This window comes from Heteronotia binoei, chromosome 2 (genome assembly GCF_032191835.1).
Source record: "Heteronotia binoei isolate CCM8104 ecotype False Entrance Well chromosome 2, APGP_CSIRO_Hbin_v1, whole genome shotgun sequence".
NCBI lineage: Eukaryota > Metazoa > Chordata > Lepidosauria > Squamata > Gekkonidae > Heteronotia > Heteronotia binoei.
In genome coordinates this window covers 165,229,829-165,301,917 of record NC_083224.1, presented here as the reverse complement: position 1 = coordinate 165,301,917, position 72,089 = coordinate 165,229,829, and the positions used below count along the sequence as shown (strand labels likewise).

General features: G+C 44.3%; 1 protein-coding gene and 1 non-coding gene across 2 annotated transcripts; one reads left to right on the top strand and one right to left on the bottom strand.

Annotated features, from left to right (window-relative positions):
- Positions 1-13,274: 13,274 nt before the first annotated feature.
- On the bottom strand, positions 13,275-13,817 carry LOC132567778 (uncharacterized protein K02A2.6-like; the record flags this gene model as incomplete). Its single annotated transcript, XM_060233467.1, has 1 exon — positions 13,275-13,817. A coding segment is annotated over exon 1 (543 nt), but the record flags the coding sequence as incomplete, so codon positions are not given.
- Positions 13,818-24,128: 10,311 nt separating this feature from the next.
- On the top strand, positions 24,129-24,195 carry TRNAI-GAU (transfer RNA isoleucine (anticodon GAU)). Its single transcript has one exon. It is a non-coding gene; the product is annotated as a tRNA-Ile (tRNA).
- The last annotated feature ends 47,894 nt before the right edge of the window (positions 24,196-72,089 follow it).

Genomic DNA, 72,089 nt, shown 5'->3' with positions numbered 1-72,089 from the left:
TTAATGAATTATACACAGATCTTTTTCTCTAGGAAGATTACCCTTGTGGGAGAAAAGAAGGTCACATGAACAAAGGAAGCTGCTTTGTGCTGTATGTGACCATCAGTCTGTTAAAGTCACTATTGTCAGCTCTGACATGCAAGGACTGATGTAAGCTACTTTGGGTCCCCAGAAAGATGGGGTATTAATGAAGTAAATAAATAAGTGGAAATACCAGAGACCTGGGGCCTTTGGCATGCCAAACAGATGATGTACACGGAGCCACAGTCCCATCCCAGAGGTAAGGGGAATTGTAGACTGAGAGCTGAAAGCTGATTCAGACAATCTCAAACTGCAGGTGGGGAATGTCATGCAATAAAAAAGCCCATAATAGCCTATAACAGAAAAAAAGCAAAGTAGTCCTTCTCCATGAAGTTAATTTTGGGAGTTCTTTTGGGAGGCAAGCAAATTAGTGCTCCTCCATTTATCGTCTTGTAGTTCTTAGGACTGCAAAGACATGGTTGTGTTGGTCTGTGGTCCTGGGTGCAATGTTCATTATTGTTTAGAAACTGGATTGGGTAGTTAGTTACAAACCTTGCAAGCAATGGCCACCTTTTTGAGGTGTTGGGTGTGTTTGTCATGAGTGCGGTGTGTAACTAGCCATTGAGTGCAAACATACATTGCTTAGCATAGGAGCATGTGCAGGTCAATGGCAATCACTGACAGAAACTTTTTAGAAGCTACAATGCACAAGAGAATCAGATGCTCATATTCTCCCTACCCCACCCTGAATTACCGTATGTGTTTGAATCCATGTCTAGACCTGTAGTGACTTTGTAATGTGGTCTCTGGTAACTAATTTGTAGCAATCTTTACCAGGGTTGAAGAGAGGAGGAACAAAGGGAGCAAATTGCCCCAGCACTGCTGAGGCTTCCCAGTGTATTGGTTCATAATGCCTAAGGTTAGTAAATAAAGCTTGCACCTACCCAACCTTTGACTCTTAACCTTTAGCCTTGACCATGGGGAATGCTCAATGAGGGTCAAGCATGACATTTCTCTCTGAGCCCTGTGTTGCCTCTCTAAAGCTCTGATCTACCTCGCCTGGAAACTTCCAGTGCTGTGAGACTCTCTTTCACCCTTAGAACTGCAAAGAGTAGATGCAGCACGGAAAGGGCCAGCCCTAGACTCTCTGGCACCATAGGCAAAACTAACTTCTGGTGCCCCCCACCTCACTGATAATGTCACCAAGTCACATGGCGGCATCCAATTCAGTGCCCCCAGATGGCTGGCACCCTAGGGAATGGCCTAATTTGCCTAGTGGCTGGGCCGGCCCTGAGCATGATACTGCCCCTTCCCCCGCAAGTGTGCATATTTATTTTGTGACTCCTTGTGTTCCCAAGCTTCAAAAACTCTGTAACAGCTATGAGCACTATCACTTAGTAATGCCTAATTTTTTGGGGGGTACGAGGGTTGTCCATTGTCTTGAAAGAGTTGAATTACAACCAGGATATTGCAAAGGAACATTCTGTAATACATTCTGAACATGCATGAGAATGATAGCAACCTTCCAGCAAATAACATGTGCTCTATCTGTCTCTCTCTCTCTCTCTGCCCCAAACTGATCATGCACCATCAGATTAGCTGTTTGATGAGGTGTGGCACTATTTGATAAATGAATCTGCTCACTAACATTGTGCTCTAATCAGGCCATTGAGAAGGCAAAATATCCCTGCTACTTAATGTCAGAATGTTGCCTCTTATCAACAATAGCACACCTTTGAGTTGAGCCCTACGGACTTCCTAATAGAGGGATTTAATTTAATGTTATTTGGTTAAGGGAGAGGCTTATCCTTACGCTTCAAGGTGTTCTATTTTCCTTCTTGTCTTATTCCAGTTTTATGGTCTGAATGGTTCACGCTGGACTAGCAGACGGAGGCCATTTTAATTAGACGGCACCTTAAGGGGAAATATGCATTAAATGTTAATATGAAATTCCGCGGTCCCTGTACTGTGTTTTCATAAGAAAAATGAGACAATTAACCTTCCGTTCATGACCAAACAGGGAAAGTTGTATAGCATCAATGGTACAATAAAGAGCAACAGGTCTTTTTTATTTTATTTTCAGGAGGCAGAATATAAATACCTTGATATGTCTATGTATTACAGCATGACGATGTAGTAGTTGGTATAGAGTAGAACTTGCACTACGATGCAATTTGCCCTAGTTGATCAACTCTGACTAGGAAGGAACACAGAGAGACTCATTAATTGGTCAAAATAAATTGCAATTTTTTAAAAAAATTGAGCGCAATGTGCAATCCTCAGATCAAGTAGTACCAAAATGATAGTCCCTTCAAGAAAAGTTACAAAATTGCCTAAAACATCGGGGGGGGGGGGAATTAGATGCATTTCAGACAAAGCAATTTAAAAAAAACATAGAAAAGGACAATAAAAGAAATTATATAAATATTATTCAGTATACCTTATTTCAAAGCAGTTTACGTAGCTACATTTTTCTTTCTCCAGAGTTCCCAGATGAAATCCTTACGAAGATAACAAAATAAAAACGAAGCAAATCAATAGAGCAATAATAAAATCAAAAGAAGCAAAGCTCTAGAGCAACACGAGAGGCTAAATATTAAAGATAAAAATAAGCACAGCATGAAGGCCCTATAAGCAGCATAGGAAAGGGGAGGGGGAATATGAAGAGATGTATAGGTTTATAGTGACGTTTTAGAACTCCAGAGAGAAAAACCTGGTTCTAGTGTGTTCTCATCTAGTATTTTACATACTTTTTCATTAGTCAGAGGCAGCTCCTCCAATTCTTAGAAGTGACACTTTACCTCCTAGTTATCCAATTACCTATATGTATTTGAGGGGTTCAGCTCGACCTATATTTTCCTAGAAAATTCCCTGTCCAGGAATAGAGTCCTTCCCACCCCCATGCTTACCTCCTTCTGAGGAGCCCATCAAATATGCCAGCCTCCACTGTTGGCTGGCCCTCAGGTGACCATCCTTGGCTACCAGACAAATGAGAAAGAGAAGGAAGATGAACTGATACCAGCAGAGGGCAGTTGGGTGTCAATGGGAAACTGGAGAAAGGAAAGGCAACCTCTGGTGACTCCTTGGAGCAGGAGAAAAGCCCAGCAGGCCAGAAGGAGACTGGAGAAATATGAGAAGGGCCCTAGCCCTGAGAAGGAGGGGCTAGGAGAGGCCTTTTTGACTTGGAGAGTGGAGGGGAGAGAGCCCATTGGCCAGGAGGCTAGTATCTCAGTGTTTAGGAGTGCATTCCTTGGAAGTTCCAGTCCAGATATCCCTTTATAAAGCCTGCCTGGAGACAGCCAAGGAGGGTAGGTCTTGTTCCCAGAGAGCAGAGAGAGGGGGAACCAGGGTGAAGGTATACCCTCCTCCTCCTCCACATTGCTGAGGCATTGCTCATGGAAGGGATGGAAAAGGAGAAGTTGGAAGGTGAGCCCCCTTCTCATCCAACTCTGGTCCCTCACTGGCTCCTTTTTAAATTTCTGTTCCATCTTTGTCATCGCAAAAAAGGTGTATGCCAGATTGTTGGCTCATCATGCAAGCATCCCCTCCAGTTGCCTCACATTGTGAAAGAATACTTACCACACCAGGAAAAATGATTACATAATGGTGGAGAAGACCATAGATATAATCCCACATTCACTTCTGCCTGTATCCATCACCCTTGTCCATCTTTATAGGCCATGTATACTGGAAAGCAATGTATTTTTAACTTTAGTAAATGCATACCAGAATCCTGAAAGACTAGGGTTTCACATAGGGTGGGATCACACTGGGAATTTGATGCGTCAGTATCCTGGCTTTGAAAAAGCTGGTACTCTTTGATACATAATGCAACAATCAAACAGCCCCCAACCTGCTTCTGGGAGAGGCATGAGCTGCACACATGCAAGAAGAGCATTTAGACTGCTCCTGAGCTTGCAGGGCACATGCATTGTGCGTCTAGGCCAATTAGACAGCCAGGAAATGTGCCCTGCATGCACTTTAGAGATTTGCTACCAGGACGTTCCCATAGCTATTTAGCCCAGTCCCGGCCCATCCTAAGACAAAGTAAGTATGAGCGGGACTTGGGAGGGAACAGATGTGCATGTGTGATCATGCACATTAAATTTGGAGAGGAAGCATGGCTAGGTCAGGCCAAAACTCTTGTGTGATTGTGCCCATAGTGTGTACAGAGATTGGATAGTTGTGGAAAATCTACACATTGCCCCTTTCAGACAAAGTGGCAACTACATGATTATGTTGAGAGGCTTGAGAGTAGCACATGCTCCTAATATGCATAGTTGACAAGCTCCCCATAAACACGATTGTAACAGCCGAAAAGGGGTGATGGATAGAAATGAGAATGCCTGCTTCTGCATCATATGAAGATCTGTGCCAATGTGTAAACGATCCTTTAATGAGAAGTACAAGGCAACTTTGGAACAACTCTGCTTCTCTGCAGTTTCCTGTTTCTCTAATTTGATCTGTACTGAAAAAGCGGATTCCTATATACTTTGATTTATCTTTTGATATAAAAAATTAGGATTAGAGCAAAATGGGTAGCAATACATTTTTATTATATTTGCAAATGCATGGACACAGTGTGTGATGCACATGGTACATGTATATATCTTATTTGAGATTTTTTTTTCTCCAAATAAAACAAACCCTGTGTTGTATGAGGTGGGAAGCTGGGGTGTGTGACTGCATAATTTTGCTATCTTACTGCAGTGAAGCAAGTCTGGCTCAGTGATTCATTTGTTGTGTGAAATACCTCCTCATAGTCCCATGCATGCCACTCCATATAAATGTAATAATTTGGCCCCTACCCGGCTGCACCACTTCCACGGCTAAGGCTGGCAGCCGTCTTTGCCTCCCTGGAAGGAAGGGAGGCTAACGGCTGTCCCAACCATCTGGGGAACAAAATGGGGCGGAGCACTGGGGCTTTATAAGGCCCCAGCCCCACCCAGCAACCTCGTAGTCGCAAGCAGCTCTCAGACGAGGAGGACGCTCTGTGCGATCCTCCTGTAGAGGCCAAGAGCTGCATCATCAGGCCTTGCGGCCCTGGCATAAGCGGGGAGCCTTCGGAGTCAGTAGCTTTCAGCGATGGATGGTGGCGGCCACAGCGGAGCATCATCAGGTGGCTGAGGCAGGACCGCGTCCTCGACAGTGAGCCGAGGCGCGCCTCTGTGACTCACCCCTCCTGCCCCCCTTTCTCTTCAGCTGTTTGAGCACCAACTGACCTCAGTGGGTTGGGTGGGCACAGTGTGGGCATGGGTGGCCGAGGCTGGGTGGGGCCTTCCCGCAGAATGTTGAGGCGCGGCATTTGTGGCTCGTGCCTTCAGCCCCCCCTCCTCCTCAATACTTCTAAAGGAGAGGGAGTTAGTGGGGCAGTTCGTTCACCTGCCACCCCCCGCCCCCGTTTCTAAGTTAGGCCTACTGAGGGAGGACATGGCCTCTAGGAAGGGACAGGTCACCCCTAAGGGGAAGCAACCCTTGTGCCGGTCTCCAAAGAGGTCTTCCGAGGGCAACGTTCCAGGGGAGGAGGAGGAGGCCCACACCAGGAGGGCCATTATAGAAAAGCTGGCCGCCCTGGAGAGTGCTCGATGTTTGGGTGCTGGGCCTTCCAGTGTAGTGAGGGGAAGGAAGGCTGCCAGAACCTCCACCAGGGCATTCGAAAAGGAGGTGCTGGCTCAGCTGTCTGTATTACAGGGGCAGTTGGTGCCCTCTGAGACGGATGAGGAGGCAGCGCTGGAGCTGGTGGATGAAAAGGCACCCGCCATGGATGAGGACAGCACTCAAGCAGTGGTGCTGGGACCTAGCAGAGGCAGCAGAGGTGCCCTGGTAGCAGTGGCAGCAGCAGAGCCAGTGGGTAAGAGTGACACATCACAGCATGGTGGGAGCTGGCCCTGGGGCCCCTGGGTCCCTCCCCCACTGAGTTCACCGGCACCTTCTGAGTTGCTTTTAGCACCGCAGGGGCCAAGCGGGACGGGGACATTGCCGGTTAAGCCCGAGGGGCCCTGTTATGACATCCAATCTGCGTTCCGTGCTTGGCATGGAACACGTAGTTCAGGACAAGATAGCTAAGGAGTGTGCAGAGGGCCGGGTTCTTGGCCCCTTCGCAACTCCCCCAGTTGTAAACCTACGGGTATCCCCATTGGGCGTGGTGCCAAAGAAGGTGGCGGGCAAATTTTGCCTGATCCACCACCTTTCCTACCCTCAGGGGGGCTCTGTGAACGACACTATACCAGACTACCCATGTACTGTACAGTACACCTTGTTTCACCAGGCAGTCAAGGTGGTGCGGCGTTGTGGAGTTGGTGCAGAAATGGTGAAATGCAACATCAAGTCAGCATTTTGTCTTCTGCCAGGTCATCCTGAGGATTTTGAACTGCTGGGATTTGAGTTTGAAGGCAAGTTCTATATGGACAGGGCCCTCCCAATGGGATGCTCTGTATCCTGTTCTGCCTTCGAGTGTCTTAGCACATTTTTGGAGTGGGCCCTTCGGATGAGAGTGGGGTTGGCAGACACTGTTCATTACTTAGATGACTCCTTGTTCACTGGCCCCTCAGGGACGGGACAGTTCGCCAACATACTGGAGGTGTTTGTCCATTTGGCTGGGGTACTGTGAGTCCCGTTTGCCCATGAGAAGACAGAGGGTCCCTCCACCGTCCTGACCTTCCTAGGTATCGGGTTGGACACCACTCAGCAGGCTTCATGGCTGCCGATACAGAAGGTACAGGACTTTAGGGCAAGGTTATCTATGTTGATGGCGAAATGGAAGGTTTCCCTGCTAGAACTGCAACAGATTGTGGGTTACCTTAACTTTGCAAGCAAGGTGGTGGCACCGGGCAGGGCATTCCTTCAGCGTTTATGTGACGCCATGGGCACACTGAGGCTTCCCCACCACAGAATTTGGATGTCTAAGGGCATGTGTAATGACTTGGAGGTATGAGGGCCGTTTCTAGCTTCATTCAACAGCATTTCTTTTTGGAGGGAGGCGGACCTGCAGGTCACATCTGATGCGGCCGGCTCAATTGGTTTCAGGGTCTACTTCCACGGCCACTGGTGCACAGAACAATGGTCTCAGGACTGGTTGAGCAGTGGTATTTGCCGGAACTTGGCATTTTTAGAGTTCTTTCCCATAGTGGTGGCACTGCAACTGTGGGGTAAGGAGCTGGCCAACCATGTGGTGCACTTCTGGTGCAACAACATGGCGGTGGTGCACGTGATCAGTACCCTCTTTTCCAAATCTGAACCGGTGATGGGCCATGTCAGGGCATTTACGCTGCAATGTTTGCATCTAAATATGCTATTCCTGGCTAAACACATTCCTAGGGTAAGTAATGGGGTGGCAGATGCTCCATCTCTTTGACAGAAGGAGAGGTTCTGGCAGTTTGCCCCAGAGGCCGACACCCTGCCAGTAAGGATGCCCCCAGAATTATGGAAGCTTGGCGCACCAAGGTGGACAAGGCAATCAAGTTAGCTCTGGCCCCGAGCACGCAGTGGGCTTATGACCGGGCCACTGCGCAGTTCCGGGGGGAATGACCTGGGCCTTATGAAGGGCAAGGCCCTTTCACTGCAGGCTGTTCATGACCTCAGGGTGGTTCACGACAGGTGGCCAGGAGTGTAGAATATCTGGTCTGCCATTCTGTCTCGCCAAGTCTGGCAGGTCGCCTGAGACCTGGCGGTAATTGAGAGGGCCAGACGCAAGGCCAACAGGGCCATGTAAAAGGCCATGGAGGAGGTGTTGGGCACCTACCTGCTGCACCCTGATATACGGGTTGGGCAGGCAGAGCTGTACAGAGCCGATTGTGTCCACCTGCCTGGGCCTTTCTAGAAGATTTCTGGCTGGGGCTTTGGGCAGCTCTAGGCCAGTGGGCGCTAGTGCCTAAGCGGAGGCTTGGCACTGGCGTTGGCAGGAGTTAATGCAGATATTCTGAATACTGCTGACCACCCAGGGTCCACCCCTGTTTTGGGGATTGGGGACGGGCTTGGCTTTATGGTGGTCTGCCAGGGGGTCCTGCCCTCTGGCAGCCCTCCCGTGAAATGGCTCCCTCTGGGTAAGTGAGGCCTAGTGGGGAGGGCATTTTTGACCCAGCTGGCCAGGCGTGAGCCGTATTTGATGGCTCACATCTGGGTAGGGTGGCTCGCCCACATACCAGGCAAGGTAGGGTATCTTAGTCCCTAGGCTTGTCTGGGATAGTTTAGGCCCCATGCCAGTTAATTATGTTCAATAAAGTGGCCCTGTTTATTACCCCAAACAATGCGTTTGCCTCTTTATTCCGACTGGGGGGCAAATTGTAGCTCATCAGCCATGACTCAGTTGGAAGGTGCAGAACAATGTACATAAATGTCATTGTGGTAGCCTTGATTTTGGACTACAATTGAACATTGGGGGGCTGCATTTACTCATAAGTAACTGCAAGTTTACCACTGAACAGAGGTAAATTGACAGACATATTCAATTACTAACTTTTAAAAAGAAAGTTTATTTAATACATTCTACATATATATCATCCCACAATAAACAACAATTGGGAATTTACTGGGATGTGGAGTAAACTTTAAAAGTAAAGTTTGTAAGAACATGGAATTATACAGTTAAGAAAAACAACAACTGATTTTCTGTTGTTTCTGTTATTTCAATGACTAATTTTATTGCTAGTAAAACCTGTAGTTGAAAACTACAAGAAGGAAATGCCATAAGAGTTGAATGTGAGCATGCCCTTAGTATTGTTTTACATATACAATCACACTTTAAGAACTGACAACAGTACAATTCATTTGGAGTACTGCATACAGTTCTGTCACCACACCTCCAAAAAGATATTATAGCATTAGAAAAATTCCAGAAAAGGGCAACTAGAATGATTAAAGGGTTGGAACACTTTCCCTATGAAGAAAGTTTAAAATGGTTGGGGCTCTTTAGGTTGGAGAAACATCGACTGAGGGGTAAGATGACAGAGGTTTATAAGATTATGCATGGGATAGAGAAGGTAGAGAAAGAAATACTTTTCTCTCTTTCTCACAATATAAGAACTCATGGACACTCAATGAAATTGCTGAGCAGTTAGGTTAGAACAGATAAAAGGAAGTACTTCTTCACCCAAAGGGTGATTAATACATGGAAATCACTACCACAGGAGGTGGTGGTGGCCACAAGCATAGACAGCTTCAAGAGAGGGTAGGGCAAACATATGGAGCAGAGGCCATCAGTGGCTATTAGCCACAGCATATTGTTGGAACTCTCTCTCTGGGGCAGTGATGCTCTGTATTCTTGGTGCTTGTTGGGGGGCACAGTGTGAGGGCTTCTAATGTCCTCGTCCCACTGATGGACCTCCTGATGGCACCTGGTTCTTTGGGGCACTGTGTGACACAGAGTGTTGGGCTGGATGGGCCATTGGCCTGATCCAACATGGCTTCTCTTGTGTTCTTAACTTCAGAATTTCCTTCAATAATAGTTTAGATACATTTTCACAATATTGGATCATTTATCATTGTTGCACCACAATATTCTTGTAAACTGGATTTTCCTTTGTGGACCAGACAATCCAGGATTTGAATGATTGCTATACCATAATGATAGCACAACAGCCAATGCTTTGTGGTGGCAACCCAGATACCTCGGATTTTCACTTTGCTAAATCTCAGAATTGCATTGGTTAAAAGTGATGAAGAGGATTGTTTCTAGGTATTCTAAATATTTCATGTCCCTGCCCCCCAAAAAGAAAGAAATATTGCCGCAACCTTCTCTATTACAGTCGTTCAGCACTAAGGCCATATATTGAAAAGAACATTTTAAAATAAAGATGGGTTGGAAAACATTAGCGCAAATACCACAACAATTAAATTCAACATGACTAGTGAATCTGAATACTAGGCACTGAGCAGGAGTCACTGGGGGAGTAGGGGGGAGGTATTGGTGAATTTCCTATATTGTGCAGAGAGTTGGACTAGATAACCTTTGAGATCCCTTCCAACTCTATTTCTTTTTCATGTATAATCTATAAATGGTTTTTAAAAGTCAATGCAGAACATTTCTCCAAGTTGCAATGTACTTGTTCTTTATTTAACGGCTGGCCTTTAACAGTGTGTGTGCACGTGTGTGCATGTCAAATCTTGGCCAGGTGCTCTGTTCAAAACGATTCAGTGAACACCTTCCCATTAGTTACTTATTCTTTTTTCCCTCATTTTTCATTCTTTCTGTTCCTGTTTCAAGGTCACGGTGCCCAACATAACACTGCATTTGTATTGCCAACTCTACCTTTAAATTTGTTACCTGAGAATAATTGCCTCTGCTGTAGTTTGTCAAACAACACTGTAAATCTACTGGTGTAAATATAATCCTTCAGTATCAGTTTTAACTACTAGTGTAATGGGCACAAAAAAAATTCTTCTAGAGAATCATGGATCCTGCCATAGAAGGAACTACAAGATGGCAGAACATGGAACAGAATACAATAAACATTTGCACCAGCAGCCTCTATTGGCTGTGTGGTGGAATAGTCCTGTTCAGGTATTCAGGTCCCATACCACCCTGTCTGTCAAGATTTTCCCAACACCTGGAGAGGCTTTTATTTCACTCTCAGGTAGGGCTTTTTTTTTTAGCAGAAACACACAGGAACGCAGTTCTGGCTGGCTTGGTGTCAGGGGCTTGTGGCCTAATAAGCAAATAAGTTCCTGCTGGGCTTTTTCTACAACAAAATTCTGTATGAAACAATGGTGATGTCAGGAGGTGTGGCCTAATATGCAAATAAGTTCCTGTTGGGCTTTCTACAAAAAAAGGTAAGGTAAGGTAAGGTAAAATTTTATTTGTATCCCGCCCTCCCCCGCCAAAGCGGGCTCAGGGCGATTAACATCAACATAAAAATACAATGCATTAATAAAACATTACATTAGTAGACATTAAATTAATCTTAAAACCAATTAATACATCAATTAAAAACCATTATTAATCTAATTACATTGAATTAAATCTAACCGTGGTATTATCTTTGACGCTATATCTATCTGTTGGTATTGATGGCGGATGTTTCCTTATTATGCACTTGTAGTTCAGCTATTCATAAACGCCAATTTAAAGAGGGTAGTTTTGCAGGCCCTGCGGAACTGATCGAGGTTCCGCAGGGCCCACACCTCCTCTGGGAGCTGATTCCAAAGGTGTGGGGCCGCAGATGAAAAGGCCCGTGTGCGGGTGTTCTGGAGTTTGATTTCTTTTGGCCCCGGGGTAGTCAATCTGTTTTTTCCTATTGACCTCAGTGCTCTCTGGGGCTCGTACGGGGAGAGACGGTCCCTCAGGTAAGCCGGTCCTCGGCCATATAGGGCTTTAAAGGTAATGACCAGCACTTTGTACTGGACCCGGTATACAATCGGTAACCAGTGCAGTTCGCGTAGTCCCAGCTGTATATGTTCCCATCTTGGGAGACCAAGTAACAGCCTGGCTGCCGCATTCTGCACTAGTTGTAATTTCCGGGTCTGGCACAGAGGCAGCCCCATGTAGAGGGCATTACAGTAGTCCAGTCTTGAGGTGACCGTCGCATGGATCACTGTTGCTAGGTCCCGGCGCTCTAGGAAAGGGGCCAACTGCCTTGCCCGCCTCAGATGGAAGAATGCTGACTTGGCAATGGCTGTTATCTGGGCCTCCATTGATAATGAAGGCTCCAGTAAAACACCCAAGCTCTTCACCCGCTGCGCCGCCTTCAGTGGCGCACTGTCAAAGGTCGGGAGAGATATTTCCTTCCCCAGAGTGCCACGACCCACACAGAGAACCTCTGTCTTCGCTGGATTCAACTTCAGCCCACTCAGTCTAAAAGCCCTGCTCTCAGGTAAACACTGCCACTACATGACTTTTGTAAGGAATTGCCTGCTGGGAGGGTCATGACTCTCAGCTTCTCTTCCAAGTTCTGAGGCCTTGCCTCTGTGTCTCCCACTGCCCAGCACCTGGTTACCATCGGGACTATTTACTGCCTTGTGTGCCATGGGAAGAATAGCTGCATGCCAACTGACTGCCTTCTGCTTGGTGCTCCTTTTCAATTACCATTCCAAGATGATTGAGTTCTATGTGGAACAGAAAACTACTCCCAGCACCAAAAGTTATAAATTATTTATTTAAATGTTCAAAAGGATACTTTTAGCACAGCACCAGACTGAGCTAGGGATTCAAAAGAAATGGGTAAAATGCAATTTCTCTGTTCCTCACCCTATACATGTCCTATCTGTTGTCAAATATAGGACAAGGTCCTTAGTTTAGAATGTTATGGATCTCTGCAGAGTACCATTACCTTGTGGCTTCCAGCAGCTGCCCAGGCCAGTGTGATAATGGATACCTCTTCCAAACCTCAGTTAAGAATTCTGTCTGCTCTAATAGACACAACACAAAAGAAACCTTTCTCCTTGCTTTTCTCTTTCCCCTCCCACTGATCAGGTCAGGCTAGGTCAGAGAAGCTTTTTCTGGAGATTCTTCATGGAGTCTGTAACGTACTCGAAGCGGAGACGAGAGTAGGGCAACATTGTTTATTAGGAGCACGTTGCAAGATAAGATAACACGCGGGCCGGGTCCCACTTATATACAATCCCCGGTACAGCCTACGGGGTTGGTCAGGCCAATCCTGACCCGTTGAACTTCCCGCCACAGCTATTGATTGGCGGGGAATTCGCGCCCTGCGCTGGGGCTTCTGGGACGGCCCAGTTGCCCCTGCGCCCGGTCGCATATTATTTACTGATACACTACACCCCTCCCCCCCTGGTTAATGTACATAGTCTTGCAGATATGCGGGAGGTCGGCGCTCCCTGGTGGACCGTCTGGGGAGGTCCTGTGGGGGAGGCGCCGCCACCGCATCTGGTGCTGCGGGGGACCCTGGTGCGGACTGTGGCGGCCGGACTGGTTCTTCTGCACCTTCGGGCTCTGGCGGTTCCGGTGCTACCAGGGCCGGCGTTAGGGGTGATGGGGCCGCATCCTCCGGTCGGTCCCCGTTGGGCTCCCCTCCGGCTCTTGCCTCTTCTGTGTCCGCCAGTTCCTCTGGTAGCGTGCGGCGCCGCAATTGGTCTATGTGCCGCCGTAGTACCTGGCCCCCCTCAGTTGATATGTCGTAGTGGCGGGACCCGGTGACTCGTAGCACTCGGCCCGCCACCCAATTGGGGCCCCTTGCGTAGTTCCGGGCGTAAACCGGGTCGCCCGCGAAGAAACCCCTGACTGCGTCCCGGACCTCGGGGCTCTCGCGGGTGTCTGACGCCCGGTCAGGGTGTAGTCTGTCCAGCCGGGTTATGAGCTTTCGTCCCATGAGGAGCTCGGCCGGGCTAACCCCTGTGACCGGGTTGGGGGTGATCCTATTGTCGAATAGGAATGCCGCTAATCGGTGGTCCCAGTCTCCCTGTACAATACGGCCCAGGGCTTCTTTGGTGGTGCGGACCATCCGCTCGGCCTGACCGTTGGTGGCAGGGTGGAAGGGGGCCGACCTTATGTGCCTAATAAGGTATCGCTGGAGGAACGCCTGGAAGTCTGCGGACGTGAACTCGGTCCCATTGTCCGAGACTATGGTGTCCGGGATACCGTGTGTGCTTAAGACCCTGCGTAATGCTCGGATTGCGGCTGCGGACGAGGTGGACCCTACGGGGATGACCTCGAGCCACTTGGTGTAGGCGTCCACTATTATAATGAAGATCTGCCCCTGGAATGGCCCCGTGAAGTCGAGGTGGAGTCTCGACCATGGTTTCCTGGTGGGCTCCCACCTAGTGGCGGGGGCGCTGGGAGGCTCGGGCCGCGACTCCTGGCACGTCTGGCACCTGCGGACCCAACTCTCTATTTCCCCGTCCATTCCCGGCCACCAGACGTAGCTTCTGGCCAGGGCCTTCATACGAACTATGCCGGGGTGGGTCTCATGGAGGGATTCTAGAACACGCCTTTGCAGCAGGGGCGGAATCACCACCCTACTTCCCCATAGTAGGCACCCCTTGTGGGCCGCTAGTTCCTCCCTCCTGACCTTATAGGGTTTGAATTCTTCCCCCATGTTCCCCTCTGGCCACCCCCTCACCACCCAGTCGAGCACCCGTGCAAGTGTCTTATGTTTCTGGGTGGCCTTGGCGACCTCCGCTGCGTGAAGGGGCGGCTCTGGGAGGCTTTCCATCAGCATGACCTGGTGTGCGGGGGCGGGGTCTGGGCCCATTTCCGGAAGCGGCAAGCGGCTGAGCGCGTCCGCGTGACCCATAGCTTTGCCGGCCCGGTGTACCAGTGTGTAAGTGTAGGAGTTGAGGAATTGATTCCACCTCAACACACGCTGTGACAGAATTTGGGGGGTTTGTCGATCTGGGGCCAGCAGACCTAAGAGGGGCTTGTGGTCCGTGGCTATGGTGAACCTCCGCCCGTACAGATATTCATGGAACTTGCGGACCCCCGCCACGATCGCCAGAGCCTCCTTGTCTATCTGCGCGTAATTGCGCTCTGCCGGTGTCAGTGTGCGGGAGTAGTACGCTACCGGCACCTCCCTCCCGTCCGGGAGTTGGTGCCCCAGGACTGCTCCCACCCCATACGGCGACGCATCGCAAGCCAAGATGACGGGGAGGCCCTCGTCAAAATGGTGGAGCACCGCATTGGACACCAGAACGTCCTTGACCGCCTGGAACACGGCGGCTTGTCGTTTGCCCCAAACCCAAGGGGCTTTTTTGTCCAGTAGGCGGTGAAGGGGCTCCGCTAGGGCTGCCTTGTGGGGGAGGAATGAGTGATAAAAGTTAAGGACCCCCAAGAAGCTTTGTAGCTCCGCTTTGCAGGTGGGGGCCGGAGCTTGCACGATGGCCCGTGTCTTTTCTTCCGTGGGGTGAATTCCCGCTGCGTCCACGGCGAACCCCAGGAACTCCACCCGTGGAACCCCCAGCAGGCACTTCTCCCTCTTGACTTTGAGCCCCGCAGCCTGGAACCGGCGGAGCACCTCTCGTAGGCAGTTGCCGAATTCTTCGGGGTCCGGGGCGGCGACTAAAACGTCATCGAAGAACGGCTGGACTCCGGGGATCCCTTTAAGGAGAGCGTCCATTATACTCTGGAAGATCCCCGGAGCGACGCTTACCCCGAACTGTAGCCTCCTCACCCGGAAGGCCCCCCTATGCGTTACTATCGTCTGGGCCTCGGCTGTCTTATTGTCTACCGGGAGCTGTTGGTAGGCCTGGGCCAGATCCAGCTTCCCGAAGATTTTAGACCCCGTGAGGGCAGCCAGGACGTGGCTCACCACCGGCACTGGGTAGGGGGTATCCTGCAGTGCCCGGTTTATCGTGCATTTGTAGTCTGCACAGATCCGCACCTCCCCGTTTGGCTTTAGTGGGGTTACGATGGGGGTCTCCCAGGGGGCGTAGTCCACTGGCTCCAGGACTCCCTGGGCTGTGAGGCGGTCTAGTTCGGCCTCTATTTTGGGCTTCAAGGCGAACGGAACCCTCCTTGCCTTGAGCCGAATCGGCCTGACCGTGGGGTCTAGGGGCAGGGAGATGGCCGGCCCCTTGTAGCTCCCCAGGGACCCATCGAATACTTCGGGGAACTCTTTGCAAATCTCCCCGAACCCGCTGGGCGTTAAGGTTTGCCCCACCCCCTCCACGCGTATCCCCAAGGGTTTGAACCATGCCAGTCCTAGCAGGGTGGCAAGTTGGCACTTTACCACCAGGATGTCCAGCGGCCCGTAGAAGGACCCCCTCTCGACTTGCACCCGCGCCCACCCCGCAATTTGCACCGGGTTCTTCTGGAAGTCCCGGAGTATGAAGTTTGCCGGCCGTAGTTGCAGCTGCTGCCGGGGGCACAGTTCCCTCAGGGTCTCCTCCGCTATGAGGGAAATGGAGGAGCCAGAGTCCACCTCCATTTGGCAGGGGTTTCCTTCGATGAGGACTGCCACTTTAATTTTATCGGGGGTGGCGAGGGGCAAGTTCAGTACCTGTAGTGACGTGGAGTCTGTGGAGTGGGACTCCGCTGACTCGTGGTGCGTGGTCGGCCTCCGTCGGTTGAGCTTGGCCCGGCAAGCCCTGGCGATGTGGCCGGTCTTCCCGCAGCTCCGGCAGTCCCAGGTCCGGTACTGGCAATCTCTCCGATCGTGGGAGTCGCCGCAGCTGGCGCACTTGGTGGCCGGAACCCTCTCCGACGCCGGTGGTCGATCGGCCGCTCGGGGGCGTTGGGCCGCTCTGTTGGGTGGGCCGGCGGGGCGACGCAGCTGGTAGGCTTCTCCCTCCTCCATGCGGTCGTGGTCCAGCTCCTCGTGGTGGACGGCGTCTGACCGGGTCTTGGGAAAGGTCCTGGAGGTCCTCTCGAACGCCACCGCTTCGCTGAAGGCGTTCTGGAGGGTGAGCTCTTCTTTGGCAAAGAGCTTCTGCTGGAGCCTCTCGTCGCGGAGGCCCCACGTGAATCGGTCGGCCAGGGTGTCTTCCAACTGGGGGAAGTTGCAGTTCCCGGCGATCTTGCGGAGGGCTGCCAGATAGTCGGCGGCCGATTCTCCTGCCGCCTGGTCCCTCCTGTGGAACAGGAATCTGCGAGCCACCCGTGAGGGCTGCGGCAAGAAGTGGCCCGTGAGGAGTCTGATGATCTCCTCGTAGGATTTCTCCGCCAGGCGGGCGGGCGCCGAGAGACCCTTTGCGATCTCAAACGTGGCAGGCCCGCATAAGCTCAGGAGAACATCCCTCTTTGCTCCGGCGTCGGTGATCTTGTTGGCCCGGAGGTAGAACTCGACCCGTTCCGAGTAGGACTCCCAGCCCTCTGGATTTGCAGGGTCGAAGGGTTCGAGGTAGCCGGTGATTCCGCCCTGGTTGGCCATGGTGGCAGCGGCGGTCGTGACCGGTCGTTCATTGCCCAAGATCTCCGTCGTAGCCGATAAGGCTAGTATCCCATCCTCGTCGCCAGTGTAACGTACTCGAAGCGGAGACGAGAGTAGGGCAACATTGTTTATTAGGAGCACGTTGCAAGATAAGATAACACGCGGGCCGGGTCCCACTTATATACAATCCCCGGTACAGCCTACGGGGTTGGTCAGGCCAATCCTGACCCGTTGAACTTCCCGCCACAGCTATTGATTGGCGGGGAATTCGCGCCCTACGCTGGGGCTTCTGGGACGGCCCAGTTGCCCCTGCGCCCGGTCGCATATTATTTACTGATACACTACAGAGTCTTTCCTGGAATCCTTCTAGTCCAAAGACCTCCAAAACTCTATTCTCTGCTTGGAGTAGGCAGAGAGCTTGACCCACCCATTATCTCTTCTGCTAGATCTATTAGCATTTGTATGATGGTGGGCTGAGGTAAGTCTGAAAAGAAACTAAACTGACTTCCCCCTTCTTACCTGTTCTCTGCCCAGAGAGAAAAACTTTTAAAACCTCCTGGTAAAGGTTTTACCCAGGTCAGTGCTCCACCCAAATAGTATATTTCTTCAAGGGCTGAAAAAGTAATGTCACTGTCATGTAGTCCAGGCCCCGGTGTACCTTTACCTGGCATTTTTTTTGAATCAGGAACTCCTTTGCATATTAGGCTACACCCCCTTAATGTAGCCAATCCTTCGGGAGCTTACAGTAGGACCTGTACTAAGAGCCCTGTAAGCTCTTGAAGGCTTGGCTACAATAGGGGTATGTGGCCTAATAGGCAAAGGAGTTCCTGATACAAAGAAAGCCCTGACCTTCACCCATTTGAACTTCCTTGTACACTCAGTTACCTGCTCTGCATTCCTTTGGTGTCAGATGCACTGGATAGTCACATGGTTTAGAACCTTTACATTAGTAGTCCCAGGATGGTGGAATCATATCCTCCATGAGGCTCACTTTGCTTCTTCTTTCCCAGCCTTCAGAAGGCTGAATACAATTCCATCCAATAGAGCTTTTGGGCTGTGTTGAAATGGACGCTTAGATATTTTCTGTTTGTGATTGTTGATCTAGAGTGATTTTTCTTTTATTGTAAGGGATATGTCTATTCTGCTGGCTGCTCCTCTGTAGCTAGGAATAAAATGGCCAAACAGGCTTGCTTAGGTAAGCTTTAAAGGAAAAGCCTTTCAACTTCTGGACACCTGCTCAGGGCTGGATCTAGGGGGGGGGGGGGCAGAGGGGGGTGCTTGCCCCAGGCACCAACAGGGGGGCACCAAATTGAGTATGGAGTCCATTGCATTCTATGGGACCATAAGATAGAATGGCCCATAAAGGGGCATCATTTTTTAACACACACCCCCCCCTCAAAAAACATGTAGATCTGGTTCTGCACCTGCTAACCTCTTATGGCTCAGATGCATGAACCAAGTGCTCACCTGATAATCTTAAAACATGAGAGGGAATAGATGGTATGGGGCATTCCTTGCATCACTTAAGGCTTCTGAGGCTTTAAGGCTTCAAACTTAACACAGGAGCTATAAACAGTAACTGGTGGTGGTGGAAAGTGCCATCAAGTTACAGCTGACTTATAGTGTATAGTGCAGGGTTTTCAAGGCAAAAGACTTGTTTGGTGGTCTCCCATTCAAGTGGTCTCCCATTTGGTTGAGATGAGGGGTGTCTTGTTATTTTTACTTTTTTTCGCCACACACTTTTATAGACGGATAGGAGCGTGCTCCTAGGTTTATCAGCCATCTTGGTGCTTAATTTTGGAAAACTGTATAATTGTAGATTTTTTAAAATTGTTTTGTCTGTTTTTAATTGTAGTGAGCCACTCTGAGCCCTGTGTGCAGGGAAGGATGGGATAAAAAAATCCAACAAACAAATAAGAATCAGGGCCAACCCTAATTAGCTTATGAGATCTAACTAGATCAGGGCTATCCAGGTTAGGACATAAACAGGACCTAGTACAGTTATTTTTATACAATGTTAAAAAAAAATTAATTCCCATAGATAATCAATTGTTATGAAACATGGCATAGTTTTTTTTTTGGTAATTGATGAGGACTTTGTTGTGACTTCCTCAGCTAGTTCTGGTCATCTGCATTGCTGACCAGCTGTCATATGAGGCTGCTCTTAAAGGACAGTCTAGCCTTGAACACACCTAATCATCATTACCAAAATCCTGAGGCTGGCATTCATACTGTCCCCACAAATGTGCACCCAACAGTCTAGGGACAATTTAGACACATGCATAAATAGGCTTGCCCTCATACATCCCTTTCCCAAAGGAGCTGAAAAGGAAGACATTTCTACTAAGCAATAGATGTTATTGACAATAAAGTGGATAGACCAAAGAACAAAAGTAAAGACAATCAGTTAATCAATGGCAGTTCATACATGCAATAATAATCTCTGTCCTAATGTGACTGTGTGTGTGTGTTGAGAGAGAGACAGAGACATAAGCATAGAAGCAGGAGAGGATGTGGGGGCTAGAAAACACCTGAAACTTAAGCAGTGATGTTTAAGGCTGTTGCAGAGGATGATGGAGATGGACAGCTGCTAGGTAGCAGAGGTGCCTAGAGAGAAAACAGATGTGAGGCTCTGATGGTGAGCTAGAAGGAGGGAAAGAGGGAAACTGGAGCAAGATGGAGCAGTGGGATGGTATTTGCAAAAGCACAGGTAGAAATCTTGGAGGGTGAATGCAGTGGCAGTAGGTGGAGAGGAGGAAGAGAGAGAAAGAAAGAGATGTCAAATTAATTAAATCATATCTTGTCTGATTCTGTTGTCTGGAGAGGAAGCTGAATCCATTTAGTGGCTGAACTTCCAATTCTTATAACCTAACCTAAAATTCCCTTAGTTTCAGGAAAGTCCAAGGACAATTTCAAACTAAATTAACTTTATCTCCTAGTTTCCTGATTCACAGAAATTGTTTCCTTGCTTAGTGTTTTTTTGGCAAAAACTGCCCATGACATTACTAACACATGGATGAATATTTACTTACCGGTGTGTTGGAGTTCAAGAAATGAGTTTTTGCCCTTATGATTAACTCTGGAGACCAAATTGTTCTCAAGGATGTATTAGATAAGTGGCTTAAGAAAATCTGTTCATATCTTCTGCAACATTTCTCCTTTGGGGATCATGAGGGGGATCATGACAGGGAGGGCAGGAAGAGATGAGTCAGTGCTTGGCTCTTGTGGCTCTTTCTTACATGTCAATCATCGCTTTGCGGTCAAGAAGAAAATTTCCTCCAGGCCAAACTGGTCAGGAATTCCAGGGATCCTGGAAGATTTTTTTTGCCTTCCTCTGGGCATGGAGGTAACTGGGGGAGGGGGGTAGTTGTGAATTCTCTAATTGGGCAGGGAGTTAGACTTGATAACGCTTAAGATCCCTTTCAGGTCTATGTTTATATGTCACAGACACTGGCCATTTATTGTGGCTGCTGGAGTCTGAATTGATCTAAGGCAGCTAATCAAGGTGTTTGCATTTAAAGCTAACTTTCTTGTAAAATGGTGGTTTACATCTGCCTTGTAAGACTCAGAGACTGATCCATGCTGCTTTCTCTTTTGGCCTCTGTTCTCAGGGCCTAAAAGTGAGGGGTGGGTGGGGAAATTTTAGCTGTCCCTTTCTCATATTTTTCTGGGGTGGCATGAGGCCCTAGATGAATATTAGGATGGTGATATAACACTGTGGCGACATGGTTTTCCCTCTGTAATCCCAAAATTACATTTAAATAGTACAAGAAATGGTGGGTTTTTAAAGGAGTCTTTCCAGTTTTCTCTCCATTGTTTGTAATTTCCCTCTCTCTCTCTCTCTCTTTTCAGTAAAGGCAGATGTTTTGTTGTGCTTGGTTTTTCAACAACACTCTGCTACTTGCAAATGATTCCAGCTGGCTCTTCAGGAGTTATCAGCTGCATGCCTATAGCTATTTTGTTTGATTTCATCCTGCTTATTTCTGAAAGAATTCTACATACAAGATATGTGATGAAGCAACCTGTTTATGCTCAAGCTGCTCAGCTGATTCTTAGTTTGTGATAAATAAATATACCTCAACAATTTTCAGAATTGAACTTAAATTTCAACATGTTAAATATGTACAAAATGAGGAGGCTTGCTTTTGCTTTCAAAAGTGAATCTTCCACAAGAGGGCATCATGTTTCAGAATGAACCTCATCATTTTGTTCAGCAAACAGCGAAGGCTATCGTTTGGCAGACCGGAATAGTTTTACTTTGTTAAAATGTTGTAGGAAAATACCCAGAATGTTAATACTCAGTATTGCTGCAATCAGTTATAAGAGTATATAACTGCTAAAGATGATAAAAGTGACAATACTGCAGAGACTAAACTTACCTGCATAAAATCAAATTCTGAGAATTCTGCTCAGGATTTTCATGGTGTCTGGGGCTTACCCCAGAGCCCCCCCCCCCTTCCATGACTTAGCCCTGTCACTAGCGAAACAAGAAGTCATGCAGTCCCGACACTCCCGACACTCAGACACCCATTCCTACCTTAGGCAAAGCTGCCCACACTGAGCCACCCTGAGCCTGCCCTGGCAGGGAGGGCGGGATATAAATAAAAAGTATTATTATTATTATTATTATTATTATTATTATTATTATTATTATTATTATTATTATTATGAGGCTGGTGCTGGCCAAGGCCATTGCAAGGGTGAAGAGGATGACCCTGGAGGTGCAGACAGGACAAGTGTCAGTGTTGTGGCAGGCATCTGCGTAGCCTCGTTCTCAGCCCCAGCAGCTGTGAGAGTATCTGGAGTGGACTGGGAGGCCCCTGGGCTGGGGAAGCAATCCCAGGAGCTGGTGATCTGGCATGGCACCCTCCCACGAGTTAGGTCTGAGGCATGCCCTGCCTTGGCATCACCCAGTTACTTCCCCCAGGTGCTGGGGTGAGCATGCCCAACATCAAGGGAGGCAGAGTCCTAGGTGGTGCCAGGGGCAGCAAGACCTAGTAATGGCTGCAGCAGCTTGAAGGACAACTGACAGCCCCAGTGTCCCCACAGTGGCAGCTGACAGCACTCAGCTGAGGGATGGAGGGTGTTCTTGCAGGAGGGTGGTGCAGGAGGGTTTAAAAAGGAGCTCTGGTCAGGAAGCCAGGGAGGAAGTCACCCTGAGGACTCAGTAGTGAAGAACAGAGTCACAGGCAGAATAGGAAGGGAAAGGGTGAGCCAAACCTTCTTCTCTCCTATTCTGAGGCTTGGGGAGCACCTTGTTTCATGGACAGGCAAGACAGTGAAAGGCAGAGGACCCCCCAGGGTGTCATATGGCAAACATTCTTTTAATATCTTCTATGCATGTGAATATTCAGTAGATGGTTATTGGTGAATCTGCCCTTGACTCCAGGGGATTTTGCAACATTCAGTCATGTCTGAGAGCTGGATGTTGTGGTAATCAGGATTTTTACAGAATCTGACCACTCTTGTCCAGTGATGTGGTGGAAAGTGCTATCAAGTCACAGCTGACCTATAGTGACCACATAGGGTTTTCAAGGCGAAATAAAATGCAGAGGAGGTTTGGCATTGCCTGCTTCTGTGTAACAGACTTTGGACTTCCTTGGTGGTCTCCCATCCTAATATTAACTAGCTTCTGAGATCCGATAGGCCATCCTTCTGCTTAGCTTCTGAGATCCGATGGGCCATCCTTCTCAAGGAGGGACTGTGAGTACCACAGTAGTAGAGGGGCTGCAATAGCAGTGAGCATTTTGCAGATGACAGGTGACATTTATAATATCACACATCTGACTTGTAGCAGCAGCTGGTTTCTGACAGCATCTGACATGTAGCTTTGAATATTTGAAAAGAACTGGCAGCTGACAGTAGCCTAAGTAGTTGACAGTATTTCACATGTGCTATTATTTGAATGGTGAATTAGAATGGTAAATTTTGGAGTCATATTTTGAGTTGTGAACACATGAAGTTGCCTTATGCTGCATCAGACCATTGATTCATCAAGGTCAAGATTGTCTACTTAGACTGGCAGCAGCTCTCCAGGGTCTCAGGAAGAGGTCTTTCACATCACCGTATTGCCTGATCCTTTTATCTGGAGAAGCCAGGGACTGAACCTGCAACCTTCTTCATGGCCAGCAGATGCTCTAGCAAGCCACACCCTCCCAGAGCATGATATTAGAAGAAGACTGTAGATTTATACCCTACCTTTCTCTCTGAATCAGGCTCAGAGTGGCTTACAATCTCCTTTATCTTCTTCCCCCACAACAGGCACCCATGAGGTGGGTGGGGCTGACAGAGCTCTCCCAGAAGCTGCCATTTCAAGGACAACTGCTGTGATAGCTATGGCTGACCCAAGGCCATTCCAGCAGCTGCAAGTGGAGGAGTGTGGAATCAAACCCGGTTCTCCCAGATAAGAGTCCCTACACTTAACCACTGCAACAAACTGGCTCACCATATAATATTATGTCTTCATGGATCCTGTGAGAGGAGTGGGGGGAAGTATAATTGGAGGCATGGCTATCAATACTATTGTGTACACATCTGGTTCTTGCAGGAGGGTCCCCTGTTTCCAGTGACAAGCTCTACTTCTCCTAGTTGCAGATGTGTAACCAGATGTGATAGCAAAGATTTTTGTTCTGCACTGACAAGATTCAGCATGCCCCTTGGATGAGCCCGTTGTGGGAAGGGCAGGATATAAATCAAAGGAAACGATAAATAAATAAAACATTTTGTTAGCATCCACCAGCAGCACTGGTATCTGTGCTTAATTATTTGAGGGAAACAGTATCTGTTTCAGTTCAAGGTTCTCATGCGTACCTTTAAAGCCTTTTGTGGTCTGGGACCCACATCCTTGAAGAACTGCCTCATTTTGTATGAACCCATCTGGCAGTTGAGCTAGTTGTAGCAGCTGCTGCCCTCTGTGCTTTCCTCTATAAAAGCTGGTGCCCATTCTCAAGCATTTACTTTAGTGTCAAGGGGCTTGCTGTCTTGGTCTGAAGCAGCAAAACTGCTGGAAACATTTAGTAGAGTGCTTAAAAATGCAGCAGAAGAAGGGCAGCATGCATGTAGTCATGTATGTCTGATTAAAAAGAAAACTTTACTAAGGATAAAGGAGGGAATGGTATACGGGACCTGAAAAGAAATAAAGCATAACTAGCTTTTTCTGATCTAAACACCATTTTGGCTAAGACCCTTCTGATCTCTAGAACAAAGAAAATGAAAGTTTCTCACAAAACTGAGTACTTGACCAAAAACATACAGTGTCCCAATAATACTGTTTAGCCAAACAGAGAAACTTAGGCCACCTCATTAAGTCTACCACCTCCTACTTCTCTAGTGCGAACTTATGGGAGGGACGGTGGCTCAGTGGTAGAGCATCTGCTTGATAAGCAGAAGGTCCCAGGTTCAATCCCTGGCATCTCCAAAAAGGGTCCAGGCAAGTAGGCGTGAAAATCCTCAGCTTGAGACCCTGGAGAGCGGCTGCCAGTCTGAGAAGACAATACTGACTTTGATGGACGAGAGGTCTGATTCATTATAAGGCAGCTTCATATGTTCAACTTTTACAGGATGCCTAATTGTCCCTATGCTAATTAAGTACTGGCTGTAAACACAAGCAACAGATTAACTCTTTTATGACATACATGGAGACACTTGCAAAGTAGTGGCACCTATAGTAGTTAATGTGATTTGGAATTTCGTCCCTGAGAGAATGAGGTTAGCTCCTCCTCTTAATATTCAGGGCTGTCTGCAATACCAAACTTTGCAGATAGGGAAACTCTTCAAGGCTTATTAGTTTGCACTTTCCAAGGATGAAGAATATTTTGTGTTAATTGTTACAGTGATTTGTTTTTTAAAAATATATATATATATATTGCAGTGTATATATGGTACCAGTGTTCCCTCTAAGCTTAGTGTGAACTAGCTCATAGGGTTTTAGCCCCCAGCTCACATATTTTTGTCTTAGCTCAGGAAGGATGGTCCCAGAACCAACTAATTTATGCAGTAGCCAAATCACTCACAACTTTAATGCCAGTAGCTACAAAGAAGAATTTTTGCTCCCAGGACTCCACAGCTTAGAGGAAACATTGATAGGTATCCAACTTTTTTTTGTTTGCTGTCGAGTCACAGCTGACTTCTGAAGACCTCATGAGGTTTTCAAGGCAAGAGAAATTCAGAGATGGTTTGCCATTGCCCACCACTGTGTAGTAATCCTGGACTTCCTTGGTGGTCTCTTATTCCATTGTTGACCAAGGCTGACCATGGTTAGCTCTCGAGATCTGACAAGATCACTTTGGTCCTAATACACTGGGAGAAAGGTGAACTTACAAATATTTCAAACTAACTAAATAAATACACATGACAGTCATTCAAACGGAAATAAATCACTGTATGACTGATCTGAGAATCAATTTCTACAACAAAGAAAAGCAATTTTAGAAGGTAGAACATAAGTTCTTCAGCAGTCTTCAGTTCTATTTTCCCACTTTGTATTTTTAATAATTGATTATATGACAGCACTTTTCTTCACCTGCCTTATCCGTTATCTTTATCACTTCAGCTGGCACAATCCATAAAGTTCTTCTCTCATCTGCATATTTCTTATATTTTATCCATGTATTTAATAAATTGCTCCTTATATAATGGTGAGAGAAAAGACCATCCATCCTCTTTTTTCCATAATACAAATATGCGTGCCAGCCAAATTTATTTCCGTGGCCTTCCAACACTAAAAGTTTTTTGTTAACAGCATTATCCATTCTTTCATCCATACTAAACAAACTGCTTCATGATATAATTTTAAATCTGGTAGTTGAAATCCGCCTCTCTCTTTTGCATCTGAAAGAATTTTCATTTTAATCCTTGGCTTCTTCCTGGCCCACACAAATTCTGAAATTTTCCTACGCCATTTATCAAATTGTTTCACAATAGGAATAGTTTGAAACAAATACATTATCCTTGGTAGAATATTCATTTTTATTGCAGCTATTCTACCCAGCAATGACAAATTAAGCTTATTCCATTTTAGCATATCTTCATCCATTTTATGCCATAACTTCTCATAATTATTTTTAAACAGATCAATGTTTTTCATTGTTATCTCCACCCCTAGGTACTTTACCTTAGAGGTAACTTCACAGCCCATTAATCTTTGTAATTCTTGTTGTCTATTCAACTGCATATTCTTACACAAAATTTTTGATTTTTCTCTATTTATAGAAAGTCCCGCCAACTCCCCATATTCTTGTATTTTCATTAACAACAAAGGTGTAACTTGTATGGGGTTTTCATTTATAAACATTATATCATCAGCAAATGCTCTATATTTGTAAGTACATCCTTTTATTCGTAAACCTTCTATATCTTTTTCTTCTTGAAGCTGCATCAATAAAATTTCAAGAGTCATTATAAACAACAATGGTGAAAGCGGACAACCTTGTCTAGTACCTTTACTAATTTTCATTTCTTCTATGAGGTCAGCATTAACACACAACCTTGCCCTTTGTTCAGAGTATATTGCTTTTTGTCATTCTTATAAAGCTTTCTCCCAACTCCATCTTTTCCATTACAGCAAACATAAAGTCCCAGCTTATATTGTCAAATGCTTTCTCTGCATCTGCAAAGAATAATGCTACTTCTTTTTCTGGATGTCTTTCATAATATTCTACAATATTTACAACAGCCCTAATATTGTCTCTTATTTGTCTTTTGGGAAGAAGCCCTGCTTGATCTTCCTTTACAAAATTTATCAAATGTTGTTTAAGCCGTTCTGCCTAGATTCTTGTAAATATTTTATAGTCATTATTTAATAACAAAATTGGTCTGTAGTTCTTTACATTCGTGGCATCTCTATCTTCTTTAGGTATCAAGGAAATAACAGCTTCTTTCCATGTATTTGGTACATTCCCTTTTATTCTTATTATATTCATCAGCTTCTGCAATTTTGGTATTAATTCATCCTTAAGAGTTTTAAAATATTTAGCTGTATATCCATCTGGTCCAGGAGCTTTTCCATTTTTCATTGCGTTGATTGCTGCTTCAATTTCTATCTCTTCTATTGGATCATTCAAAACTTTTCTCATATTTTCAGTTAGAGGTTCTATTTTTAACTTTTGTAAATATTCATCCTTCTTCTCTTTCTTTATTTTGACACCCTTAAACAGTTTGGCATAGTACTTAAAAAATTATCTCTTTATTCCTTCTTGAGGCAGTCTCAGAGTGCAGCCCTATACTATGCAGTACTGCAATAAAGAGCTATGATCACTACCACCTCGCCTCTTCCTTGCATTGAATCCACTATATTATATCTACATAATAACTTTCTGGTAAAAAGCAAGTGGAACAATAGGACTAGCTCAAGGTTTTCCAGAGCTCTTCATCACAAGAAGTGGATTGAATTGACTACTGAGTGCATTATCCACTATACACATATTAAGACATCATCTAAATGGCAAAGTGTTTTATTCCGGTAAGAGCAGCAGGTTTATGGACTTGCCACATGGAACACAAGTCTCCACACCTCAGGTGTTTGAAATAACCCTTTCTGTTCTTTTCTTATGTTCAGAGTAAGAAAAAGAGCAAGGACATGGTAGGCCCATTGCAAGGGCAAGAAAGTGAAATTGTAACAGTTAATGGGCAGAACTGCTCAATTCCTACTTTTCCTCAGTCTTCTCTTCTGAGGGAAACAGTGCTCAACATGGCAAAGACAGAACATATAAGGAGGATATGAAGTTCCAACCTAGGATCAGCATAGGGGTAGTACATAAACACCTAGTTTCTTTAAATGAAACTAAGTCCTCAGGGCCAGATGAATTGCATCCAAGGGTTCTAAAAGAGCTTGCGGATGTAATTTCTGAGCCTCCAGCTATTATTTTTGAGAATTCTTGGAGAACAATAGAGGTGCCAGAAGATTGGAGGCGGGCAAATGTCTCCATCTTCAAGAAGGAGAAAAAAGATGATCCGGGTAACTACCGACCCATCAGCTTGACGTTTATACCTGGAAAAGTTTTAGAACAAATCATCAAACAGTCGGGTCCTGGAACATTTAGAAAGAATGGATGTGATTACTAAGAGTTAGCATGGTTTTCTCAAGAACAAGTCATGTCAGACTAACCTGATCTCTTTTTTTGAGGTGACTATCTTGCTGGATCAGGGGAATGCTGTAGACATCATTTTTCTTGATTTCAGTAAGGCTTTAGATAAAGTTCCACACACTATCCTTGTTGACAAGTTGGTAAAATGTGGTTTGGATCCTGTTACCATTAGGTGGATCTGTAACTGGTTGACAGATCGCATCCAAAGAGTGCTTGTGAATGGTTCCTCATCCTCTCAGAGAGGAGTGACAAGTGGAGTACCTCAAGGATCTGTCCTGGGACCTGTTTTGTTCAGCATCTTTATCAATGATTTGGATGAATGAATAGAGGGAATGCTTATTAAATTTGCAGATGATACTAAATTGGGAGGGGTTACAAACACAGAATAAGACAGAAACAGGATACAGGATGACCTTGACAGGCTGGAAAACTGGGCTAAAACCAATAAAATGAATTTTAGCAGGGATAAATGTAAAGTTCTACATTTAGGTAGGAAAAATCCAATGCATGGTTATAGGATGGAGGAGACTTGTCTTAGCAGTAGTATGTGCGAAAAGGATCTAGGGGTCTTAGTGGAAAGGCAAATGCAATTTTGGGCTGTATCAACAGAAGTATAGTGTCCAGATCACGTGATGTGATGGTATCGTTTTACTCTGCTCTGGTAAGCCCTCACCTGGAGTATTGTGTTCAGTTTTGGGCACCACATTTTAAGGATATAGAGAAGCTGGAATGGGTCCAGAGGAGGGCGGCGAAGATGGTGAGGGGTCTGGAGACCAAGTCCTATGAGGAAAGGTTGAAGAAGCTGGGGATGTTTAGCCTGTAGAGGAGGCAGCTAAGAGGTGATATGACTACCGTCTTCAAGTACTTGAAGGGCTGTCATATAAAGGATGGTATGAAATTGTTTTCTGTGGCCCCGAAAGGTAGGACCAGAACCATTGGGTTGAAATTAAATCAAAAGAGTTTCTGGCTCAACATTAGGAAGAACTTCCTGACTGTTAGAGCTATTCCTCAGTGGAACAGGCTTCCTCGGGAGGTGGTGGGCTCTCCTTCCTTGGAGGTTTTAAAACAGATGCTAGATGGCCATCTGACAGCAATGAAGATCCTGTGAATTTTGGGGGAAGTGTTTGTGAATTTCCTGCATTGTGAAGGGGGTTGGACTAGATGAACCTGGAGGTCCCTTCTAACTCTATGATTTAGAAGTTCTTAACAATTCAACTAGAAATAAAAAGAGGGAAGGTAAACAAACTACTTATGTTTTAATCTTTGCCAATTAATGACCAAAGATGATATCATTTGGTTGGTTATATTTTATAGGTCTTGCAGTTCTCCATATTTATGATTTGAATTTGTTTCTGTTTTTATGTTTGGTTTAGGTAAGATAATATGACAATAACAGTGATGGCCTTCCAATTACCCTCCAAACTACCCTTTACACTATTTCTATTATTTTCTTTACTCTTCTAGCCAATAAAAATAAGCATTAACCAAAAAGTTAACACCCTATTAAATATAGATTATTTTATATCAAGAACTGTGAGTAGGTTACATACACATCCTATAAACTGCTCTGAAACAATTTCTTAGCAATGCACAAGAGTTGTTGCCATTGGTTGGGTCCAGTGGATGTTCATCCTTCTGGAACTTAGTTTGTAGAATACAGCTGCACACAGTAAATGTCCCTCAGCATTGTAGGCTGCAGTACTTATGAAACTATTTCTGCTGAAGGGCGATCATATAGCAGACATGAGGCCTTTCATCATTCTCATTTCCAAAATGAAACCCTTGCAAACAAGTTTTGCTAAAGCTGTATTGTAAGGAAAACGTCAGACTGCCAGGCATCCCTGTGGTTTTATGAAACAGTCTCTAGATTCAAATACAAAACATGGAAGCTGTATAAGAGATTTGCAAAACAGTAGCCATTGTAGGCAGAAAGAATACTACAAATATCATGAGCTTGCCATGGAAAACTGAACCCAAATATCTCATTCAACCCAACACGTTTTTCAGCATGTGAGCTCTGATTCCTTCATGCTATCGGTATCTCTGTGCATTCACAGCTGCAGTTAGATGTGCTGCTGTTTCCATGATTCTGGCTACGGATTTTGCAATTGCACCATCCAATGGTTGAAGAAACAATACCAAGTAAATGGAATCGTAACCAACTGATGTCCAGGTGATCAAGTGGATGGCACAGACACATCAAATTCAATGTAGAAATCATCAAGAACATGAAGAAGTGGAGCCACAGCTATATGTTAAAGGACAGTTAAGCAACACTTGATGGAACATGTGTACAATGTCACTTACATTTTTGCTCCCAGATGCTTCCAGAATGCTGCTGACTTCCTGAGGGGGGGGAAAAACTATCCATTCAAAGTTTCCCAGAAAATCATCTTGGCTACTAAGGATATTGAGGCTCTGTATTCCAGAATTCCCCACAAAGATGAATTACAAGCCATTAGGAATGTTGTCCGTACCACAGCTTACTACCAAGCTTTGTCACGCTGCCATTACCCGTAATTACTTCACATTTAGAAGCAACTTCTGCCTTCAAGTTAACAGCATATCTGTGGTTGCCTACTTGTATCCATTGTATGTAAACACATTTGTGGCTTTGCCTGCCCTGATACTCTAACACCTCTCTGTTCTTGAAACTGACTGATGACAATGAATTGTTGATGTACCAGGCAAAGGATATCTGGAGCTGTTATAGAACGGCCTATGGAAAGATCTGCAGAATTCTCTCTTGACTTAATAATACACATGGGTAGGATACATATAGATCAGGATTGGCCAATGGTAGCTCTCCAGATGTTTTTTGCCTACAACTCCCATCAGCCTCAACCAGCATGGTCAATGGCTGGGGCTGATGGGAGTTGTAGGCAAAAGACATCTGGAGAGCTACCGCTGGCCACCCCTGATATAGATAGCATGAGGAGGACCCTGGAAATTAGTGATTTAGGTCAGTATATAAAAAAAACTAAGTCCAAAAGGCTTGTGTTCAGCCACAAGAACATTTTCCTTTGGGCAGCAGACTCTCAATAAGAAGTTATACAATTTTCCCAGTTTCTTCCAGGTCCCAAATAATTTCGCTGATGAGATGGATGAGTGTATGATATTCATAGCATCTGATGGATGCATGGAACTAATTGAACACATATTTGGATCCTGGATATATTACTCAATGTAAGTAATATTTGGACATCACCACCACTAGTATATGAGCTGTTGCATATAAGAACTAAATCATTTATTATTAGTGTGGAAGGCCAAATGCAGGACCAGCCCTGCCACTAGGCAAACTAGGCAATTGCCTAGGGCAGGGGTGGCCCACAGTAGCTCTCCAGATGTTTTTGCCTACAATTCCCATCAGCCCCAGCCATCAGCCATGCTGGCTGGGGCTGATGGGAGTTGTAGACAAAAACATCTGGAGAGTTACCGTTGACCACCCCTGGCCTAGGGTGTTGACCTTCTGGGGGCACAAAATTGGGCACCCCCATGTGACTCAGTGATGTTATCCATGCAGGGGGAGGGCAGAAGTTAGCCTTGCCTAGGGTGCCAGACAATCTAGGGCTGGCCCTGGCCAAATGTCTCCCTTATGTCACTTATTATATTAACTGGTTCTGTAGATATAAAGACAGGATGGGATATTAAGTAGTGAAAGATGATTGGAACTTTCCTTCTTCCTGTTGGACCTTGTTCTGCTCTCTGAGCGAAACGGAGAAATCTGCAGAAATCCCTCAGCACTTATGCAATTGCAGTTAGAATCACAGAATCATGGAGTTGGAAGGCACCTCCAGGGTCATCTAGTCCAACCCCTGCACAGTGCAGGAACTTCACAAATACCTCTCACCCCACACACATTCCCAGTGACTCTTGCTCCATGTCCAGAAGATGGCAAAAAAACCAAACAAACCACCTAGGATCCGTTGCCAAAGAGGCCTGGAGAAAAATTGCTGACTGACCCCAAAGTGGCAATCAGCATTTCCCTGGACATGTAAGAAAGGGCTATGAGAAGTAAGCACTGATGCAACCCCTCCTGCTCTCCTTCTCATGATTTCTCTAATTCACAGAATCACCATTGCTATCAGATGGCCATCTAGCCTCTGTTAAAAAACCTCCAAGGAAAGAGAGCCCATCACTTCAAGAAGAAGTCTGTTCCACTGAGGAACCACTCTAATTGTCAGGAAGTTCTTCCTTATGTTTAGCCAAAAATTCTTTTGATTTAATTTCAACCTGTTGATTCTGGTCTGATTTTCTGGGGCAACAGAATACAATTCTACACCATCCTGTGTATGACAGCCCATCAAGTACTTGGAGATGGTGATCACATCACTTCTCACTCATCTCTTCTCCAGGCTAAGCATGCTCATTTCCTTCAACCTTTTATTGTCCTCCTCTGGACACATTCTAGTTGTGACTTACATGAGTAGAAAAGAAGTTAGGATTCAACTGTGTTTCATAGATGGGTTGAAAGTCATTTGGTCATCTCACACAGTTCCATAATCAATTTTGTGATTATTTATTTACTTCATTTATACCTCCACCTTTCTCCCCAATGGGAATCCAAAGTGTCTTACATCACCCTCCTTTCCTCCATTTTATTATTGCAACAAGCATGTAAGGTAGTTTAGGCTGAGCACATGTGATTGGCCCAAGGACACCCAGCAGGCTTCTTTGACAGCCTAAGGATTACAACTAGTCTAACTTGGTCTAACCACTACACCCCACTGGTTCTCTATAATCACACTGTAGCCACTAGAACTGGTTAACTAGTATTTGGCTTTGTAATTACTTGTATATCCTTTGTTTGTGGAACTGAAAAAGTCTGCAATAGAGAGCAGGCTATGAGCAGGATTGTAAATACACAACAACTCTGTGAGAGCATTAAAGATTTGTATAGAATGTAGCACTGGTGTTATGTATTGTTCATAAGTGGCCAGGCCGCATGGCAATGGTCACCTAAGGGAGACCCTCGGGTTCCCGGATGTGGCTTGCCAGTGGCCCCGCCCCTCAACATCTGTGACGGGAAGTTTAACTGACCAGGATTGGCCTGGTCGGACCAGGGGGGCCGTCCGGGGAAATGTATATATGCGGGACCCCGGCCGCGTGTACTCACTTTTGTAATGTGCTCGCAATAAAGAATGTTGCCTTCTAACCGTCTCGGTTTCCAGTACATTACAACTGGGCATAGAATTCATCTTTTTAAGAATCTCAGTGTTAAAAATCAAGTCTCTAACTGCTACAAAATTGTACATAGGCCACACCTAGTGAATTCTCAGAAGGGCTGCTGAATAAGAGCTCCAGTGGTTAGCGGCAGGGCCGGGCTGCGATATCTCATATGATTCTTTGTCCTTTCCTGTGACTAGAAAAACCCAAATAAGTGATGCACAATATGTAAAGACCATGCGAAAAAGACAAATGATAGGTTTGAAGTTATTTGGGGTGCAGGATTTGGATTGCCTAAAAGTATCCAGCTGTCAAGAATCATTCCTTCTCCATCCTTCTCTGTCATAGAATGTGGGCTGACCTGAAGATGCCCAAGCTTCCTAGCTTGTCATTGCTTTAGGCTCTTGAAGGACAGGGCTGCAAGCAGCCTGGACAGTGGCTGAATATGGTTCCACTAGGTTAAAATATTTATTTTCTCATTGATACTCAAGACAGTTCACAAAGTATTTAAAAAAAAATCAACCAGACTGCATAGCACATCTAGTAACAATGCAATAGGTCTCAGATTACAGAAATTAGGAAACAATGCAAACAGAAATTGTCTAAACGCACCATACTATTACAAACACAGCAAGTAGACTGCAAAATTGCAGTAGAAGCAAGGTGATATATAAACATTGCAATAGACTGCAATCCAATTCCCTTATAAAAAGTGACCTCCTGAGCTTTTTCATCATACTACAGATGTAATCCCTTTATAAGAATGCCCTCCTGAACATTTCTGTTTTGTGCACTCTGCAGAATGATAGAAGTTTGGGAGCCTTCATGACCAGAAGGTGAGAGCCACAACAGAGAATGCACAATAGGAGAGGCAATCCTGCAGGTATGTAGCTTAAGGTTGCCAACTCTGAGTTGGGAAATACTGGGAGATTTCAGGAGTGGAACTTGAGGAAAGGCAGAGTTTGTAGAGGGACCTCATTGATATATAATGCCATAGAGTCCACCATCCAAAGCAGCCATTTTCTCAAGAGGAACCAATATCTATCACCTGGGGATCAGTTGTAATAGTAAGAGATCTCCAGGCATCACCTGGAAATTGGCAGCCCTAAGTGTAGGTCCAAGGTCATTGAGAACTTTGTAGGCAATAACCAGTACCCTGAACTGAACCAGTGACCAGTCAGAAACCACTGGAGTAACTGCAGAGTGGGTGTGATATTTATGCTATGCCTAACTTCAGATAGTAATCAAGCTGCAGGATTCTGTACTAATGAGGGGTGTGCAAAAAACAAAACAAAGCAATTTGGGATTTTTTCAAGTTTGGTAAAGTGAATCCAAAAATGTTGGCATTTTCTGATATTCCCAAATCCCATTACTGGTAGGGTACAGATTTGGGAAACCTGAATTATACCCTATGGTGCTGGCTCCTCTTGCAGTTGCTGCTGTCCTGGAGCTACAAGAGACCTTGGAACTGCAGGAGAGGATCAGCTGAGGCAGCAGAAACTGAGAGCTCTGTGCTACCTTGGCTGGGGCTGGCTCCTCTTGCAGCTTGATTTAAACTAAGCTGCAAGAGGAGCCAGCCCCAACTGAGGCAGCAAGGAGCTATCAGTTCCCACCCCCAGTCTGGTCTGGGCTGGCTCCTTTTGCAACTCAGTTTAAACCAAGTTGCAAAAAGGAGGCAGCCCCATCTGGGGTGAGTTCACCTAAAAGGCTTTTGAAGGGATGGCAAGCTCTGCAAGCTAGTTTGGTGTAGTGGTTAAGTGTGCAGACTCTAATCTTGGAGAGCCAGGTTTGATTCCCCACTCCTTCATATGCACCTGCTCCTGGGTGACCTTGGGTCAGTCACGGATCTTGAAAGAGCTGCTTTCTCCAGAATAGTTCTGGAAAGAGCTCTCTCAGACCCACCCCCCCTCAAAGGGTGTCTGTTGTGAGGAGGGGAAGGGAAAGGAGATTGTAAACTACTCTGAGACTTCTTCCTCTTTTTCCTTTGATTTAGCTGAACACACACCCCAGTGCTAACTGGAGTTGTTGTTTTTTTTAATTTGACTTCAATGGCAGACCCATGTAGAGTGCATTACAGTGGTCTAGCCTCAAGGTTACTTTGGCATGAATCAATTTAGCCAGATTAGCTTGGTCAAAGTAGGGAACCACTTTCCAGGTTAAATGAAGATGGAAATAAACATTTTTGCAGCTGCATTAATTTGCTTCTATAGTAAAAATACTGGGTCCAATATAGCTGCTATATTCTTAACTGAGTCAGCAACCGTTGGACCCCATCAAATATTGGAAGCACAATATCCAAGACTTCAGTCTTCACAGCCAGCATTACCTCCAACTTGTTAGGATTCTGTTTCACCTTGTTCACCCTTAGCCATTTAATTGCAGCCATCAGGCAGTAACTCAGGGCCTTCTCCCCCACCCCCATGAAGTTTGTTGGGTGTCATATGGTCAGTCACTCTTTCATCCTAATATACCTCACAGGGTGTTTGTGGGAGTATAATGGGGAAGGCCAAACCATTAACCTAGTCCAGAGCTAGGATTAATTATATATTAATAGTCTTTAAAAATAAAATATGAGACATCAGCAAACTTCACAAAAGAAGCACAGAATTATTATAATCATCTGTTAATTACTCTCTGTGGGCAGCAGTTGGGGGAGGAGCCTCCCATGCAAGTGTGCCTCCTTTGTTCTTTGTCACTGACACAGACATTTCAATCCAAGCGAAATGGGAAGCAGATTGGGAATGTCTCCCCTCAGTCAGAAGGATCTGGGGGAAACTAAGATTGCCAGACCTGGCAACTGGTGGGAGGTTTGGGGATGGAGACATGCACCCCAACATTCTGTATGCTGCTGGTGGGAAGCTAGAATTGACATAGGGTAATGCAAGCCAAATTGCCCTCAATGAGAGGTTGGGGAATTATAGCAGTGGAGAGGGCAACTATGGCTCAGCAGGATACAGAACCTGTGCATACAGGAGATGATCTCCAGAACATCCCTCCAAATAACGAGGAAAATGTTTGATAAAATATAAATAGTTTTTGTTAGAAAATTAAGTCAAGCATACAAGGAAATGAATTCATTCAACACTCACACAGACCTAGGAAAAATAGAGGGAAATTGATAGGGGTAACATGAGGGTAACACAGACAATGTGATACTTTACCTATCGTAGTCTTCAGTTGAAGTTCCAATAGCGACGAAAAAGGGAAGGAGGAGCAAGACACAGCCTGTGTACCTTACTATTGGGGACCCGAAACTGATCAGGTTTTGGTGGTGAATCTATACAGCAGGGTAGGAATACTATCAGATGCACACCAGAGGAGCCATGGGTCAGACCTTTTAAGGACTACCATGTACCCTCAGGGGGGTGAGGTCAGATGACCTATAACTCTGGGGTCAGGTGGGCGATGATGCTGGAACATGTAGTATGTGACCTCAGAAAAGGGGAGGCTCCATGGTGACGTTTGTAAAGTGACTGGGGTTGAGGGACTTAGAATAACTGAACAAAGTTATCTAATATGACAATATAGGGCTGAATTGTAATCTAAAGAGACACCCAATTTACACAATGGTGTTGATCTCTGCATTGCACTTGGTCTTTGTCGTTGACTCATCTTGGCTGGCACAGTGTTCTGTGTGTTGTTCAGCTCAGAATGGCTGGCAGGATACACATGGAGATAAGCTTGATTGCTTTATGGAAATGTCCAGGTTGCACATTATGTGGGGCTCCTGCTTCACTCTCATGGTGTCCTGAAGATGCATGAAGATGATTGCAAATGCTGACAGCCCTTGCAATGGCTTCCATCAGGAGGGTTGAAACCCGCATAGCTGGACAGCTCATGATGGGCGCGTGATCCCTTATTCCGCAGAGCCGGGGACTTTAGCACAATAGCAGGCTAGGAATCCTTCTTGCTGGGTTGGGGCCATTCTGTGAGAGCATTGCCTTGATGACTGAGCTCCAAATAAACTCACATAAACCTGGCAGGAAGCTGGCAGCTTGGCCTATGCCCAAGTGTAGATGTGTGAGAGAACTGGAAGTCCAGGCATCCTGGCAGCTGGGCCAGAAAACACGATGTCCATATAGATGGAGAGGGGGCTTTGGCTCACAGTAGTTCTAAGAACTGCTGGAAACTCTATGGTTTTTCCATAGAGTTTCCAGTGATTCTTGGAGCTATCATATTTAACTTCTGTTTTTTCCTCAGAAATGACATAGCAGTGCACTGGATGCCAATGTTTTTCTCCCCTTCTCACCACTATTTGGCATGGTGACAGGCAAGAATGGTTGCTGGCAGGGGGCCTCCCACCACAGCGGGAAATGTGGCTGCCCTAGGTAGACTGTTTCAGAAACAATAGCTGAATTCCTCAAAGATGCTCTCTCTCTCTCTCTTTTTTAAATCTCCCTAAGCTATTACTAGAAGACACTTTAAAACAAAATCCCAAGAGAAGCCTCTGATAAATGTCAAAGTAGAGCAAAAAAAATGTATTGGTGAAAGAGAAATAATTTCTCAAATACAGATGGTGTTCACAATTCTAAACTGTTCCATGTGTATTAATTATAGTTACTCTCTACATAATACAAGGGTCAATTAGAGTGCAATCCAGGGGGGGGGGCGGAAAGTCTTTTGGGAGCAGACGAGCCGGTATGTGGGCGCAGGAAGGGTTTGCGGCAACATACAACTGGCGGCACCCCAGCAGAGGGGAGTTCCATGGGTGGGGGGATGCCTGAGTGCCGCTCTACCTGAGGGCAGCGGTGCCTGAGGGCTGCGCCCGAGCGTGGGCAGAAGTGAGACAGAACATGGCATTCAGGCGGAGGAGGGGGTGGAGTTGGGGGCGCAGCCAGGCTTAGGCAGTTTCCTGAGCAGTTTGGCCCATGACATGCCCCCCCCCCCAGAGAGGCACAACTTTACGCCTGCAAAAATGGCGGCGTGTCCCATAGGCACTCGTTGAAATCAAAAACAAAGGTCACTGCCGCTGCTGCAGAAGCTCACAAACCCCTTAGGGAGCGGTGTGATTGCCTCATCCATCCCCTCGTGCCTCAGGCTGACAAGCCCCCTCCCCAGCACCCACTTGTGGTCTTCCCCCTCCTAGAAATACTTCCGCTCTGGCCTCGCACAACTCCGTTGTTAGGGAAAGGAGTGCGTGGCGGGAAGACTGCCGGTGAGCTCCCGGCCATACAGACTTAGAGTGAGGGACAGGCAGGCACGTTGGTGATGGGTTTCACACCTCATGGTTATTTTGACAGTATCTTTGACTTGTGAGGGGGAGAGAGAGGTCTTGTTTCTTTCTCTTGTTTCCAGGTCTCCAAAGGTTCTGGGCTCCCGGAGGCTCTGCATGTGAGGACTGTTGCCCATGGCTGGGTAAGTTCCACTGTCCCCCTCCCCCCCCCCGGCCTCCCCCTCCCCGCGCTCTCGACCGCTTGGTGTGTGAACATCTCTGGCACTTGAACCAGGCAGTGGACTCTGGCAGGGGGCATTTGCTGACCCCGCTCCCCTGTGCTGCCACCTGCTCCCTTCCCTTGGTCTGCCCTCTGCTGCGTTCCCAACCCCTGGCAGGGCACAGTGTGTGTGTGTGTGTGTGTGGCAGCTGCCCCATTGCAGGGAGGTGGGTCAGAGACTGTCCCTTTAAGAGAGCACCCGGCTGAAACGCAGCCCACTCTTCCAGCTGCCACCCCTGCAGGTGCTCTTGATCTCTATCTCTGTTTTGTAGGTGAGACTCCAACACAGAGGCTTCCGCGTGTGTCACTTCACCCCCCCACTCCCTCAGCTGTTTCTGCCCGCCGCTTGGAATGGAGCCCCACCCATGGCGAGACTGCCCAGCATGCGCCAGGGAGACTGTTGCACTCTGTTCCGGAAAAATAAAGTCTGAGCTGTGCCCTCTGTTGTCTCTCCCTCTTGGCATCTGCTGCATGTTCCCTGGGCAATTCCCCCCCATCAGTAGCCTCTCCGAGGGAATGCCTGGGAGGGTGGGCAGACTTGGTTCGGGGGGGGGGGATGGTCTATGAGCCGCCAGGCTGCCCTCCCTGCATGGCTGGACAGGGGAGGGGAATGCCGCCCCTCAGCCTGCCCGGGCTGACAGCCTACCTGACCCCACAGGGCTGTTGTGTGCAGGGCACTAAGGGGAGGCTGATGAAGTGGACTCAGAGTTCTGTAGCTGATGCACTTGCACTCTGAGTTCTGCGGCACCCGGGGGAGGTGTTCTGTGTACCTGGCAGGGAGCATCAGGGCAGCACTGGGGTCTCTGGGTGGGGTTGTGTCTGCTGCTGGGCTGCTCACTCCCAGACACACATTCCAGCTGCTGTCTATGACAGCAAACTCCTGCAGTTGGTACTTCCTGCTTGTCAGCCTGCCATTGGCAGAGTCTCTGACAGAGGGGATGTCTCTGACAGTGTGTGAGGGGATTGACGGCTTCTCCATGGTCCCGTGCAGGCCTGTCTCAACCCCACCTCACCACCAAGCCAGGCTTCTCGTGCGCACATGCCCAGCCTCACTCCTGTTCCCTCCCCGTGTTGGTGAACCATCTCTCCTTTGTCTGAGATGGTCTGCCCAACATTGGCTCCATTCTCTGTTTGGGGGCAGGTTGGGGATGGCTATCAGCCTCTCTGGGGCCACCTCTCCCCATCCCTGACTGTCATGAGCCACAGTGCATGCACCAGGACTGGCCAATGAGGGGGGGTGGGCTGGCCCTCCCCTTCAGCTGCCTCCACCTCCCTTCCATGCCTCTGCCAGTGGTGTTGCCATGCCGACCGTCTCCCTCATGGCAAGGTATACCTCTCCCCTCCCCACACTCTAGCGTGCTGAAGTCCTCAGGAAGTTTACTAGTGGTGCGGCAGCTACGTCGTGGCCGGCTGCCCCTTATCTCTGCATTGGGCTGTTATTCTCCCTGATGGAGATCCAGTTGTTTTCTGTGAGGCAAAATTTACCAGGATCGCCTCCCTTGCCATTTGTTATTCTTCTCACTACAATGGTGTCTGGCTTTCACTTTATTATCATTAGTAGTACAGGTGAGTCTATTGAACTCTCTTTGGAAGGTGCTTTTTTTTCCTGATAGAATACTGCAACTTCCAGTTAGTGAGATTTTGTTCAATCAATACATAATGTTGAGGTGACGCATCTTGTTTCAAATACTGCAGGGAATTCTCTCTTTCTTTTAAAATAATATATATTCTGCTATAGCTTTGGCAGCAGCTTACAAAAGGAATATATTTCAAATCTACAAATGACTTAGAAATTTTAAGTGCCCTTTTGTAAGGGCTAAATTAGAAGCTTGACTTCACAAAAGTTTGGCAAATTCTCCAAATGGAACTTGTTGTAGGGATAGCAGTCTCCAGGTGAGACCTGAGGGTCCCCTGGAATTACAGTTCATCTCCAGTACAGAGCTCAGTTCTTCTGGAGAAAATGGCTGCTTTGGTGGGTGGACTTTATGGCATTATACTCCACTGTGGTCCCTTATTGGAGAGGCTGCAGTGAAGTAGCGTCATTTATAGTATGTGGTGGTTCTGTCCAGTTATAGCAAAGTTTGGGGTATTGATAGTTACAGAGACTGTTAAAATAACAGTTGAATTAGACCTGTTCAATTTATTTATGAATGAAAATTTGCAATGTAACAAAAATAATAATTATTTTTTTAGTTGCTGCAAGATTGCTTATTACCCAGTGTTGGAAGAATGTTGAAGGGATTTCTTTGGACAGTTGGTGTACTGAATTAAGGAATATAGCAGCTCTTGAAAAATTAACAAATAAGATTAGATTAATTCATTGGAGGAAAAAAAGACAGACAATTTTAAGATACTTTGGAACAATCACATCATGGCTCAAAGGGTATATCCGTACACACTCTGGCTCTTCTCAGGCTTTCTGTAAGACTGTGTATGCCTGACTCTGTGTGTGTGTGTGTGTGCATGTGTGTGCACATGCATGTATGCATGCATGAATTATTTGGACATCCACTAAATTATACTCACAACATGAAATTGGGTACAACTTTTTCTTTGAGTGGAATGCTGGTTCATTCTGCTCACCTTTCTCCTTGAATCTGTTCTGGCATAGGCATATATAGTCCTGTGCAGGGACTATATTTAAACACCCCTGATGTAGCCAATCCTCCACAGGTTTACAGTAGGCCCTCCAATAAGAGCCCTGTAAGATCTTGGAGGACTGGACTTCCAGGTTTTGGCATTTCAAGCTCGGTGGGGTCCGCTGAGCTTGCTCTCGGCAGCCCCCATGATCCAGGTGGTAGGAGGGGTGCCACAGCTGTAGCATCTCAAAGGAGACCATGGAGGAGTCTTCTGACAACAAGGGGCTTTACAGGAGCCAGGGAGAGAGTGGCGGCTGGTCCCTGTTCCTCCTGTCTGCCCCGATGCTCCACTGTCGCAGTCACCATGATGGCTAACTGCTTTCTTCTTTTAACAAGCTTTTATTACATCATATTTCTACCTTAATCATCAAAATGCTACCATGCAAGTAAGTCTTTCTTTTTACTACTACCGATTAATGAATCTTTTGCTATAACGCCAATTGGGACTGTTCAAAAAAAGGGGGGGGGGAGAGGAGGATTTCCCCCCCTTTTTTCCCCCAAGGGAGGCTTTAAAAAGACAAAGAACAAACTTAAGAACTCTCAATAACTTAAATTGGACTGAACATGGCTATTCGAATGGATTTGGCTTACATTTAAACAAGTTATAATGATAGCATTGTTTTATTACAATATACGTAGTCTGAATAAAAGTTGAATATTACAATATACGTAGTCTGAATAAAAGTTGAATATATCTTTAAGAGAAATGCTTTTGATACCTGATCGGGACTGAAATGATTACAACCTAATGAAGTCTGCGTAAGAGCATACGAAAGCTTACATTCTGAAGAAAACTTAGTTGATCTTAAAGGTGCTCTTGTCTACTGCTTTGTTCTACAACTGGACAGTAAGAGAAAAGCACAAGACTGGAGGAGATTTAGAAAGAGAGACTATCTGGAACTTTTTAACTTTGATTATCAGACTGAGTTATAGTGGGGGGAAGATGGCAATTCAACTTGAAGTGTTTGATAAAAAAAGATATTACTGTTGCCCTATCATCCTTAAAGCAGGACTTCAGTCTGCTGACAGAGTTGATACAAGACAAAGTGAAAACCTTTATTTTAAAACACAGTGAAACTGAAAATTATATGAGCGGAGTGGTGAAGGAATCCCAGTGTTGTCTATGGAGATGAGAGAGGTGGATAAAGTTCTGGTGGGAAAGGAGTTGAAAGAAATCAAAATGGAGACATTATGTGCAGTTACAAAAAGGAGGCGGAAATCAAGCCTGATTAAAGTTTTTACAGGAGGAAGTGACAGCGTGGAGATCTCATTTGCTTTCAGTAAAATGGATCTATGTGCCAAAGGGAGAAAAGGCAGACTACTTCAAGAAGATCAAGAATTGGAAAGCTTTCAAAAAGAAGGGATTATAATCTGTTGCTCTTTCTCATAATTGGTCAACATAGAATTAATAAAAGGAAACTGACATGCGGCCTTGAAACGGCTTTAAAACGGCAAATGAGACTGTTATTTTTATCTATGGATCATATATTTTCAAAGGTAAATAGAGCAATTTAATAGAAAGTGGGTTATAGAGATTATATGATTCCTTACATAGGTAAAAATAATAAGTATGGGAAATGAGGCTGTCACTGTTTATTGAACTTGTGCTTCTTAGAGTAATATGAAAATAAGATATATAGTCTCCAAAAAGTTTAATGAATCTTAAACATTCAACCTAGACAAACAATTAATTTGGGTCAATTTATAATAAGGTAAACAACACAGGTATTTGAAAATTTTAAAGATCTGCTCCTGGTTTCTTTTTTAGCAATAGAATCTGTTGATATTGAAATAGATAAAATATTGTCTGCTAGGTTTTATTTTGGTCTTTTGGTCTTTTTTATTTTTTCTCTGTTGGAAGTAATTAAGGTAATATTAAGGATAAATAAATTATTCTCATCTTCTCTGCTTATGACTGTTGTCAATATTGTTAAAGTTAGTGCTTATCCCTAATGTTAAAATTAACCAGTGGGCTTTATTTCATGGTTGGTTTCTTTGCTTTTCTTGTTTGTATTAAAGATTAATCACTTAGATTTATATCATAAGCAATAGAATAGTAAAAATATATAATAAAATAATAAGACTGTAGAATGTAATGGTTGTATTGGGTTAAAATTTAAGACTTGCAGGTAGAAATAATTTAGTATCAGGTTTGGAAGGTAGAAATGTAACTGCTATATTTACTGCTTTTCTTTTTCTTTTCTTTTTCCTGTTTTGTTGTTCCCCTAACTTTTCCCCTTTTTTGCTCCTGTATCCCCACATTATTCCTTTCCCTTTATATTGAAACTTAATAAAAATTTAAAACACAGTAAAAATATCTTGGAGGACTGGCTACATAAGAAGGATGTGGTCTAATATGCAGAGTTCCTCCTACAAAAAAAGCCCTGGTCCCGTGTAAAATAAGTTTCCTTCTTGTCTCTATAAGCTACTACCTTTATTTTCTGAACTTGTATGAGTGTTTATAGAATGGTTTTTCAGTTAAGAAGTTTGATTTTATTTATTTTAATTTTCTTTAATTAAAAATAATTTCATTAATTAAGACCTGGTTCGTTTGGGAGTTCTACTGAGGGGGAAAATCCCCATAAACATAGGTGGAGATCCTGTTTATTGACCCTTCTTGCATAGCCTGTTCCCCAACACACTCAGGAGACCCTCAGAACCACTTAGTGTAACAGAGTATCGTCTATATATTGGATACAAAATTTTGAGATGGTTTTGTTATGTGTTGCTTTCTCATGTTAGTATCTGTTCTGAATGTGAAAAATAAATTTAAAAAGCAGAGAGGGTGGACAATTTTTGACAATTACCTTCTCTGAATGCAGCCCCCCCCCCAGTCCCATGAAGCTTACAGTGGTTCAGTGGCCCTCAAGTGAACACTTCTGTGAAGAGCAGACAATTACAGCTGAAGGGGGGGAGGCAAAAAACGCACCTTTAATCTAGCTCAGTTCTGCTCATGCTGTCTAAAACCCAAGACAATATATTTACTGCCTTCTCAGTTGGCCCAAGTTTTCTTCTTCTTCCTTTCAGCCAGCTTATTTTCAGTCCAAGGAACCTTCTTCCAATGGAAGTGCTGCTTCCACTCTGTCACTTCTTTTGGAAGATAATTTGGACTACGTAATCCAGTAGTGGACTATTGCTGGTATGCAACAATAGTGTTGTGTCCAATGATGTGTGGCTAGAGGTCTGTATATAATGACAGGGCCATTAACCCTTTAATAACAGGAGCCTGCCACGATAGTACCAAACAGACTTCAAAATACTTTTTTTATTTTTTAAGTTCACCAACAAGTGCCACTGGACTAAGCAACTTCTCTCAGGGCAAAAAATTAATATATATTGCAGCCTAGCTGTGCAAACAATAACTATAAATAGATCTTGCCTATTGACTTGTTTTCTTTTGATATGTCTTTTGATCTATCACTTCATGTATTGAATGCCTGCAGACAAGAATTTAGTATTCTGAGAAAGTTCTCTGCTTTATACTTGAACATCAGTTGGTAAGACAACTTACTTTTTTCTTCAGGAAATGGTGGGGAGGGGGGGGGGGGCTTAGAAATGCAGTAAAACATATGCCATATGGAAATCACTTGCTCTGCAGCTGACCTCTCTCCTCATTAATCTACAGCTTCAGGGTTTTGCTACCAGGTTTGTTCTACGAAATTAATCTCCTATCAAAGGACCTTGGTGCCAGTCTGTCCTTAAATAAGGACAACAGCATGTTAGGAACCCCTCACAGGATCACATGCAACTATGAAAGATGAGATCTAAGTTTCTGATCAGGTATAATCCCTAGGCAGAGACAATATTGGCTTGTTTGCAACTATCCATGCACAAAAGACACGCAGAATCTTCCTGCTTTCCTCTCCATTCCTGTAGCCTTTTCCAGTCTCTGGGTTGTCAGTGGGGATGAATAGTTGAGGGATCAGGGAGGGACAAAGAAATGAAATCACCCCTTCCCTTTAGTAGCACTCAACTTGTGGATGAAGGCGAGAGTCAGTTTTACTCCCTTGTCCTTCCTTCCAGCCCTTGCTTCATTCCAAGGTTGTTCCTCTTTGTAGGACGTTTGACTCCTAGAATGCTCTTTCCAAGGATCAGAAGAGAAGAAATTTTTTTTTGGGGGGGGGAGATGCGCAAATTTCTGGGTACAAATAAATATCCCTCAACCAATGTCACCAGCTTAGACTAAGCTTCTAGATTCAGCCTCATTCTGTTTCCAGGAAAGGAAGGAGCTAAACTGAGATGGAGTTAAGGTTGTTAGCCAGTGATTGTCGAGGAGTATGGGAGTATTGGGGGGGGACTCCATCTGGCAAAATTGTGATGGCACTTCTGGCAGGGCTGGTTGTGTGATTGTATAGGCTGTAGGTAATAACCAGGTCCCATTTCCTGTTGGTGTGGTCCCCTTCTCATCTAACAACACTCCTTCCATTTGGCCGTTCCCATTTGACTCTGCCTTTTCTTCTTCAACCATTCGTTTTCCAATTTCCATTTTCTTACTCTGGTAAAGAGAAGTCATACCAAATTGTCCTTTCTTGGATGTTTTTATTACTTAGATATTTTATTATTTAGATATTGTTATTACAGACACAAAAATATCCCTTCCATAATTTTATTTCATATGGTATTCGATAATATTGGCATCATTTGTGTAGAAGCAAATTTTAAAGATTTGTGGAAAAGTTTCTCCACTCCCATCACTTGAAAATGATAAGGCCAATCCACATCCATCCAAAATGCTTAAACAACTGAACAATCCCAACATACAGAAGATATTCATTTGGAACCATCGGGCAGAAAGAACGAAAATAATTTTATCACTCAGCACTGAACTGAAGGAATCATAGCTTAGCTAATACCAGAAAATAAAATTGATTTTTAATACGAGAAATGCATCACTCAGGTTGTTCTTCTAAAAACTAAGAGTTATATCTTTGATACAATTTATTTAATCCTCCAGCAAATACTACAATCCAGAACTTAAATTGTTTTATTTATATATATATATATATATATATATATATATATATATATATATATATATATATATATATATATATATATATATATATATATATATATATATATGCATTGTTTTTAAAATTGATTTGCATTGTTCTTTCCCAAATTGTTCACTGATCTGAGGATCCTAATTGGGTACAAAGGTGGCCAAGTATTTTGTTTTGCCTGTGTGTACCCATAATGATCAATAAGTTTACCATGAGAAACAACCTCCAATGTATCAACAAGCTGTGAAAACTGTAGCAGAATTGATTTGACAGCATCTGCTTCAACATGTAGTACTCTAAAGTGTCTGAGACAGAGCCAATAGTATCAGTTTTTGGCAAATGCTGCAAAGCCATTTTGTTGCTCCAGAATAAAATCAATAAATGTGAATATAATATTACAAAAAAAATCCTTTTCCTGGCCACCACCATCTGCAGGATTTACCAACACAAGATTCCAGGTATGTGGAGACCAAGATACAAAGAATGCCTGGTTTGTTTGTTTTTAAATCCAGAACAGTGGCTTGTACTCTTTTGACTCTATTCTGACAGATGGTTGAAGTTACTTGTAGATTTGGGGGCAAATATTAGGCACCAGTGATTCTTGTCTGCCACCTTGCCCAACACAATCCTTCAATACATTTTCCTGTTGATTCTGTGACATGCAGATATATTTTTTAATTCCTTTATTTCTATTCATTTGACATTAACAAAGAGGCAATTGTATGTATAATTAGACTGGAAGATTTGGCCATTGGCATATTGGTGAGAGCTTCACTTGTATAGTCATGAAATTTCAGTTTTCCACTCTTCTGTGGTGTGAAGTTTACAGTGTGAGGGAAAAAAAACACAATTATTTCAAAGCAGCATGGGCCCCACCCCACTCACTGATGATGCTGGCACTGACTTTCAGAGAAACCCAGAAGTGATATCACACTTCTCTATGGATCACTGGAAACTCTATGGTAAAGCCACAGAGTTTCTGGTAATTCCTAGAGTGGACTGATGCTTTCTGTGGCACTGACATTACACTGTCACTGTGATTTTTTTTTTTTTTTTGCACTTTTTCTCCCACCAGCCACAGGAGCAGCAATGCAAAATGGGAGTCAAGTGTGAGTGATAACCTTCCCTTGTGGGGAAATGGCAAGCCCCGATGGAGTATTGGTTATATGAGAAAACTCTCCTAGCAAGGATGAACCTTGCACTGTCATTTAAGTAAGTCCCACAAATAACTCCCCAAAGTCCTTGCATAATCCTACTTTGGGGCTTTGCTTTCATTCTTCAGTTTGGCAAGACCAGGATGTGCATTTTCCATTACTGTAAGCAGAACATTCCTTCATAGCAGACTAATAGCTATACTTTCTGACATCCCTGAAACAAAGCCAACTAATGTAATATACTGCTATTAGGCTAACTTGGATGTTTTTTTTAAATGAAGGCAGACACCATGAGATGATGTGTCAGTGACTCTAGAGAAGCACTTCACTTATTTATTTATTATAAATAAATAATTTATTTATAAATAAATCACTTATTTATTTATTTATTATAAATAAATAATTTTGCTGAGATTAGAACTAGATAAAATTGACTCCTGGGATTGATTGATTTCATTTATACTGTCTTTCTCGCCCATGGGAACCTAAAGCAACTTGCATCATTGTCCTCACCCCCCCCCATTTTATCCGCACAACAACCCTATGAGGTAGGTTATTCTGAGAGTATGTTACTTGCCCATGATCACCTAGCAAGCTGTCTACCAAGAAACATTCAGTGTTTCAGATCTAAACTGAAATATTAAAGTCACATTATTGTGTGTGATGGTTTTTTTAAAAAGTTCTTCAAGGAAATCTCTAAAGGCATAGTTTTCACACCATTTCTATGCCAGCTATGTTGAGAAAAAAATGGGAGGTGGGAAAGGAAAGGATATCAATGGTAATATTATCAGGCTATTAAAATTAATGGGAATTTTTGTAGAAAAAATATTTAATTTTCTTCCCAGCTATAAATTATTGCAAACTCTCCTGGTGAGCTCCTCTTAGTACATTATTTGTAAAGAATAGCTTTAATTAATTCTTATTACATCCCTGTAGGCACAGGTTTTACGGAGATATTAGAGAAACTGTTAAAGTTTACATTCATGTAGATTTATTTGCCCTTGAACACGTTTAATTAAGTTTGAAGAATGACAAGGGTTTTCAGTTCCTCATGGATAAGTGTTGAGGGAGAAAGTAGCATTGTTTCATTTTCTCTCCTTTTAAAAAGGAAAACAAGTTAAGTTTAATAATAATAATTCTACTTGAGTGTATCAGTCCTCTCCGTTTGATGTAAAACTTTGTTTTTATTGTCAATATGTTATGCTGCATTTGTATTTTGAATAGATACATAATCTTCTTAATACAGAATTTACTGAACCTAGATGACTGGAAGCTATTCACTGTCTGCAGAATGGGCTAATGTTTGCCTTCTCATTTTGGAGAAGAGAAAAGGCTCCCATCCTTTGATGAGGCTCCATTGATGCCCACATCAAGGGTGAAGAGCTTGGGGGTATTCCTGGATGCCTCTCTGACTATGGAGGCCCAGGTTACCACCACTGCCAGATCAGCCTTTTTTCCATCTGAGATGGGTCAAACAGTTGGTCCCATATCTCGCCCCCCACAAGCTGGCCACAGTGACCCATGCGATGGTCACTTTTGGTAATACCTGGCCCCAGAGATGTTCATCTGGCCTTGATAAGGGCCAGGGCCTTTTCAGCCCTGGCCCCTGCCAGGAATGAGCTCCCCCTAGAGATCCAGCCCCTGTGGAATCTGCTCCAATTCCACAGGGCCTGTAAAACAGAGGTCTTTCACCAGGCTTTCAGCTGAGGCAGTGGACATCACTTGTTACCAGCCTCCCCCCTTCATTCCATCCTAGTGCTATAAGATCTACTGGACCTGGACAATAGGCCATGTCTGTGAGGCAGAACCTGCCATTTTAGTCTGTTGTCACTCTGTAGTTTTAGATTTTATATATTTTAAATTGGTCTTTTATTGCTTTATTGTTGATTCTTTTTATGATGTAACCCGCCCTGAGCCACTCCTACAGGAAGGGTGGGCTAAAAATTGAATAAAATATTTTTTAAAATTACAGTAGAATCTCCCTCCTGATAGATTCCAGATGGTACCTAATAAAAAATTCCAAAGAGAGGAGGAATTTCACTGGGGAGGGGAAACCTTGAGGGATTTTGAACAAAGTTAAATGTATTTTGGTAAGATAAGCAACATTTTTCCAGAGAAGTTCTTCAAGTGGTATATAAGTTAGTTTCTCAAACTAGGGTCTGGGAGAACTAGGTTTCAATCTCAACTCTGCCATAAAAGCTTATGGGGTGATTTGGACCAGTTACTACAAAGACCAGCTGTCCTACTATAGAGGAAGACCTCCAAGCCTGAGACCTCATTTCCCACTCATCAGGAGGGCAAGGAGAAATGGGGAGGCTCATTGGTGTCAAGCCAATGTGTGACATTACTTCTGGCATGAAACCAGAAATGACTTCAAATCTATGTGGTGTAGGCTTCCCAACCCCCCCCCCCGGCGGGGGACCCCTGAATTTGCAGCCTCCTCCCCCGCACTCAAAAAATCTTATTGAACAATTCACAAGATATGAATAAATACAGATAGACTATAAAATAAAGATATCAATTTGGTATAAGTTACTGAACATCCTTTCATTGCTGGACATAAATTCCCAAACAGGAAACCAGTGCTTTACAACGTTCATTTTGGGTCTCCACTGCAGAAAAAAATATATATAAATAACTAGAATAATAAATACTTTCTTAGTGAGCCACTGGAGCTAACCTAAAATACAATTTGAAGGTCTGTCCTCAGCAGGGCTTTTTTTTTTTTTGTAGCAGGAACTCCTTTGCCTATTAGGCCACACACCCCTGATGCAGCCAATCCTCCTGGAGTTTACAGGAGGCCCTGTACTGAGAGCCCTGTAAGCTCTTGGAGGATGGGCTACATCAGGGGTGTGTGGCCTAATTTACAAAGGAGTTCCTGCTACAAAAAAAAAAGTATTGACTGAAATAAAGAATAACAGATTCAGTTTACACAAGGGGGAAGTCAAATTGAACATTACACTACATTTAGAGTATAACATAGTTCTTATGGCTCAGTGGCCATGCTCAAAATATTGGTGGTGGAACATGCCATCAAGTTGCAGCTAACTTGGACAACTCCATGGAGTGTTCAAGGCAAGAGATTAACAGGTGGTTTTCCATTGCCTTCCTCTGCATGGTTACCTTGAACTTCCTTGGTGATCTCCCATTCAAGCACTACCCAGGGCCAAAATTCCTTAGTTTCTGAGATCTGATGAGATCAGGCTAGCCTTGGCCATTCAGATCAAGGTGCTCAAAATCTTAACTACTCTCATTTTGCGGAAGAGGTTGGTTTTTCTTAGAGTTTTTAAGATTTCTGTGCATCATACTATTCCGCCAGCATAACTAGATTGCCTTTTCTACCAAGATCTTTATTTGTTGTCAAGGAGGATAGTTTGTAAGCTATAACTGGCAACATGTTCCACTCATTAGCTCTTTGTCATATGTGAGCTGCATGATCTTCACCCCCTTAAACTCCCCCTCAGCCTTCAATAAAAGGATATACATACAGCATGGAGCCAGCAGTTAGAGGCCTCACCAGGGGAGAAATATCTTTTCATTAGTTGTACTACAACATGGTATATTTTGCAGACTATAACAACTGCCTGCGTTAGAACTAGGAATTGTAGGAGGAAACAGGAAGGAGGAAGCCTGGAGGAAAAATAAAAAATGCAGGGGGAGAAAGGTTTATTCTTGAAAGTATTAACCCAAGGACAAAAGTAAGAAAAAGTTTTTCATACAAACCAAGAAAGCTAACAATGATTTCTTTAACCTACAAGTATTTATTGTGACAGAAAATGAAGAGTGTACCTTAGTAAGAAGCTGTAACAATTGTATGGCGTGAGACACAAAACTTTCTCCTCACTTAGATGTCATATAGAATGAGAAGCTAGAAGGCAAATGTTTCATTCTACGTATAAATGAGGGAAAAGTGGAGCAAATTTTGCTTCCTTGAGTTATAAAGTGATCTATGCTGAAGTTGCACAGTCGTGGATTGATTATTAACCCAGAAAAATGTTAGAAAATATGCCTGGGGTAGTCTGAATGTTATGAGAGGAATTTTGAGGGGAGAAAAATCCATTGCAAGAGAACAAATTTTGAAATTCACATTTAGATAAGGCATTTGCAAGTCAACTTGGATTTTTCACCAAGTTTTCAAAGAGAAACTTTGGCTTTTGATTCAAGTTTCACTGTTTTTTAATAGGTTAGATTCAGACTTCTGCAAACAGTAAGAACTGTAGATTTCCCCTGCTTTCCCCCTTCCTCCAAATGCCATGTGGCTTCTAAAAAGCCACTGCTGAGAGTTTGGGTTCCCTTCTAAATGAAATGCCACCTAGCATAGGGCAACTGCAGAAGGAAAGAGTGTCTGTCAAAATCATACCCTTTTTTTTTCACAAGCAGAGAAACTTCATCTATATTATGCAGAAGTACAGTCCATTCTGCTATTTCAAGACTCTAGCATCTTACTTAACTGCATTTATAGATTTGGCTGTAGGGTGAAGTAATGGTCACAGATGAATAGAAAACTCAAAGCTCATGAAGGGTGACTGAAACTCATAAACAGAAGTTTCACTGCATGATTTCCCAGGTACTTCTTTTCTGTTTTCCAAATTATTTTATAAGCAATTAAAACCACAAACTTGCATTTTATTATTTTAGCTGAGATTGAGATTCTCAGGATTCCAAGAGCTGTGCAGGAAATCTCAACATATGATCTATGAAAAGCAGTTGAATAACTCTAGGGATGTGCTTTGCACTCCCCCAAAAAATACTGCAAATGGAGGTACTAATATATTTCTGTGGTGCTAATATATTCTGTCCCCATGATTAGGTCAAACTTAAGTACATGTTGTACCATTTGCCTTTTTTTAATTAACTTTATTTATATCCTGGCTTTCTCCAAAGCAGCTTACATCATTCTCCTTTCTTCTGTTTTATCCTCACAATAACCCTGCGAAGGAAGTTAGGTTGAGAGCATGTGACTGGCCCAACGTCAGTCAGCAAGCTTCCATGGTAGTGTGGGGATTCAAACCTGGTTCTCATAAGAACATAAGAGAAGCCATGTTGGATCAGGCCAATGGCCCATCCAATCCAACATTCTGTGTCACACAGTGGCCAAATATATATATATATATATATATATATATATATATATATATATATATATATATATACACACACACACACACATACACACACACACACACACTGTGGCTAATAGCCACTTATGGACCCCTGTACCATATTTTTATCTAACCCCCTCTTGTAGCCACCACCACCTCCTGTGGCAGTGAATTCCACATGTTAATCACCCTTTGGGTGAAGAAGTACTTCCTTCTATCCGTTTTAACCTGACTACTCAGCAATTTCATTGAAGGCCCACGAGTTCTTGTATTGTGATAAAGGGAGAAAAGTACTACTTTCTCTACTTTCTCCATCCCATGCATAATCTTGTAAACCTCTATCATGTCACCCCGCAGTCAACGTTTCTCCAAGATAAAGAGCCCCAAGCGTTTTAACCTTTCTTCATAGGGAAAGTGTTCCAAACTTTTAATCATTCTAGTTGCCCTTTTCTGCACTTTTTCCAATGCTATAATATCCATTTTGAGGTGCGGTGACCAAAATTATACACAGTATTCCAAATGAGACCGCACCATCGATTTATACAGGGGCAGTATGATACTGGCTGATTTGTTTTCAATTCCCTTCCTAATAATTCCCAGCATGGCGTTGGCCTTTTTTATTGCAACCATACACTGTCTTGATGTTTTCAGTGAATTATCTACCACGACCCCAAGATCTCTCTCTTGGTCAGTATCTGCCAGTTCATACCCCATCAACTTGTATTTGTAGCTGGGATTCTTGGCCCCAATGTCCATTACTTTGCCCTTGGCCACATTAAACCTCATCTGCCACGCTGACGCCCACTCACCCAGCCTCAACAGATCCCTTTGGAGTTCCTCACAATCCTCTCTGGTTCTCACCACCCTGAACAATTTAATGTCATCTGCAAACTTGGCCACTTCACTGCTTCCTCCCAACTCCAAATCATTTATGAACAAGTTAAAGAGCATGGGACCCAATACTGAGCCCTGTGGCACCCCACTACTTACCGTCCTCCACTGCAAAGACTGCCCATTTATACTCACTCTCTGCTTCCTATTAATTAGCCAGTTTTTGATCCACAAGAGGATCTGTCCTTTTACTCCATGACTCTTGAGCTTACTAAGGAGCCTTTGATGAGGAACTTTATCAAAAGCTTTCTGGAAGTCAAGGTAAACAACATCTATTGGGTCTCCTTTGTCCACATGTTTGTTCACCCCCTCAAAGAAATGTAACAGGTTAGTGAGACAAGATCTTCCCTTACAGAACCCATGCTGAGTCTTCCTCAATAACTCATGTTCATCAATGTGCCTACTCGTTCTGTCCTTGATAATGGTTTCTACCAACTTTCCTGGTATTGAAGTCAGACTGACTGGCCTGTAATTTCCCGGATCTCCTCTGGAACCCTTTTTAAAGATGGGGGTGGCATTTGCTACCTTCCAGTCCTCAGGAACGGAGGCAGATTTCAATGAAAGATTACATATTTTTGTCAGGAGATCCACAAGTTCAACTTTGAGTTCTTTCAGAATTCTTGGATGTATGCCATCCGGACCTGGTGCCTTATTACATTTTAATTCATCTATCAGTTGTAGGACCTCGCATATTCTAGTCTGACACTTTAACCATTACATTATGCCCTTACATGCTTGCCCTTAATGTACCTTAACCATTACATGCTTGCCCTTAATGGGGCAAGCATCACTAGTGTTACACATCAACAGGCAATTTGCATGAGGGAAAATGGCATATATGGGACCTGATTTAATGTAGTTATAACCACAGGATGGTAGTAGGGGAGTGCAAAAAAATTGCTATCTTTTGGGTTTGGATGTGTAAATATCAGTATTTTACAATATTTCGAAATCCCAATAGCAGTATGATAGGATATAATGTGAAAGGGATTTAAAATTTAAATGCTTGCTCAGTTCACTCACTGAGGTGTATTTTTCGGGAATTTATTCAGCTTGATGTATACCAAGTACATGCCCCTAGATAGTAACAAACATTCATTTATTCAACATGGTTGACCTGAGCTCTGACTCTGGTGTTATTTTTGACTATCCTATATAATATTTATCAAAGATGCTTTACTATCTGTCACAATTTTATTTCACCCTTTCTTCAAGGAGCTCAGGGGATTTACACCCAGGTCTTCCAAATCTAAGGCTCCTTTCACACATGATAAAGTTCTCATTTTTGATGAGGAACTGCACAACTGTATCACATATACAATGGGAGACTTGTATATTTGAAATGCACACTTTCTGTCTACAACCACAGGGAGATGTGGCTGTGGCTTTCCCCCCCACATACTATTTTTTTTCATCCTCAAGCTACCCTGTTGAGGCACTATTGCTTTCAAAATCATACTATTCATGTGGGTATTAGCAATGAACATGAACTGGGAAAATAGTGATTCATGTTGGTTCATTATTTGATCACATGAACCACAGATAGGGGTCCCAAATCCCCCGCCTGGGCGGGGGTCCCCCGATTTGGGGCCTTCTCCCCCCGCTCGCCAAAAACCCAGAAAGCGGGAGGAAAGGCGGCCCTTCCCACCCAGCTGCGATCCCAGCAGCTTCTCCCCACCTTTGAGGGCAGCCCGGCCAGCAGCTCCAGAGGTGGTGGCGCCGCCGGGCACGCCTCACTTCTGGCTGGCTGCCCGCTGCAGCTGCTTCCAAAAGCGTGGCCGGAGTTAGAGGCGAGCTGCAGCACTTCCCTGGGGCCCTGCCTCCTGCCTTGCCCTTGCCTTTGGTGGCTGAAGGAGCATCTGTGAGGCGTTGCAGGCGCTGTCGGGGAAGGGAAGGCGCGCGGGGGAAGGCGTTGCAGGCGCTGTTGGGGAAGGCGCGCGGGGGAAGGCGTTGCAGGTGCTGTTGGGGAAGGCACGCGGGGACCAAGCGGCGGCCTCCCTGCAGCCTTCGCCGCTCAGGCAGGCCGGGGGGCAGGGACCGGAGAGATCCAAGGCCCCGGGAGTGGAGCAGAGTCCAGCTGGGAAGGCGGCGCTCAGCTGGGCTGGCCGGAAGGCTCTTATGGCGCCGCAGAGGGAAGGCGCGGTGGTCAGTTCTACATCTACACTGGGGAGAAGGTGGCCTCAAGGAGCTGAGCGCCGATCAGCGTCTTCCCTAGTCCCTGATCGGTTTGGCAGCTCCTGTGCCCAGGAGAGCAGAGAAGGAAGCCGCTGAGGGGGGGGCCGCACCCCCCCCACCTTCACACCACCCCCTTAGCCAGGCCTCTGGAGGGAGGCCCGGAAAAGGCCACGGAAGGGGCGCCTTTTTTCCGAGAGCGCGCAGAGCGCACGCCCCACAGAAGAGCTCTGGCAGCTGCAGCCAAAGAAGAGCCGAGCGCTCCCCTTCCCCGCTGCTCCTTTTCGGGGCCTTGAGCCTGCTGCCTTCCACCGCTGGGCCCAGCAGCCCCCCAGCCTCCAACATCAGCTCCGCCCCGACGGTGGTGGTGACCTTGGCTGCGGTGCTGCCCGAGCGCAACGTGCGCTGCGTGTGGGCCTGGCCGTGTGTAAAACCTGCCCTGCGCTTCTGCGCTTGGCCCTGGGGCGCTGAAGCCCTAGCTGCTCCGCAAAGGCCTCGCCCTCCGCATTGTCTTCGCCTCTGCCGACCACCACGGGGACTGCTCCTACAAAGAAGCCGAGCAGAAGGCCCTGAAGCTGCGGGCCTCCCGCGATCCCGACGCGCTGCTGGGCCTTGGCTGCAACTCCCCCACCTTCGTCGCCGGGCACAAGGCCTCGCAGTGGTGCCTGCCGCTTCTAAACACAGGCGACTACTACCAGGAGCCTGGGTTCAAGACCCTTGTGTACGCCGGGCCGTCGGGGCGGGAGCTCAACGTCTTCCTGACCCTCCTGCACCGCCGCTTCAACTGGGCTGCCTGCGCCACCTTGGCCTCCAGCGGCGAGGCCCTGCATTTCCACCGCTATCACGCCCTGTTGCGCATTCAAGGGCGGTGGCTGGGTGCCCCCAACTTCTTCATCAGCGGAGGAGTGCATGATCGCCCCCAGGACACTGTTGAGTTCATCCGAGCCCATGGACGAGGTGAGTCCGGCCAGACCAGGGCTGGATTATCAATTAGGCCAAGTAGGCACCGGTTTATGGGATTCTGTGCCTTTAAGGGCCCCGGGCCAGCTTTTCCTCCATTTCCCAAGTGCAGCCAGTAACTGAATCGCTCTTTGCCCGACTGGAGATGTGGGGGGGAGGCTGTTTTTTGAGGTAGAGGCACCAAATTTTCAGTATAGCATCTAGTGCCTCTCCCCAAAATACACCCCAAGTTTCATAAAGATTGGACCAGGGGGTCCAGTTCTATGAACCTCAAAAGAAGGTGCCCCTATCCTTCATTATTTCCTATGGAAAGAAGACATTGAAAAGGTGTGCCGTCCCTTTAAATGGGATGGCCAGAACTCCCTTTGGAGTTCAATTATGCTTGTCACAGCCTTGATCTTGACTCCACCCCTAATGTCTCCTGGCTCCACCCCCAAAGTCCCCAGATATTTCTTGAATTGGACTTGGCAACCCTAACCACAGACCACAAAAACTTTTCTGTTTCCCAAATCAGTTTGCGGTTCATTTGACTTGGGGGGTGGTGGTGGTAAAACAGCCCCCTAATGAGTTAGAGATGCCAAACTCACAGGGAGTCTTCAGCAGGCTGTCCACAAAAATGTGGATCATTTTGGGGTTCAGGAATGATGTGACCGAAGGAACTGGTTTGAAACAAACTGTGAAATGGCCCAGTTCATGTTCAAACTGTGCTTCATTATTTGGTTCATGTCCATCCCTAGTAGGTATACAACATTTTCACAATGAAACCAATAGCAGCTCCATGGGCCAGTCTGTAGGTCCAAAATGGCAACGGGGAGATGCTAAAACTGCTTCTCCCTGCCTGCTTTGGTTCCAAACAGAAAAGAGCTGGCATATGTCTCCCTGCACGTGTGATATCAAGTATTTGTGTTGGATACCAAGGTTGAGTACTTCGTAATGTACAAAATGCAGTCATAGTCTAACCATCACAGTATACTGATGTTGAGGGCTTTTTGGTAGAAAAAGTCTAGCAGGAACCTATTTGCATATTAGGCCACACCCCCTGACACCAGGCCAACTGGAACTGCGTTCCTGTGGTTTATGGTTTAATTTATCTATATCCTGCCCTCCCTGCCAAAGCAGGCATTCCTGCTCAAAAAAAGCCCTGCTGATGTTCAACATTTTTTATCATCATGTACTGATGAAACTTTAATCTGAAGATAAATTCCAGCTGGAAAAAATCACATGTGTTTTGAAGAAAAGTCCAATGTATTATTTGAAATACTGAAGTATTTATGATTCTCCCATGACAAACCAATTGCAATAAAGATATCTTGTCTCCATGTTAATTTGTACCTCACAGATTAGGACATTTTCTGATGCTCCACTTCATGGTGATCAACTTCCTTTTAATCATACTGGAGTGCTCCACTAGAGTACGAAACGTTTCAGTAAATTGGACACGTTTTGTTTTAGATGATTTCCTATCCCTTCCAGGTTATATAGCATTTATTAAGAAACTTTGCCATTGTTAAGTAAGAGAAATATTGTATTTCATGGTCTACCAAGTGTTCTGCTCACCAGGGGTCAGGTTTTCTCAAAAATAATATCTAGTGCCTCACAGTCATTCTACTGGGTTGCCCAAATAACTTAAGCAGTCTAATTTTGTTCTGTTCTGTTTTGTTTGCTTTTTAAAGATTCTTTTGCCTGGGTAATTTTTAAAAAAGGAAATGAAGAAATCCATGGCTATATTGTTATTAATTAAATATAGGAGTTCTAATCTAAACCCTAATTACTTGAATCAATGCTTGCTCAGAAATATTTCTAGAGAATTGCCTTTGGAGCTTCCATACATTAGCTTTCGCCTTTCTCTTCAACTTTTATTTCTCACAATACTTTACTGTTTTCTCTTTTCAAATTAACATTCCTTACATCCCACCACTACCATCTTTCCTTGGGTGGAAGGGGGAAGATATAAATTTGAGTAATTATCCCAGCCTCCTGCATTTTTAAAAAAGTGCTAATATGTCATAATAGAATTGGGTGATATAATATGCATCTTTTAAAAAAAGAATGTCATAATAGAATGGAGCAATATAATGTGACACACTGCACTTTGAAAAAGCTTAGAAGTGCTGAGTAAACAAATAAAGTACTGTAAAGGGTTGATTCATCACAAATCCAGAGAGCCTTGAGTGACACGTTGCTCCAAGGAATCTGATTGGCTAGCATCAGTTGCGCAGACAAAGATCTGAGAGCTAAATGCTGAAGAGAGATTCAATCTTATTTCATCCATATCTGGGAAGAGTTGAATACTGACAGATTCTTAATTCAGCCCTGATTTAGAGCAGTTTAACACAGATGGAGAACTGGGGAGAAGTTGGCAAGAGGAGTAGGTTGTTAGGAGAAGACTCTCATTTGGGCCAGGAAAAAGGAATAAATCTAGTAAGAGAAGAAATTTCTCTACCCAGTCAGAACAGGGAGATAGCTCTGAAGAGTGGAGAGATCCATGGTCTGGTATGGTTAATGACTGCCTTGTGAAATCTTAGGAGTCATTTAAAAAAATGCAGGAGGTTGGGATAATTAAAGAAGAATACTGTTGTGTTTAGAGAAGGGGTTTGGTTACTGGATAGAGTGTTCCAGTCATCTGGAAACCAAAAGAGTCAGTGAATGTTCAAAGAAAATGTACTGGAATGTTTGGGAAACAGTGGAGGAAAAGTTTCTCATCTTAAAGATCCGAAGTCATGGGGGAAAGTTTATAAAACTCTCAATAGCCTGAAACATATGAACTAAAGTATGTACATATGCTCATTTACTTCAGAGTTCTATACTGAGCTATCTCAGAAATTTTACCCCTGCTTTCACTTGACCTTTCCTCTCTATGTTGAATAAAGGATTTTGTTAATTTGGAATTTCAAAATGCCTCAAGTACCATTTAAGTTTAAGTTAAAGGAGACTCTTGACCCTCCTCTTAGGTTCCTGAGTGGAGCCAACTGTCAAAATATCATACTGTGACAGGGTGGAACAGCCATAGTTCTTCAGGAAATACAAAAACAGATAACTAGGACTGCTTAGTCACAATCGGGAAAGAAAAAAGGAGGGAAAATCTTGCCTCTGAGGGAGGGAAGTGGACAGGGGCATCATAAGCTTCCATATATCAGCCTTAGTATTCCAGACTGTCTCCTTCTTCCTCACCTTTTTTTTCTCACAATACCTTATTGTCTTCTCTGTTCAAATTGTCATTCCTTACTCTCCATCACTAACATCCTCCATTTGTCTGTTCAGGTGGAGGGGTAGATATAAATTTGAGTGATTATCCCAACCTCCTGAATTTTTTTAAAGTGGTAATTTGTGGTAATAGGGGTGATAAAGTGTGATATATCATAGATATATCATAGTTCAGGGGTGGCCATGCTGGCTGGGGCTGATGGGAGTTGTAGGCAAAAAACATCTGGAGAGCTACTGTTGGCCACCCCTGTCATAGTTGTTTCTCCTCCTTTTTGCAATGGGGGCCAAAATAGGATTGGCAGTCTCTAGGTGGGGCCTGGAGATCTCCCAGAATCACAATTTATCTCCAGGTTACAAAGATCTGTTTCCATGGAGGGTGGACTCTGTGACATCAAATCCCATGAAGCTTCCTTCTCTCTCCAGACCTGGCCTTCCACTGGCTCCATGCCCAAATCTCCATGAATTTTCCCACCCAGAGCTGGCAACCATACACACAAATGATTCTCTACACCAGGTGTTCATGCACCATTCTTTGAATAAACTCCTCACATGGGAGCTTTCTCAAAACCTGTCTCAAATAGTGACCGATTTCGCACTCAGCTTATCCCGCTGTCACATTCCTCTTCTCCGTGCAGTGTCTGTCGGATTTCCCACTATCTGAGCTGGAGTTACAGGAAGTGTTGCGGCTTTCGCACAGCAAATGGAAACTGGTTTTTAGTGGTTTCCATTCACTGCGCTAAAGCCATGATGCTTCCTGTAACTCCGGCGCAGATAGTGGGAAATCCGATGGACGCTGCGCAGATAAGAGGAACGTGACAGCAGGGTAAGCTGAGTGCGAAATCAGTCAGTGACATCCAGCAAATAGTCTCTCTAAGACTCCTGAGGCATATAATCAGGGCCTTTTTTGTAGAAAAAGTCCAGCAGAAACTCATTTGCATATTAGGCTACAACCTCTGACACCAAACCAGCTGGAACTGTATTCCTGCTTAAGCATGCAAATGATTTTCCTCCTCCCACTTTTTTCTTTAAGGAATACTCAAATGTCCTCAGCATTCCATTTCTCTGGAATATTCAGTCCTCATCATGTCATTTTGAGGGCCTATTCTTATGGATAATTTATCCCCCCGCCCCTTTATTCCTAGGTATAGAATTAGATCAAGATGGATAACCATGTTAGTCTGACTGTAGAAGTAGAAAAGGGCAAAAATCCAGTAGCACCTTAAAGGCTACAAAATTTGTGGCAGGTTATGAGCTTCCATGATGAAAGTGAACAGTGATTCACAAAAGTTCATACCGTGAACACAGACTTGTAGCTTGTTTGTGAGCTGCTTGGTTTTGGTGTTTTGTTATTCTAACAGGAGGCAGCCACTTTCTATGAAATATAATGCCCGATGAGGTTTGCAAGAAATCATGAAGGGCAGAATAAATAATGTTGAAATCCACCCCGAATCTTCCCTCTGCCCTCCAGGATCCTCCAAGCTCTCCACCTGATTATATCCACTTCTCCCTGTTTTCCCTCTGACTGACACTCGACTGTTTTCAACGATTTCTGTAGAACATTTTCAGTTCTCAGCATATCAGTACTTTTAGGGGGTTTTCTTCTTTTGGTTGTAGTGGTTTGGTGTAGTGGTTAAGTGCATGGACTCTTATCTGGGAGAACCGGGTTTGTTTCCACACTCCTTCACATACACCTGCTGATGTGACCTTGAGTCAGTCACAAATTCTCACAGAACTGTTCTGCTCAAGAGCAGTTCTGGGAGAGTTCTCTCAGCTCTACCTACCTCACAGGAGATTGTAAGCTGCTCTGTGACTCCTTCATGTAGTAAAAGGCAGGATATAAATCCAATCTCCTCCTCAGTTTCATTTTTCTGCATTCCAGGATAGTGCCTGGAATAGGTAAAGACCTACCCTGACTTTTATTGGTCCAGTTTCCCTATTTTAATAATCTGCACATGGGCTAGTGACAATGGTGAGATTAAGTAATTTTTTAGTCTTGATTAGACATAATGGTGTAATGCTCCCCCCCCCCCCTTTAGGAGCGGATTTGCTGAAAACCATGGTCACCAGACATTGATTCCCTCTGCCTCCCCTTCCTGGGGTGGCCTTAGGCATTTTCCAGACTGCAGCTGCCTTTTGTGGTTTTGTTCATGTTTTTGCTTTTGGTGATAGTGCTGTCAGTGGGATCAGTTCAGACTTTTCCTCAGACTTTCTCCATCTGTTCTAAGGTTGGGTTTTTTGCTTCTTTTTTGCACATGTGCTGAAGCTTTTGAGCATTTCAGCAGCCTCATTTGCTCTGCCGATCTTCCTTACATGAGAGTATTCCCATTTACTCTTGGGTAAAACACAGTAGTCTCTCAAAAAGCAACTCTGAAGCATAAAAGATAATTTATTAGCTCAATCACTTGGCCCCTGACATTTTTAAACTGAAAGCATTAAAAAAAATGTAACCAAAATAAGGGTTTTCCCCACTGGAGAGAAAGGTGCAAAGAGTAAAGACACGATCTCATGGATCTTACATGAAAGTAGCACCATTGGCTTTGGTAGAGGGGGCTTTCTCAGGCTGGAGAGAGAGGCAGAGAGAGGAGACAAGACTACACACACATATGTACACATATGCCCACAAGGCGGAGCAAAGAGAAAGGTGCCTCCAATGCGAATAACTGCTTGTTTCAACACAGCAACCTCCCATCATTGAAACATTTCTCCACTGGGATGCAATTTAAAAAAACAAAAAACCTCAAACTCACAAGCCATTTCTGGGTGGGTTTTGATGGGTGGATTGTGACAGCAGTCATCAATGGGAAAAAAACTCCCCCCCCCCCCCGAGGCTTTTGGAAAAGAGTGTGGGAGAAACCAGTTTTATTAGGAATGGGGGGGTGGGCAGGAAAGATATGAGTCGACAGTGGAATGTTTCTGAAGTTGTCTGAACACAAGGAAAAAGCATGGTAACATTAGGTGATGCAAATAGATTTTAAAGATAATGTGAAAGATGCCTTAGGAACATAAGAGAAGCCATGCTGGATCAGACCAATGGCCCATCCAGTCCAACACTCTGTTACACCGTGGCCATAAAACCAGGTGACATCAGAAGGTCCACCAATGGAGCCAGGGCACTAGAAGCCATCCCACTGCTGCCTCCTGCCCAGCATCAATAATAAAGAACATCACTTGCCCAGGACAGAGAGTTCCATCTATACCTTGTGGCTAATAGCCACTAATGGACTTCTGCTCCATATCCAATCCAATCCCCTCTTGAAGCCGTCTATGATTGTAGCTGCCACCACCTCCTGTGGCAGTGAATTCCATGTGTTAATCACTCTTTGTGTGAAGAAGTACTTCCTTTTATCTGTTCTAACTCGCTCAGCAATTTCATTGAGTGCCCACAAGTTCTTGTATTGTGAGAAAAGGAGAAAAGTACTTCTTTCTCTACCTTCTCTATCCCATGCATACTCTTGCAAACCTCTATCATGTCACCCCGCAGTCATCATTTCTTCAAGCTAAAGAGCCCCAGTGCTTTAACCTTTATTAAGTGTTCCAACCCTTTAATCATTCTAGTTCCAACCTTTAATCTCTTTTCTGCACTTTTTTCCAATGCTATAATATCCTTTTTGAGGTGTGGTGACTAGAATTGTACACAGTACTTCAAATGAGGCCACACCATCAATTTATACAGGGGCATCATGATAATGGTTGATTTTTTTTCAGTCCCCTTCCTAATAATCCTCAGCATAGTGTTGGCCTTTTTTATTGCAATTGTTTTGGGACAACCATAGAAGCTGCCCCAGGTCCCATATTGGGGAGGGCAAAATTGCGACTCCCTGACCACCATGCAGCAGTGACTCTGCATTTCATGGCCCCTGTTTTTGTTTTGTTTTTTCATATCTCCAAAATCTAAAAGCTGCCTGTACTGGTCCAATGTGCTGAATCTGAGGAAAGGAGGGAGGGGGGACATAGTATCATTCCAGGTATTTCTTTCTTCTTCATTCAAGATACTTCTCCTGCCATATCTGTGGCTGAATGAAACTTAGAGAAAACTAGCTGATGCTATTTTTGCATCCTATATAGCACAGGCCAGAGTCCACTTTTGGTTCATTCTTTTCAATTGGTGGCTGTCTTTAAAATTACAAATGATCTGAACAAACAGGACAATGTAGAAACTTTCTGATGAAGATTCACTCAAAATGGAGTTTGGCTGGCAATCCATCTGTTCGTCATGTGTTTTACTTCTTTTTGTACACTTTCATGATGCATTATAGATTTATACTGCCAATTGTTTTCTGCTTTATTCTTCTGTATTTGTACATTTGCTATTGGTTCATTGAGCTGTTTATAACTGAATACTTGTAACAGATTTTGTAACAGATATTGTGTGTTCGAGTAGTGTTTTCAATTGGTAGTTTACAAGATACCCCTGTTGTTAATATACCTTCTTGTATGATATACCTTTTAAAGAAAATCAGACTTGCCCTGATCTGCACCCCAGGCTAGCTCAATCTCATCAGATATTTAGTAAAAGGCCACCAAGGAAGAGCAGGGTCATAAAGCACAGGAAAACAATATGAAACCACTTCTGAATGTCCCCTGCCTTGAAAACCCTATAGGGTTGCTAGAAGTCAGCTGCAACTTGATGGCACTTTCCACCACTTCCACTGTTGTTGTTCTTTTTTCTTTTTTTAAACAGCCTTAGAACAGAAGCAACAACAGAGTGCCTTTGAGCAGATGAAGAGAGCCTCATTGAGCATCTGCAGCTTGTCTCTCCATATCTAGGCTTAAAATCGAGGCTCTGAGGAAAGCTGGATTCCCATCTCCCTAATAGGCTTCCCCTCTTTTACAAACTCCCCATGACACTCTTGTATTTTGGTTCCATATAGCATCTGGCATTGGCAGCTGTGCTGGCAGTGCAGGCACAACCACGGGTCTGCTGAGACAAAACCAGAAGGACAATGTGGATGACCAGACTGGTTGGCAGACCAGCCTTTGTCTGAAAAACTTATTTGCCAGTACAGTGGCTTGTGGCAATAGGCTGAAAAGTGATAAACATGCTATTAAAGAACAAAAGGGGGGGGGGAATAGTATGAGAGCATCGGAGACAGCCATTACCACAATCATGCAGATGTTTTCTGTTTATATTATAGTGTGAGCTTCCATCAGACGCTCCTAATTATAGCCTGTACACTGACATTCCTCTGCAATGGTAGGCATTAACCTTCAACTGAATCACCAGCTTTAGCATAAGGTGCATTGTCATTGAGGGGATGCTCTCTCTCTCTCTCTCTCTTTCACTGTCATGCCCGCTCACTCATTCTGTTTGAAAGTGTATCAATGCATCCAGCTTGAAAATATCATTTGAATGGGTCTTATATCTCCTGGTCTTTAGAAGGAGCAAATAATTTAAATTTAAAAAGCTGAACTGAATATAAGCTATTTAGCCATTTACAAGAAGAAGCAGGGGAGAGAAATCTTGTAATTGTGGCATTGGTAATAATGAGTTTCTGAAGAATGCTTTCGCCTTCAAATAAAGGAGCAAAAATACAAAGAGAATTACAAGAATAATTTAGCAATTTCAAAGGGGAAAGATGTGCAATTATAACATACAATTAAAATCAAGGCTGTGCTTGACAAAAGCAAGTGGCAAGACAATACGGTGCATTCTTGAGGTACATCAGTTAATAAGAAGCCTAATTATTAACTGACTAATTATTGCTTAAACCCTTTTGTTTCTCTTCCTTCTTACTTTGTCAACCTAAAGGGCAAAGTGGCCTTAAACCACAGAAAGGTTCTTATGGCATATTCACATGTGACACTGAGAATTCTTTCAGTATACAATGCATACTTGTGAGTGTTGTTAAGACAGGACAGAAAATCGAAGAAAGGATGAGGGGAGGTAGTGAACATAACTATCTCATAGCACAGAGAGGCCTGAAGTTCCACTGTAAGTGACACATCCCAGGAAACCCTCTCTGGCTATCTTCTTATTTGGGAAAATTTGGGAGAAAAGGAGTACGAATCAGTGGTGGCTGGAGGGAGGCCTCTAGCTAGGAATCTCAACCCATACCGCATTCCAAATGATACCATCAGAAAGAAGATAGGGACTAGAGGCTTGCCAGATTGTAATAGAGCCACTCAAAAACAGATTAATTTTGAATATCCAGCAGATGTACTTCAAAATCAATCAATTTTTAGCTGAAACTGCTGTGAATTAAAGTGTCTGCCTCAAGATATTTCACAGTGGAGCAACAGGCCAAGAAAATGGGCGGGGGGGAACTAATCTGAATGGATCTTCTATTACCATTATTACTATTACTATTATTTGTAACAGTAGTGTGGAAAGTAGGATGTCTTTTCTATAGGCATTTTTAATTACAGAGGGCAAACTGTAGATAAACGCAATATAAATCCTTTTAATAATCCATCAGGAAGCCACACAATCCTCCTCCAGACAGAAAGATCAGGCTGGAATACCCAATAAAAAAAACCAGGTGAGAAAGGTACAAAAGGCTTAGAAATTCATACTTAATACTGGCAATTGAAATCTGAAAATGTGATTTCCTTGTTACAAATGTCTTCTCACCAGTAACTCTTGGTGGTGTAGATAATAAAAAAAATAATAAAGTGATCATTGTTCCAAGTGACCGGGGTGGGGGGGATGGACTAAAGAAGATAAATGATTATCACTGGGTTTGGGGAAAGTTTCAATAACTCCAGGATGAAAAAAGAAGCAAGAGTGAGGATTTTTTTTTTTTAAGCAGTAAAGAAGGAAAGCTGCTGATGGAACAAAGAGAAGAGATTAATGCTTAATTCCTGGATTTGATTTAAGAGGTACAGTCAGAGATCTGCTAATCCAGATCTAGTGAGGTACCAGGGTGAGAGTCAGACTGGGACACCTCCTACTGCAGACCCAGCCCCTTACAATCCGCACCACAGAGCCAGCCACAACAGCCTGTATACAACAACAGAAACTCCTGGGCTGCTGCTCAACCTCCTGATCTGGGAATCACCTGACCAGGGCCAACCACAATGTCCTAGGGCCTAAAAAATCCTCAGTCTGGTTGATCTGTCAGCAGCGGGCCCAGATTAGGGTTGCAACATGCCTGTAGCCATGGTGGGGCATTTGACGGTGGAACCCCATCATGAATGAACCTTACCCCACCCTGGGAGGATACCAGCCCCCCCCCCCAACCCCTAGTGTGTCTTGCCCCAGCAGTAGCAGGGAGGCTGCGGAAGGAAAGGGAAGCCGTCCTATCACTTCTGGTCAGTTTCACTCCCTGTCAATCAGCTGTTAGGCTGCTGTGGGGGACTGGGGAAGGAAAGTAGGAGAGAGAAGGACTCAGACTTTGTGCTATTGCTTCAGACTAGCATAGTTACCCTCCTGAAGCCATTTAAGAGACAGGCAGAACAGAAAAAAAACCCAGCATAAAATATTTAGCAACAGGGTGAAAAATTACCCTTGTAAAAAAAAAAAAAGACCCCAGACTAAAAGCTGATTGTAAAAACAATAAAAAAGATCACCCCCCCCTTAATTAACGCCCCCACCCCAAAGCTAATCTTAGATCTTCTGCTTGCTAACCCAGGATTGTGCTTCTTGCCTTTGACCCTTGAGCTTGTGATTGCTAATGGAGATTTCTCACTACTGGACTGACCTAGATCCTTCTTTGTGCATCTGGCCCTGCACCTTGAATTACAATCAGATTCCCAGCAAATCCAACATGAATCAAGCCCATCAGTTAGTAAGGTAAATTTGTCAAGTCCAAGCAGGAAATATCCCAGTCTGACTTTATTCTGGAATTTGTGTCTGGTTTCATTTTCTGTGCTGGTGTAGCTATGCATGTGACATGGATATTATCCAATCAAATGGGCTGCCACTGTTCCCCCTGGTATGTTTGCAGTTTGTATTTCTACTTCCTGCTAGTCCTTGCACTATTTGTGTGTCTCTGTGTTGCATTATTATTGTTGCAAGTACGATAATGTGATGGATTATAACCCATTGTTCAGCAAGAATTCCCTTCCCATGTAGCTCACAGCAATCAAAAGCTTGCACTTGTTGCAATTTAAATGTAATATAAATGATGTTGTCAGAAAAGGCTACTCAGCTGGACTGAGATATGGTTTTCTAGATGTTTGTTGTAAACTTCTCTGATCCCGTTTGAGGGAAAAGGTGGAATATAAATATTTTAAATAAATAAATACAAGAAGGATGTCTGGCTGCTCCACTGACCCCATTCTGCCCCCTCCTGACAGCTTCACAGCCCCCTGACATATGTAGTTATTACTGTACAACCCCAGGAAGCAGATTTTCCAGGGCTGGAAGGGAATATTGGGGCAGGGGGAGCAGAATGCAGAGAAGATGCATGCCCTAAATGCCTGCTGTTGACAGTTTGTTGGACCTAACCCACTGGCTGTGAAATGGCTGTTTCTTTTCAGAATGGAAGATATTGACCGAGGTTTAGTTCCAGGCAAAACATGGATCTTTAAATTGATTTGTATGGCAGCTATCTCCATTCTCCAAGCAGTAAACTCCTCATGTGCAGCAGCTCATAGTAAGCATTATGTTATTATCTCCATGTCACTGCAAACCTTGTACTTTCTCTTAGTGAACTTTACTAAGTCCTACAGTGTTGCTTACTGTTGCTGCATAACGGAATCCTCAATAGAACTCCAAAGTTGTGTGGATGATTCCAACAGGCTAAGAATTGCCAACCAAAAATTTATGGGGAAGCATCAGGGCATTGCTGTGAGTTTTGTCTGGTCCATGAAACTGTTCTTGAAAGGATGTTGTGAATATCCATGATATTCCTTTCTCAAAGTTAAAAACTGTAGATTCATCATTGTGGATCAATGACCCCAAGACGCACAGCTTTGAGAATATTTTTATTGGATCCCAAAAGTTGTAGCTTAATTCCCACAAGTTGCTGCTCACTTATACCAAATGAACATAAGATGTACAACAATGATTTAGATCTGCATTAGGTTGGTTATGTTCTTTCAAACAGGGAACAAGATACACAATTAAGTGTATTGTAGATTCCGATATACAGGGGATGTACAATCATGATTTGAATCCCATCTGCAAAAATCACATCTTCTGTAAGTAAGTTTTATGAAATGAGTTACTTGGTTGCAGTATTTGAAATTTCAGTGACATGCTGCAGATGAGTATGTTTTCAGTATTTTTCTTGAGAAGCAAGAATACAAAATGCCTAATGGATTTGGGATTTAAATTGCTCCTGAAACTGCTTTTAGGACTTCTGTTTTTTCATAAAGTGTTTTAGTACAAGATGGATATTCTGGTCCATTTTACTCAGTTCTATAATGTAAACATTATGCTGCAGTTAATATTAATCCACAACATAGGCTTTAAAATGTTTTGCCAAGCTGTTGCGGTGTACAGCGTGGCTTGAATACACATTAGGAAGAGTAAATAAAACTTAAATGCATGTACTTACAAGCATTTATAAAATGCGCACTGATCACCTAGTAAAATTGGAGGCATTTTACACATTGCATTTTTAGATGTGATTGCAGGATATTTTAAAGGTAACCTTAAGAGAAATGTGTGAATATGACAAATTTCTGTTCATAAGCATATGTTTCAACTAAGTATGCTCACCAGGGAACTGTGACTAGCAGCAGATCTTTACTGGGTGCACAAATCCTTTGGGAGCAATCCCAGGTTTACCCGCCACCCTTAGGGGAGGGCGGGATATAAATCTGATAAAATAACAATAAATACCTCTGTGAAATTTGCGAAATTGCTTCTGCTACCACCATTATTCTGAAGATCTACTCTGTGGATGCAAACAAAAGACAAACACAAGACTCACTATGTGGTCAGGCCATTAGCATTCCATATGATATTGAAATGGAAAGGATATGGTAAGGAGGATTTTAAAACATAGGTTGCCAAGGTGATGTAGAAGTTAGAGTAGTAAACTAGCATCTGAGAGACCTGGGTTTAAATCCTCCACAATATCATGAAATTAGATGGTTTTAGGCCAGTGACATTCTCTCAACCTTATATATTTTGTGTAGGGTTGTCAATCTTTAGGCCTGAAGTTCTCCCAGAATTAAAACAATGTTCAGGCTACAGGGCTCAGTTCTGCTGCAGGAAATGGCAGCTGTGAAGGGCCGACTACATGTCTTCAAAGACTGCCCACATGGAACATGCTGCAGCAATCCAATCATGAAGTTGAAAGGAGCATGGATTAGCATAGCCAGATATACTGAGACTAGGTAACAAGAGAGTGGGAGAATCAGGTACATCTGATAGAAAGTGCTCCTGGCTACCATGACAAGTTCCTTTTCAAACAGCAAGGCACCATCCATGAGTATCTCCAAGCGCTTTACCCACTCTGAAAAAGGCAACATTGCTCCATCTAGTACATGATATTCCTTTCTCAAAGTTAAAAACTGTAGATTCATCATTGTGAATCAATGACCCAAAGATACACAACTTTGAGAATATTTTTATTGGATCCCAAAAGTTGTAGCTTAATTCTCACAAGTTGCTGCTAACTTATACCAAATGAACATAAGATGTTCAACAATGATTTAGATTTGCATTAGGTTGGTTATGTTCTTTCAAACAGAGAACAAGATACACAATTAAGTGTGTTGTAGAATCATCCCTTCTAAAATATCAGCCTTCCCATCCAGTATTCCCTTGGTCTTCTCCGGATTCAGCTTCAGTTTGTTCTGTCTTAGCCTCCTGATCATGGCCTCAAAGCACCAGTTCAGACACAAGATGGTCACATCTGGAGCCCTGGATAAATACAGAGCTGGGTGTCATCTGCATATTGATAACAGCCAATGCCAAAGCTTCCCACACTGTTTTTTTTTATTGGTGTGGTTTTTAATGTCAAATTTACATCCATTTACACTTCTGCATAGGGAGCGACCTGTTTGGATGATGTTGAGAGTGGAAGGGAATTGCTGATGTTTGATAGTGTGTATAACACTGAAAGATTAACAAGTGAATAAACCTTAGATCATATGCCTGGTATTATGAGGACTGGAGATTGTGTTGTAAGTCTGCATATGGGGACAGAGTTGGCATCTTGATTTGTTGCAGGCCCTGGTTCTAGAGTCTGTGTCTGTGTTAGGAAGGACATTGTTGTATGTTTAATGCCAAGCACAATTCCCATTGTGATTCCCACATAACAGAAGAAAAAGAGATTGGATTTATACCTTGCCCTTCACTACCCAAAGGAGCCTCAGTGGCTTACAGTCTCCTTTCCCTTTCCACAACGGACCCCATGTGAGGTAGGTGGTGCTGAGAGAGCTCTGAGAGAACTGTTCTTGAGCAGAACAGCTCTGAGAGAGTTATGACTGGCCCAAGGCTACTCCAGCAGTTGCATGTGTTGGAGTGGGAAATCAAAAAGTCCACAAAGTTAACCACTACATCAAACAGTTCCTCCTCAGGGGGACAAGTTAATATATGGAAGCAAACTTTTAGCCCAATTATACTGTCTTCTATGTCCGATGAAATTGGTTCAATAATGCAACAAGAGAAATAGCAACAGTTTGTATGGGTTTGCTGGTGGCGGAGATGTTACCTTAACAGTGGGCCAGCTTTATGTGAAGTATAGTGCTCAATATGAATCTCTCTCCTTTATGAAAATAAATGAGAATGTTCTCCTGATTATGTACATATAAACAATAATAATTGTCAGTGAATTCAGCCATTGATACACATTGTTCTTCGTTCTCATTCTTTTTTAAAATGTCTTTGTCCTCCAGCAGCCCTTTCTACAGTTACCCTCACAACAGGGCAATTTTGAGAAAGTGAGAGTGAAGAGGCTTGCACAAGGGTTATGATGAGGGGCCAGCAGGTTCCTTCCTTCTCACTTCAGAAGCATGACAGTGGTCTGAAGTTAGAATGGAACCAAGGTGACATTCAGTCCCTTATCAATATTGAAACTGCAGTAGCTCGGATGAGATAATTTCTGGGAGAAGCAAAGCCCAAGTATCCAAAGTCTTTTTATTATTTTGTAAACTTTCTTCTCTTAATGTAGTTCTCCAGCATCTAACTTTGTTTGTGCATTTGTGCATATGCATATAACTATACAAAGTATCTTCCCTGCTCCTCCTTTAAGTGTTTTATCCACAGGTTATTGTAGATATTTTACACACTACAGGTGCAGTGCTCATATTGCACTTCCTGTCTACTTATGCACATGGCTACATTAGCTTTGCCAGCCCCCTAATTGCCACTTCCCCCCCAAAGTGACATCAGTCATCTTCAGGAATTGCCAAATATTCTGTGGTTTTATCATAGAATTCTGGTCAATTCCTAGAGAAGCTTGATGTCACTTCCAGGTTTTTCTGGAGGCAATGTTATGCTAGCAGCTGATGGTCACCCCACATGACACTGGCTTCCTTGGTCTCCTGCTTGTTTTCAAGCTGGGCCTGGCAACTCTCATGAAATGCAATGGAATGCTCAAGGAAACTGGAGGTCCTTTACTTCTCTCCCGCCTTCACTGCCCAGCCCAGAGATCCAGCTAG